The sequence below is a fragment of the Ruditapes philippinarum genome, unplaced genomic scaffold (genome assembly GCF_026571515.1).
Source record: "Ruditapes philippinarum isolate M1 unplaced genomic scaffold, ASM2657151v2 ctg3741_1_1_1_1, whole genome shotgun sequence".
NCBI classification, from domain to species: Eukaryota; Metazoa; Mollusca; class Bivalvia; order Venerida; family Veneridae; genus Ruditapes; species Ruditapes philippinarum.
In genome coordinates, this window is record NW_026853091.1 from 3524 (window position 1) to 75612 (window position 72089).

Below are 72089 nucleotides of genomic sequence, written 5' to 3' on the forward strand. Positions count from 1 at the left end.
ATAACGTATCGTATGTTCCAGCTTTTGTATGCCTTAGATTTTTGAAAAGAAATATGTTTCGAAATTCAGCGAAGATTGCCTGATTCAGTACGGGTAAAAATAAAGATTCGGCCGCTCGACCGTTCGACCCATTACAATTCGTCGAACTTGGGATATTGACGTATGGAGCTAAATATAGGTATATGTGGCAAGATTCGACGAGAAGAAATAATCATTTGAAACTGTAAATCAGTGTAAGCATTAAGAAATAAATACATTATGTTATTTTTTATCTGCTTATATTAATTGCCGAAAAACACCAAAAAAATACCGAAAAACACTTAAAATACAAAGAAATATTAATTCAGCAATATAAACCATTTTTGATGGTTATTTGATGAAATTGGTTTTTGACGGTTATTTGATGAAATGGGTTCAATAATATCAGTTTTAAATCGATGATATATACAATTGGTATAATTCCAACAAAATAAGTTTTATCTACTTTTTTCTACCCTTTAAATGATTAAAATTTACTTTCTTTTTGCAACCAGTGTAAATTAGAGAATGATTCTATTCTGTATTAAATGCGATATGAAAGTGTTTTTCGGCAAAGTTACAGTCTAGCGTCAAAAAAAAAAAAAACATGGAAAAGCCGGAAAACACATTTTTACGGCATTAAAATAGTCGTAGTTAAAACAAGAGCCGCTATTTTTTTTCCAACCTTTTAAATGAATAACTATTACTTTCTTTTTGTTACGAATGTAAAATGTCAGTGATGTTTATATTTTTATAAATACAGCATGAAAGTGTTTTTCGGCTACGTATCGGTCTAGCGTCAAAAAAATGGAAAAGCCCAAAATAAAAAAAAAACCACATTTTACTTGCGATGAAATGGACATTTCAAAAATAGAACTATTAAATAAAATTTTAACCGTCTAAATGAATGATTATAACATTATAATTCATGTGTAAGAAATGTAAAATATCAGTAATATTTTTGTAATAAACATTGTATGAAATTGTTAATCGGCTATGATACTGCCTAGCGTCAAAAAGATAGAAAAAAAAAACAACAAACAACACATTTTACTTGCAATAAAATACTATATATATTTTTTAAAAAATGCTGCTAAATACATTTTCAATCGTTTAAATGAATAACTATGACATAGAATTTATTACCTTTGTAAAATGTCAGTTATTTTTTGTAATATGTAGAGTATGAAAAAGTCAGTGGTGAAACTTATAGGTTGGCTAGCTCAGGGTGAGGTTAGCCTGGGTTCCAGTCTGTCGATTTTTTGTTATGTTTCTGTTTGGCAAAATCGACACTATCAAAACGACGAACGAATACGGAATATTATGCGCATATGTTATGAACAAAAAAATGTTATGAATAAGCAAAAGCTATCAACGCCTGAATCCCAGGCTATGTGAGGTTTTATATTGTTGAATGTCGGCCATCCATCTTATGTCAACTCTGGTCTGTCCACATTTAGCATCGTCGGATACCCACGGCCGAACCATTTACATTTATCAGTTAGGTATCAACCACGTGTATCCGATGCTGACATTACAGTTGTTAACAATCTGCTGGTCATTTAGTTTGTTAACACTCTACTGGTCAAACTTTTGTCCCAAATGTCACACACAACATCGTAAGAATGAGTGTGACAGGTTTTGCTCGAGTTTGAACATGGATCACCTTGGTTGAAAAATCAGAAGTATGTCACAGTAGCCAAAAAAATAGAAAAAAAAATGTTTTAGCTCAATGGTTCATCTAAAGTTAAGAAGTTGGTAACACAACCTGATTATGGAAAAACCCTTGTTAACTTGCTGTCCAATATAAATGGATTTCTTGGAAAGGTTGTTCATGAAGACTATATGTAACAATTATTGAATAATGAAAATATTACAGTACATTTGAATTGTTGTGATTATAGATTTCATTTTTATTAATTAACGATAAAGTAATGCATTTGAAAATAAATGTGTAGAGATAAATACAACACACCAGAATATATTTATTAATGCATCAAAGTACAGTACATAGATGTACTGTAATTTGGTAATTAAGTCTTGTAGGATGATTCAATTAATTGACTTTGTATAGAGTTCAAACCAGATCATGTATTTTATCAGATAGCATCACTGGAAACTCAATATGACTGTTTCAATATTCTATACTGCAGTCCATTTGACGGGTGTTTCAAAAAATGATTTCTTTATTGCTCATCTATCAGCTTGTCATAGCAATACACAGATGGAACATTACATCTTCCTTGACTCATAAATAACTTTTGAAGAAAAAAGCCTTGGTGCATGTGAATCACTTGTTAGGGACATTGATCTTGGTCAGAAGATGATCCCTATTGTTTTCGAGGTCAGTAGGTTAAAATCAACATGGCTTTGATGTCAAAAATGGATTATATTATCAAGCAATGTATACTTCAGTACTTTCAGTGCTTTGATTTCCGTACGTATCTTCAGCGGGTCGCAATTTTACTAGTTATGTCAAATTGTTAAACAAGCTAAATGTTGATGCAGCACATCAAAGACGCAGCCAGATGATGTGAACAGTCAATCAGCATTGAAAATCGTTCTCTATATTTGTTATTCCATTGTGTCAATTGTTTATTTTTTGAAATGTTGAAATCAATATTAATCTATTGAAAACAATAAAAAATGGAGAGGAATAGTCTGAACATACGCCAAAATAGAAATGTCAAGACAGGAACTGGTAAGGAGAATATAGTCTGACTACCTACGCTGGCTTACCGCATACAACACTCAGTGCTTTGATTCCTCAATATTCTTCACAGTATATAAACGATTTAAACCCCAACCGGATCTTGTAAGACGATCGCAGCATCTAAACGTACAATTAGTCGTAATGACACATTAAACTATTAAAAATCGGCTTGAATTTAATATGTTAACATTTGAATCATATTAAGAAATGATTTATCTTTGCTTAAATATACATTCATAACCTTCTTCGTAAAATATATGCGCATAAAACGACGCTGTGTTCCTCGCCTCATGTTTTGTTTATGTCAACACACGCCGATTACACAAGCAAATGTATGCCTAAAATTGGTTTACTTCACTATAACTCCTATCTGAATCTTTAATTTATTGTCTTAACCTTATGTTACCGGACAGACACTTGTGAAAATATCTTTGAATATTGATAAAACATAGTAAATAATAGAGGCGAACATTCTGATAACTGTACCCGTCTTGCTAAAACAATTTTAATGATCTGTACCCTACTTGTGTTTTCACTGAAGCATTTCTTGCGAGTCACTTTTGATGATTTTTATTGTTTTTTTTTTGTCGTATGTTCCAAATTTTATTGTGCAGAATATGAAGTTATTGTGTCACAAGAGAAGCTAGGGTACATGTTTTACATGTAATTAAGTAACTAAAACTGCATATCAATGGAGGAGCTTCGTCATGTTTTCACTGTCTACGAGAGTGGCTGTTTATACGAATCAGAAAGTCAATTATTTCTTGATATGAATAATTAACTAACAAACCTCATCTTTACTTACCTTTTAATTTTCTTTGGAAAGATATAAAGCTAAAATATTACAATCATATGAACAATTAATTTTTTATATTTAGTTCAACGGCATTGTTGTTAGTTTTGACGTGACCGTTATATAACGTCCCGTATCAATAAACCTCGAAATATCATTACAAGATTTTTTTGCAGATTACTTATTTCAACATGTTGAAAGCTTTACACCTACCGTTGATTTCATTCTGCTTTTTTAAACACTGTTTTATATTCTCAGAAATTCATTGACTTTCTATTTCTGACATGTACGTCTTTTATTCTTGTATATCTTTCATAGGCGTCGACAATTTTGGCATCTTTTTAAACGGAGAATATTCGGGAAATTTTAATTGTCAGTATTTCAGCAATTGGTGTTATAAACTTCTTTTTTTTCGTTTACGTTATTGGCTGTGACGCTGAATTTTTTTAAGTAGGAAATTTTATTCTGATCATTATTTATTCTTATTTTCAAGTTGCAGTCTGGATGGCGAATAATTATGTGGTCAATGATAGCATTGCGATTCGTAGTCTTTACTGAACAGTATATACAGTTGTATTCTTCCATGGTGATCCGAAAGAAAAATATACATAACATTATATTCTTTATTAAACAAATGATTAACAATATTATCAGTTAAACCAATTCTCGGTAAATACCTTAGATCCCACCTAATATACTAAAATTCTATTACAATCATTTATATTTTATGGCAATAATTGATACAAAATCGCAATGAACGTAAACTTTTCTCCAATAAATCTTTAAAAATACTCACAAGTCAGGGTACAGATAAAATTCGTAAACTCACAAGTAGGGTTCACAATCACCAGCAAGTAACGTTCAGTTTACGGAAATGACCTCCTTGGTAAAACTCTTAAATTTATGTTCAAGATACAGCAAAGTGTTATGCATATGACTAAATTATCGTTTGTTATTTATTACTTTAGTAGTTCGATATCACAATTCAATGTTTAACTAAATCAACATTGGAATAAGACGGATTTTTGTTCGTGTTCAGTGTTGATCACCTGAAAGCTGTTCGTGAGTTTCGATTATTTTATAGCCTTCGTGCTAACGTTTATGTTTTGCATAACTTAGACTTTAATAAAGTTTCTCTCTTACATTATAAATATAAATTCATTAACCTAACGTCCATCAGTATCAATATAAATACCAATATCGTAAACAAATGAAGTGACAGAATATGGGAGACACTAAAATCTTTTCACAAGATCCGATTGGGGTTCAAATCGTTTATATACTGTGGAATATGGCTGACACTAAAATCTTCTCACAAGATCCGGTTGGGGTTCAAATCGTTTATATACTGTGTTCTTGGTATAATAAAGTTGCATATTTTTGCATAATAAAGTTGCATATATTTGTGAAAATGTAGAACCTAATGCATAAATTCACAAAGTAATGCCATGTCTGAAATTCTAAAATGTTTGTCTGTTGCGACAAAGATTGAAACGTCTGGTCGAAGCAAAATAAATTGGAGAACAAGTAACATTGAAATGATTGGTACACTTAAAATAAATTCTAGACAATATGTGCCGAAAATATGTCCATTTAAATATTGGTGCGGATTGCATTATGTTCGAATGATTTTGAGAATGAACTGTTCTGCAGTGGTCTCCTCTTACTGGCCGTAGCGTAACCGATGCACAGAGTTTGGCGTACTTTCTTAGCGGTTGAGGGAGAACCGCCTCTGATAGAGAGTGGGCGCGATTAAGGCTTTGTAATTTGTAATTCAATGATTCGATAAGTGATATTGATCGTCAACTAAGACTTAATGCTAGCATACGGAGCATCACATTAAATTTGGTGACAATTTAAGGCGGAGCCGAACTTCAACAGAGGCGGAGGAGATGAAGTGAGTGACACTGCCTCAGTCGTAACGTTCAACTATAGACTGGCTCATTGGCAAGTTATTTATTAAGTAGATAAAATTAGATAATGGTGAAAAAATATGAAAATATGAGAAAAGCTATTTTTATTAGAAGATTTGAGAAACGTGTGATTTTGCTAATTAAAAAAATAAACAAAATCAAGTCTAAAATTTCCCCATTGCTATATGGACAAATGCATATCTACGAGACGCCGCGTGCACGCAGCATCTAATGATTACGTCATATATGTCTAAATATAGAACGTCAACAGTGATTTTATGGATTTAGCTCAATACAGGATTGGAGCAGTACCTCTAGACGCTTGCAGAAATCATGATCACAAAATAGACAAATATCGTTTTTTTCGCCGAATTTTACATTTTTCCTTGATTGTCGTACTTGATTCGGTGTGAAAAGATGAATTAGACCTGTTAAAGTTCATTCCGTTGGGTAAAAAGACAAGATTTTAGCATTTTATCATTCAAGCGCCTTGTCCGGTATATACCGGAATACGGTATTTAGTGTGGTGCTCCAATCCCTTTTTTAGTCACAGCCTGATTTTATTGCATAATAACAAACACTTTCGGTTCAAGGAAAAATGCAGGTGGTATGGTTGCTGATTTGTGCCATTTGTGTTTTCGCTGCACGTTCTCGCCATAATATATAACACTTTGCTCTGCGCCCCCTCTAATCACCGTATTTTCGCCGAAAAGCCGAGAATTAAAAAGTTAAATGGCGGGGGCCAAAAAGCGAAAAAACGCTTATTAGTAAGGGTGCTAAAAAGCGTGTTTTCGCTCCGAGCCCCCGCCGTTTTATCTATTAAACTTCGCCCGCGCCCAGCTAATTAGCGACTATTCGTTTCGCCCCCACCCGCCATTTTATTTAGTTAATTCTTGACTTTTCGTTTTGCAGGATCGTCGGGCGAAAACACGAATGGCACAAACCAGCCACCATAGTTATGCAGGCTAACAATGACTACTTTAGTTGAATTAGAATCTACTATAAAACGTTGTTGTTTTTTTTTTCGTTCACTCATCGTGTTGCTTGTTTCGATTATGGATTTTACATGATTCAGTTTTACTTTTGCATGATTTCTACATTATGTTCACATTCCTGCGTTGCGGGATATACACATTACTAACATAATTTATCAGTTATTTTTTTTTAGATCAAAGAAAGTCGTTTTCGGCGGAGTGTTCAAAGATTAGCAAGAAAATCATTGATGACCAACAGTATATCATTTATGAAGACGGAGTTTCATTCGTCGATGCCATGGTATTGGGTATACTTAGTATTCTATACATTTAACATGCATATAGATCAAGGCATTATATTTTAACTAATTATAAATGTTCTATATTTTTTGTTTATCTCAGTTTTCACTACATGATAACGTTTTTCTCTCATTTTTATACATGATAATTAACAAATTTTGAACAGAGTATGATGCATGATTTCACTTTCGGAGAGCACTGTTTTGATTTATGATTGCACTTTACTTTGTTGACGATACAAAAGTTTCTTAGATTGCATCGTTTTATTTTATGGTTACAAAGCACGGATGTGCAGTATTGGCGGATTCTTTTTTATCGGTGGCAAATGCTTATTTCTTTGGATTCCAGTAGGCTAAGGTTTAGATTTCCTGTTTTCTCTCTTTTTTGTGCAGTATACCCATGGTAATATTAATTCCATAACTATAAAATATCAGTAAGTTCAATAAAAAAACAACAACAAACAACATAACCAAAACAAACAAACCAAAATACCACCACGTACAAGATTCGCTGTTAGTTTCACACTATAAAATGTATATACTGCATTTTCAGGAATTTTGTCACCGAATTGTGAAGTTAAAGATGTTATTTCGAACCTCGGGTGAATGCAAAAGCTTCCAAAATGAAGGTACACGTCCTTTCATAAGTTTTTTTTTAAATAATCCTATCATTTCAATATAAGATGTAAAGGGAGATAACCTACTTGAAAACGTGTGTCATAATACTTGTTATCAAGGGCAGTAATACCTGTCAAACCGGTAGTATTTTCGAGTATTTTCCTAATATACATACATGTACTTGTATCTAATGTAAAGAATTTGAAGCAATTCTTCTTATTTTAAAGAACTTTTATTATTTTAATTCATTGTCAATTTTGTTCCTTCAATTTATGTTATTATCATATATCTAAATAAAAGAAACAATAAAAAAATATTTTAACAATAAAGGCACTTAAAATTTATAATATAAATTTCTTTCCAGTCGTGTCAGCCCTAAGAAAATAGGACGGAATTGTCTCACAATCACAAAATAGGGCCAGTAGTTACGGCGTGATTTTGCATGTGGTCCGATGAGATTAGGGGCACACATGTCTTGGTTCTTAGAAATATTAGTATAAGAATAACAGCGTGTTTATCATAATTATTATTTCAGGTCCCGGATACTGGATTGGAGAATGGTGTCAAGCGGAGCGTACTGGTAACAATATAAGTTGCTGGCAACACATAAATGCCTCCAATGTGATTCAAGTTTCTGGCAAGGACAGGTGTGCCTATATACAATCTAACATTGACAATAAAAACGAGACATGCGGCAAAAGTTCTGACTGTTTTAAGAAAAAGATTCCCGTTTGCAAGTGTTACTAGTAACTTGTTAACCCACACAAAGAATGAAAATCAAATTTGTATCACTTTTTTCAGATAATTAGTTCAGATAATCAAGTAACTGGTGACATAAAAATCCAGGTTGAGATGAATGTTAAACAAGCTTATCATCCTGAATCTTCATTCGATAAAGACATTTGAGCCGCTTCACGACAAAACCAACATAGTGCGTTTGCATCCGCGCAGTCTGATCAGGATCCATGCTGTTCGCTATCAGTTTCTCTACTTGTAATAGAGTTGGTAAGCGAACAGCATGGATCCTGATCAGACTGCGCGGATGCGCAGGCTGGTCTGGATCCATGCTGGTCGCAAACCCATTATGTTGGTTTTGTCGTGACGCGGCTCATTTAATTGTTGAGCTTTATGTCGAGCTAGCTTCAAATCTCGACTCGGCATTTAATATTGACCAAATTTTGGGCTAAATGTCGAGCCAGCTTCACATCTCGGCTCAAAATTCAATATTGAACAAATATTGAGCTGAATATTGAACCAGCTTCATATCTCGCCAAGAAATTCAACTTTAATTAAATGTTGAGGTTAACGTTGAGTCAGCTTTATTTCACACCTATATATGCAATATTTACCAAATGTTGAGTTTGAAGAATGTCGTGCCGGCTTCATATCTCAGCTCGACATTCAATATTGACTAAATGTTGAGCTGCAAGCATAGACGAAAAATCGTAAATACGGTGGTAAATTATTCAATTTCATATTTGAAGTATATATATATTGTATAAAGAAGCAAAGCTTATCAAAATTTCAACACCAACAATCGAATTGTATACAATAATCTTGTTTTATTTGAAAAGATGATAATTAGAAGGATTGATATTATTATGTTTTAATAAAGTTCTTTTTTGCTGATTATCGAGTAAGCATAACATCTCCGCTTATCAATCAATTAATTAAGATCGAATGTTTAGTCAGCTTAATCACCGCTTGTCATTAAGATCGAATGTTGAATGCTACCCTTCTAAGCTGCCTGTCATTTGCTTTATGTCAAATGATGAAATGAATGTTTTCCCATCTTAGATTCACATCTAGTCACTCCCTATTGAGCGGATGTTCAGTTTAAACTTGACATATAATCAAACAAATTCATGGTTTACAAATGATGAACGATCACAGAGCTTACATCTAGTGTTAATTATATACAAGGTTAGCTTTTAAAAAAGCTAGTAGCGACTCGCTTCGTAATTTTTTTCAAGGGGTGTGTTTAAATGTAAAAATGACAGTTCTGTTAGCTGAAGAGACTTCAGCGAACAACAAAATAAAAGTGAAGTCAACACTGGCCCGGTGCCCGATGGCCAGTGTATATAAGTTCAGGCCAGTGTAAATTTAAGAAAATTTTGTTAATTATTTAGTAGAATAAATTCAAAACTGGAATTCGGGCCAGTAAATTCAAAATCTTAAACTCATTGACTGAAAGTGACATATAAAGTTCTCTCAGTTTAACCAAGATGAGTATGAGTATGAGTATATATGAAGGTGCATGTAAACAGATTGAAGAACATATGTCTATGCACATTTACTATATGGCCTGTTGACCTTGACCACAAAATGTTAGATAGGTAGATTTCATAAAGATGTCTCTTTATACAAAATTAAGTTGTAATACATGTATGTTATTTAGTATTGGAATGGGAGGCACAAGTCCTAAAGTAAACACAAGTTGTCAATCAATTCAGCCAGAAAAGCCGGGATCCTATTAAAAAATATAGGGATCCCAGAAATTGACCAGTCTAAGAAGATGTTTTTAAGATAAGCCGGGATCCTATTAAAACATATAGGGATCCCGGGAATTGACCAGTTCAAGAATATAGTTTTCAGAAAAGCGGGGATCGTATTAAAATGTAAATAGATCTCACGGATTGGCCAGTTCAAGTATATAGTTTTCAGAAAAGCTGGGATCGTTTTAAAACATACAGGGATCCCGGGATTTGACCAATTCAAGAAAATAGTCTTTGATTTTTCCAATTAATTAGGCATATAATTATAACTATTGTGATTTCCGCATTTTATGTTTGTTAATAAATAGCTCTAAATATATCTATATTCTAAGTTAAATTAATTTAACGTTCATTATATACAATAGAAAAAATTAACGTTTAATGGCCTTTCATTACGACAACAATCAACACAAATATAGTTCATTAGGATTTTCCTCCATATCTTATACGATCCCGGATCCCGGGCGTCCCGGATCCCGGCCAGTAAATACATACACTAAATACCGGAAAGGATAAAATGACCGGAAAAAAGGAAAAATAAAAAATGCACAGAACCAGATGTACACTTATGTTAATTAACCAAACGAAAACTTACTACAGAGAAAACAGGTGAAATCGCTAAATCAGAAGTCAGTGTAAATATGATTTATTGAAAAGAATTCATACAGACAAACATTTTAATCATCATTATATCTTTGCGCTCAAAACAATACTTGCTGATTTTTAAAAATGGCGTGAAAATTGAAGGTTTTTTGACGATATGTAAGATTAAATTTGATTGGCTAAATAATTTTGGATCCTAGCCCTGATAGATAAATTTTGTAGAAAGCTGGAAGCCAAGCTTCGATTAAATTTTTGGATAGCTTCGGAGTTTTAGGTTGTTTCTCAGTAAAATCCTACCGTAATACCGGCTCGCCGTGGCGAGCCGGCATAAATATATCAAACCATATAATAATAGGTTAATGACATGCATATGCCGCCAGTATTGAGCACGGCGTTTCTGCGCTTAGAACTGTGCGTCTGATTATACACAATACCGTTAGTTATTCGAATTGTGATGTCTTTCAACTTAAATCTACCAAAGATCCTGATAGATTACCTTAAATGGTCAAAGCAAATCAATTTTCGTTGATAATGAATCATAACCCTACACCATTGAATATTTTAAAAAAATGAAACAACTTGGGAAAAGATGCATCAATAAATATATATTTGTTAAAACATGCACGAAGAAAGTTACCAATCCCTAGCTGCAAACGTTTTTATGGTAAACTACCAATCCCCAACTGCAGACGTTTTATGGTTAACTGCCAGTTTCCAGCTACACACGTTTTTTATGGTAAAATTACCAGTTCCCAAAATGTTTCTATGGTAAATTACCAGTCCCCAGCTACACAAGTTCTATGGTTAAATTACCAGTCCCCTGTTTCACAGGTTTTTATGATAAAACAGTACCCAGCTACACACGTTCTGATAATTAATTACCAGTCCCCTGCTTTAAACTTCTTTAAGGCCCATTTCAAGACACTTGCAATACACGTATTTATAGGAATTTCCTGACAATATACGTATGCATGGTACATGTTGTAATGCATATTCCAGAGAGGTTTGGCATTTGACTAGTTTTTATTCAGAGGGATTATGACTGGAATGCATGCACGATTTTTCACTATCAAAACGTATTTTAATATCAAGATTAAGCTTGATGTTACATGACAATACATTACATGCAAATTCTTAGGGATAGTCTGATACATGTATGCGTATTTATAGTAAATTACTAGCCAGTTCTAGTTATTGTAAATCACATTTCCTGAATACACATATAATACATGTATTCCTGGCAAATTTCTTGCCACTGGTTATTCATGTTCTTACATTAAATAAGCAGTCCCATGTATTACACTTATTTATTGTAAATAAAAAATTCTAGGCTTTACATGTACACATGCACACGTATTTATTGCAAATTAGCAGCAATTGGTACAGTAAATTGTCAGTTTCTGCTTACCCTTTACTGCATTTATTTCAAATTACACACTTATTTATCGCAAATAAGCAGGTCCTGGCGGGTAAATACGTATTTGTGGTAAATTACCAGTGACTGGTTATACACATTTTTAAATTGCTACATGTACATTAAACGCAATCAAAAACTGATTATCTCTAGCTGACTAGATATTTGCAACAGGTATGAATATGGCGTTTATTTCATTTCTTCAAAGTTTAGAGAGTCTGTCAATCAGAAAGATTTTCGGACCAGACGGACCAGACAAACTAATAAAACAAATGAGCCGTGTCACGACAAAACCAACATAATGGGTTTGCGACCAGCATTGATCCAGACCAGCCTGCGCATCCGCGCAGTCTGATCAGGATCCATGCTGTTCGCTTGTAAACCCTATAACAAGTAGAGAAACAGATAGCGAACAGCATGGATCCTGATCAGACTTTGCGGATGCGCAAGCTGGTCTGGATCCATGCTGGTCGCAAACCCATTATGTTGGTTTTGTCATGACGCGGCTCAAATGAGTTGCCATGCTTTACTGGCGGTGCCTAGCCGTGGCTCTATATTTTCTTTAAAGAAAGACATACTATTAAAAGTTTCTAACTCATTTACAAACACTGTAAACAATACTTTCTCTACATATTACAACATAATATTACAAGCAACTTCCAATTATAAAACATACACATTAATTAGATATTAATATTCACTGACGAAAACTTACTCAAAGTTCGTGCATTAAGTTACTTGTTCATTGACAAAAAAAGAAAAGATGAAAAAAGATGCGTCACATAAAAATTCGCATCGTCATGTTTTAGAATGTAAAATAAAAGACCTTCAGTTCGAAAAAAACCCCTATAAATGCTAGAAGTAGAGTGCTATAGACTTTGACAACTTGATCATTGGAAACGCGTCATATATTAAATGATATAATTATGCGATGGGATGAAAGGGAGATAATTAACTGTAAAATTAACATCATTTTATTTGATGCAAAATATTGTATTAACTCCCTCGAGTATATATGTAGTACTTTGAGTGCATCAGGGTTTAAACAGTGAAGTTCTATTTGAGTTTATGATACTGTGACATTGTGTACTTATAATTGAAATGTTGATGAAATAAAATGAGTTTTTTCATTCTCCGATGTTTCATGAAAAGTTATTTTTTCACTGGCATGAAACATAATTCCTGTATTTACACTGATGTCTTTCCGGACTACTTTCTTCTAATTTAAAATTACACACAATTTAAGTGGAAGTCTCTCGAGTCGTAAGGTCTAAACAATTAACTCGGATATAATTAACAGACAATTCAAGTTTTGGTCTGTCAATACGGGATGTATTTTAATCTTGTGGTATGAAACTGATCATATTTCAAACAAATCCTGTATTTACGGAAAAAGACTTGAATATATTTTCTATATAATATGTGATGCTTTTGTTTTTTTTTTCTATGCCATTAATTGTCATTTTATGGAGCTTTTGAGATTAACCCATCATATAAAAGAGGTCACGGTAAGTCAATGAAGTGCTCGCTTATATTTGGAGGCCTGTTACATGTACATACTTTACAGCTCAGACTTTGTTTGTTTCATTTTGCGCCCTTTCCTAACAGTATTTCAGTCAAATAGGCGGGTAGTTTCCTAACCATCGTTTCTGGAGAGTTACACCAGTACTAGACTACCTTACTCCGTGCTTAACTACCAAAGCATCTCCCGGGGATCGAACCCACGCCAGAGAGGTAACTGGATTAGAAGTCATCGACTCTAACCCCTAGACCACGGAGGCGGTTGCAGCTCATGCCTGTAACATGTACATACTCTGCAGCACAGATAAATCGCAGATTTGTTAGATTTGCAGACATTGACAACGTGTTGGTGACACAGGAAAACTTTTGGCCCTAACTGGTTAAATGGTTGACTTAATAATTCTGTAGAAATTATTATATTAATATGCCGTAATATGATGTAATACACATATACAATAAGCTGATAAAAAAACAACATTTAATAATAATTAGAATGGAAGACGACATCTTACACTAGTTCTTTTACAAAAATTTACATATTTCAACTTAATCGTATATTCTGTAAAACATTATGCGGCACGCATCCAAATTCATATCAATTTGCATGAACATTTTGGAAATGTAATTAAAATAAAATATTGTGTGATGAACAAATAAAATAATTTACATATTGCAATCAGCACTTACAATCAAAGAAAATTAGCAAATAGTGTAATACATATGCAAAAACAGCCTTTATTGCGTTAGTAACGCAGTAGAAATATGGTGATAAAATACTGCAAAATCAGTCTAAATCCGGGCATAACATGTAAAATTTTACTTGGATCTTAAATGTTTTTATCTTCCTTAAAATGTTAGTACATTTTTTTCAATATTGCCTTTCTTGAAATAATTTTGCTCATCTGGAGTCGTGCAGCTTTAATAAACGTTATGACCAATTGCTTTAAATTGTACCACACGGCCTTCAAATATATTTCCTGTATTGGATATTTTGATATTTATTCTAAACTGTTTTGGATAGTTAAGTGAGTTCATTATATTCCACGCACTTTCAAGGTCAAACTGTTAATTTTTATCCGGACGATATCCGTACAGGACATTGAACACATTTTGCAAAAGCGAATCCTGCAGTCATTTCAAAACAATATAAGTTCTAAAGTCACAATTTGCCTTCCTTATTATATCTTTGAATGAAATTTAATATAATATATGGCGAAAATGTTTACGGTATCTTCATATAGATTGAAGACTTGGAAACAATACATACATGTATAAGGCATTATTTAATGTCTGGTAACATTTTTAATCAGCACCGTAACAATGGAATAAGGCAACCTGACAGTGATTCGTCTGTGATTGTTCAGTTTCCATTTCTCAAAGACAGGTTTACATATAGAAAATCAACACACGTATTGTTCAGTTTCCATTCCTCAAAGACAGGTTTACATATAGAAAACCAACACACGTATTGTTCAGTTTCCATTCCTCAAAGACAGGTTTACATATAGAAAAGCAACACACGTATTGTTCAGTTTCCATTCCTCAAAGACAGGTTTACATATAGAAAAGCATCCCACACGTATTGTTCAGTTTCCATTCCTCAAGGACAGGTTTACATATAGGAAAGCAACACACGCATTGTTCAGTTTTCATTCCTCAAAGACAGGTTTACATATAGAAAAGCATCTCACGTATTGTTCAGTTTCCATTCCTCAAAGACAGGTTTACATATAGAAAGCAACACACGTATTGTTCAGTTTCCATTCCTCAAAGACAGGTTTACATATAGAAAAGCAACACACGTATTGTTCAGTTTCCATTCCTCAAAGACAGGTTTACATATAGAAAAGCAACACACGTATTGTTCAGTTTCCATTCCTCAAAGACAGGTTTACATATAGAAAAGCAACACACGTATTGTTCAGTTTCCATTCCTCAAAGACAGGTTTACATATAGAAAAGCAACACACGTAGTGTTCAGTTTCCATTCCTCAAAGACAGGTTTACATATAGAAAAGCAACACACGCATTGTTCAGTTTCCATTCCTCAAAGACAGGTTTACATATAGAAAAGCAACACACGTAGTGTTTCAGCTTTCCATTCCTCAAAGACAGGTTTACATATAGAAAAGCAACACACGTATTGTTCAGTTTCCATTCCTCAAAGACAGGTTTACATATAGGAAAGCAACACACGCATTGTTCAGTTTCCATTCCTCAAAGACAGGTTTACATATAGAAAATCAACACACGTATTACTTTACCAATTTCATAACTGTGATAATATCTTAGTTTATCAAGTTAACGGAATTTCATTTCCACTTTTTTCAAACAGATATAATCATTCTTCCAATCGTACCAGGTAATTCCAGTACTATCTATTTTGCCAGGCTGGTTATAATACTGTCCATTTAGATTGGAATAGTGGCAATTATCATACCACCACGCACCATGCCAATCCTTCGCACAATTTGACGACGATTTATCATGGTCTCTATCAAACGTTGTAAACATCATTCCATTATGCCATGCAAGAGAATTTCCAGCAGTCCCACTGTATCCACTCACTTCCAGTTTGTAATTGTCTTCTTCCGGATATATCTTGAACTTACTGTACTTGGCATATGCACTGTTTCCCTCAAAATCTTCTATCTCTATTCGAAGTTCGTATACGCCATTTGATGTCAGAACACTCAAATATTCACTCACCGTTTAGATCGCTAAAACCGTTTCTATACTGAGCCCAATAACGATAAAAATCCGTTTCTCCATTCAGTCTTCTTTGAAATACTATCCAGCCACCACCGTCTGTAATTTGGTCACAGTACACTTGAATCCCCAGTTGTAATTTGTATATTCCATTTCCAATTATGTTCATATCTCTTAACGATTTACAGGAGGTTGGAGGTAATAAAAGTTCCATTTGTGAATATAAAGTAGTTATGAGAGTTGCGATGTTTTCATTTTGTTTGGTATTTTGCTGAACCTGTTCAGCCATACTTTGTAATACTTTACGGTCATTATCAGACGTTATTAAATTGACTTTAGACATATGTTTGACGGTCTCAAAGTTGGTTAATAATTGATCAGTATTATTAACAGCGATTTTGCAATAACTTTTAACATCTTCTTTGAGGGATATCAAATTGTTTTCAATCTTTGGAATTTCCCGTCGAAACCTTGCGGCCTCAGACTTTTCAGCGGTGAAGGCAGTCCTGAGTCTAGTAAAATCCTCTTCCAATGTATCCACTGTTTCAAAATCAATCTTACTAGCTTTTGTCACCACCGAAGGATTAAGCGGTTCTTTTCCAATGGTCGCATTTAACACTTTATCTATGTCGTCCAGTCGTTCTGTTATTTCAGCAAAATCTTCGTCTCTGAATTTAGATTCGGAGTTCGTCTTGTTTCTAAATGTTTGACTCTTGCCTTCAAACGATCAAGATCTTTTGTTGAACTTGCAAAACTTATTAAATATACACCAAGAAGAACTGTTACTTTACTAAACACCTGCATAGTTCTGTACAATTATGCAATTATCCTTTTTGTCATCAAATTTCTTGCAGCTTATATGTTTATTATATTAATCTGTTACTATTAATTTCAAACTTGAATCAATCTAAGCAATAATTTTTTAAAAATAAATGTTCACGTTCGTTCACTATTCTTTCGAAATATGACGATAAGGTTTCTCTCTAAGGAGTATTTATTGATAACAAATTATGTCAATTGGCCACGTAAATACTCTCATTCTAAAATAGCTGCAGATTTTTCTATTGCCTGTCAAAATAAAGCTGATCTGCCTTTAAACGACATAGAACCAATTATTTTGTCTGTATCTTAATTTAAGTTAATGAGAGGTACTTTATGTGCGTGGTACCAATATACGTAAGGTTAATTAAATAAATACGAGTATACACGACTAAGATATTATATACTTTGGAAGTGTATTCATTAGAGTCTAGCCTAACAAGTATAACTTTGTATTACAGGATGCGGTTTGTTTTAGTGCAATATAATCATTGGTGTTTACTTTATTTTACATGTGTTAAATATGAGATATACCAGTTGCTGTGAAATATATTCGTCTTTTTAGTCGCTAATCTGATATAGAACTAATCCATTCTAGGAGAAACAATTTTAAAGTTCATTTTGCCCAAAATTTACGTTCCTTCTGCGCTTTACTATATATTCTATAATGTCTGCATAAGCGTCTGCGTTTTAGCCTGTGCCAACTAATCCATTCTAGCAGAAACGATGATTTTTTACTTACATTTTGCACAAAATTTTACGTTCCTTACTTGTAATGAAATGGCTACCAATGTTTGATGTTCTAATAACTAGCATTTGCTGAGTCACAAATACATACAAACCTATCAAAACACTTAGTTTCATATAAACATCCTACAATACTGGAAAAAAACATTTCAATTTTAAGTTATAACTATCTTCAAAACACTATGTCGGAAATATAGATAGCTTCAACGGGAACCATAGTTTTTACTTGACCCCTACCTTCAAGCCAAATTCAATTACATGTAATTAAGGGTGTTTTCGTTAACTTACCAGTTCATACACAGTAACCTTATTTTGAATACGATTTTTTTCAGGAACTAAAATATACAAATTATCAATTGAAAAACTCATTCCTAATTTTGTCATTTTGAAATGAAATATAAAATAAATAATATAGTTTTGTTGTAACGATTCTTTAGTTTAGTTCAGTCAATTTTATTGTACACTTACATGTAACTATACAATGATCAGACAGAACAAAAATATATTTTAAAAGATAGAATTAGAATGGAACACAAATCTAACAAATGTTTTCTCTTTTTAGACAATAAATAGAATGTAAAATGCTCAACCTTATCAAAGAATCTGAACAACTGTACAATCCAACAAAATAGTAATTTGCGGTATGAATAAGAAAGAACATGTTGTATAGACAAAAATGGAACTTAAAAACTGTTTACTTGCAAAATGCATTTCTTTGTCAAAATTGTATTACATTCACAGTAATTTTGTATCGGTTTTGACATAAAAGGCAATAGATCGTTAAGCATTCTAACACGCTTCACATTATTCTCCCATCCAAATAGATAGGACTGTCGAGTGTAATATAACATGATTGATTCACAAAACAAAATGAATGTTTTCATGTTATATGACGTCAAATATAACGTCAATAAACCAAATGACGTCAGGAAACTTATTTCTACGCAAAGTGTAGTTCAAAATATTTTATATATTCTCTTTTTATGATGTATGTTTGAATTATTATAATATGTTCTTGCGTTGAAATATAATGAAGTTTATCGTTTCTTGTGTTGGAATATTTATCGTTACTAATCGGCCTACGTGATTATATTCCTGCACATTTGAACTCGTACTGTGACTTATTCTTCAACAAAACTTGATATACATATAATAATATATGGAACGCCGTGACTGTCTTATGTATGTTGACCCCTACCTTCAAGCCAAATTCAATTACATGTAATTAAGGGTGTTTTCGTTAACTTACCAGTTCATACACAGTAACCTTATTTTGAATACGATTTTTTCTGTTCGTTCATGTTTGTGTAACAATAACATCAATTTTGAATGTACATTAATTTTGTTTTAATAAAGGTTCATCTAGTACAATTTAAGAAGTGATCAAGAACATAACCATACATTTTTTAATGTCTTTAAAAACACAAATTCAAGCAATGTAGAGCGGCAGAAAAACACCCAGGAAATATAACTGTTAAAAAGCGGTGAGAATATATTTGTACTATTTAAAATGATCACATTTTTATGCCGACGTTTGTTGTTTGAACTTTTTTTACTTTGTTGTTTCACTAGGATATAACTATATTTATCAAATAAACGATGTTAATATATATCAATGCGGATTAAGATCACTGCAATCAGAAACTGTAATAAAACTTTAACAAACAAGTAATAAAGAAATAATTTTAAAAATGGTATCACTTTCAATGTATTTAACATAACGTGTATCAATAAGATTTCTACATACATGGAGTACGTACAGATCTATAGATAATCTTTTCTTATAATATGAGCAAAATTTAACTTTAAATTGGAAATATGTTCTATTGCATAGATATCTATCTAAGAAATGATACTTATTAAAATGATACGTGTGTTTATGACTAAGCCGGTTCTGTTCATCAAACCAGTGATCGTAAGTTCGAACTTTTCAAGCTAAATGCCGTCTTAAACCGTATTTATGTTTTAAGAATATAATTATAATTGGTTATATTAATGCAATCCACAACAGCTTAATTTTGTCTAGTTTGCTTGTATAAACTCGATTTAAAGCAGAATAACTAATCATTAATCATCAATTTCTCCACGAGTGACCGCCCAAAAACACTGGATCAGAAGTGATGGACAAGCGACAATAAGACTCAATGTATGAGGTCAAATGTCACGGTGAAAATTCGCCTTGCCCGAACATCGTAACAGCGGCCCCTAGATAGTCTGAAAGAAGGCTACATGATTGCAAAAAGACTTCAGTTAAACTTGACTTTAAGTAAAACTAAAATATACAAATTATCAATTGAAACACTCATTTCTAATTTTGTCATGAAATGAAATATGAACTAAATAATATAGTTTTGTTGTAACGTTTCTATTGTTTAGTTATGTCAATTTTATTGTACACATACATGAAACTATACAATGATCAGATTAAACAAAAGAATAGTTTAAAAGATAGAATTAGAATGGAACACAAATCTTTTCTAACAAATGGTTTCTCTTTCTATAGACAATAAATACCATGCTCAATGTTCAACCTTATCAAAAAATCTGAACAACTGAGACTATATAAACATTTCGGACAAAATGTTAATTTGCGTTATGAATAAGTAAGAACATAGTTACAGTATAGAATAGAAAAATGGAACTTTAAAACTGTTTACTTGCAAAATGCGTTTCTTTGTCAAAATGGTATTACATTTATTTACTTCTTCACAGTAATTTTGTATCGGTTTTTAATATAAAAGACAATAGATTCCTGTGCAATAGATCGTTAAGCGTTCTAAATCGCTTCACATTATTCTCCCATCAAATATATAGGACTCTCGAGTGCAATATAGCACGATAGATGCACAAAACAAAATGAATGCTTTCATGTTTTATGACGTCAAATATAACGTCAATAAACCAAATGACGTCAGAAAACTTAATTCTACGCAGAGTGTAGTTCAACATATTTTATAAATTCTCTTTTTATGATGTATGTTTGAATTATTATAATGTGTCCTTGCGTTGAAATATAATGATGCAAAGTTTATCGTTTCTTGCGTTGGAATATAATAACGCAAGGTTTATCGTTCTTGATCGGACTACGTGATTATATTTCTGCACATTTGAACTCGTACCGTGACTTATTCTTCAACAAAGCTTGATATACATATAATAATAAAACTGAACGATACGGATAATTACACAGTTAAAGAAACCAGGTCGGATGAACGCACCCATATCATGAACGAAAGTTTGAATTGGACCGCTGAACTGTGCAAATACCGAAAATGACAATGTATACGAACGTGCAAGGAATATATTTGTACTGGTCACGCGTTTACTGTAAGTAATTGACAGATTTTTCAAGAATCGCAAATGGTTCAATAAGATACGTTATTACAAAATGCTTGACAGTGAATGTACCTTGATCTAAAACTTGTTTTTCACTGGAGTAGATATTGTTAGAACCAGGTCGTTCTTAGCTGAAAGCCTTTCAAATATGTCATTAGCCCAGCCATGTACTCGTCCTAATAATACTACCGTATTGGGCAGTTCAATATATGATATCTTATGAATGAATATAAATATCGTGACAAGCATCGTATAATATCTTTATACATTGTAAATTGTAACAGCTATTGGCAAGTCCCTCCCCCCATTTCTGTATCCTATGCCCTCTACCGGGTTTGGATCAGTGCCTCATATCTGTATCCTATGCCCTTGTGTCGGGGCTGCGTTTCTTATTACAAGAAATAATGAATTCTTAAATAATATAGCGTAACAATATTTACGACTTTGAAACATAACAAAATTGATATAAGGCACTATTCAATGTCAGGGAACATTTATAACCAGTTAAGGAACTATGGAATAAGTCAACTGTACAGACATTTTTAATTCGAACCAGCTTTATATCTCAGCTCGTGATTTAATAAGTAAATAAAATTTGTAAGATTTACAATATAGGAACAATTCCTATTACAAGTTTCAACACCCAGCACGCAGGGGCCTATAAGTCAATATAAACTTATTATATACAATTTAAAAATATGATTTTTAATTTATTAAAAAGAAACAACATACAAAGCAAAGAAGAAAAATCGTAAATGCAGTGGTCTATTATTAAATTTCATATACGAAATATATTATAAAGAAGTAAAGCTTTTTAAAATTTCAACACAAGAAATTTAGTTATATACAGTATTAAGATGTTGTTTTATTTCTTCTTATTTTTAACAATCATGGTGATAAAATATATTGTATTTAGAATTTTATTCAATTAAGATCGAATTTTGACTGCTGAGCATTGAGGCAGCTTAACATTTCCTTTTGTCATTTAATTAAGATCGAATGTTGGCCACTGAATATCGAGCCACCATTAATTCCTCTTGTCATTCAGTTAACTGCTGAATATTGAGGAAGCTCTACATCTCCTCTTGTCATTCAATTACGATCGAATATTTACTGCTGAATATCGAACTAGTTACACTTCTCAGCTTCTCGTCATTCTCGTTATGTCGGATATGAAGCTGAATACTGACCCGTCTCAATTCAATATAGCACAAATGTTGAGCTAAAATTTGAAATACAATCAAACAATTTCATCCATAAATGATAAAAGATATTAGATCTTACATCTATCGTTAATCAAATATAAATTTATTTACAATATAATGATATGGATAATGGTATGTGTATACCAACAGTATTGAACCCGGCTTTCCTGCGCTTTATTGATTCGTATTAGACTGTATACCTTTGGCCACTCAAATTTCAGTATCTTGGTACTTATAAGTCTGGTTCCAAACATTATACAAAAGGCAGGCTATCCAGACTAGGAACGTAAATCCAGCTTCATAAAATGTACATATATAAGATATAGATATTCACTATTCAATGAACAAGCCATGAATACATTAAAAGCTAAAAAAAATATTATTTTATATCGCCATGTTTTATCTTTAAAATAAAAGGTCTTCATTTCTTTCCGTCGAAAAAAAAAACACTAAAAAACTGTAAATGCTAGTAGTAGGGGCCTAAAGACTTTCCAGACTTGATCCTTGGAATTCTTTACAGTAATAGCATCTTTTAGCGCGTAATATATTTAATATCCGTAATTTAATGCAAATATTATATTAACTCCCTTGTGTATAATTCTGTTACCACTATTGTTTTATTTGAGAATAATTTATCATAAATTGAATTTATGATACATTGTTTACTTATAAATAACATATTGATGAAATAAAATGCGTATTTTCATTTTCCATATTTTCATTGCAAAAAATCTATTTTTCACCGCTGTGAAACATATTTTCCGTATTTTTCAATGGTGTATTGCCGGACTACTTTCCTCAAAATAAACATCAAATAGAAGTGGAAGTATCTCGAGTCGTTAAGTCAAAATGAAAATAAATCATATATAACAAACGGAATCTATAAAATAGGAATAAATTTAATCCTCAAATCATCATCATTTGAAAATAAATCCTGTATTTACAGACAAAACTTAAATATCTTTCCTAGATGTGATGCTGTTATTTTTTTTCTATGTCATCAATTGTCATTTTATAGAGCTTTTATGATTTGACATAATTGTTACAAAAACTTTTAGAAATGGACTGTCGCTTAATTTACGAAATTTTTAAGTGCCTATTACAAAGCGGGGTGGGGTAAATTAAAAATTTTTTGATTTTGGAGAGATTTATCTGTGAACGTATGATGAAAAATTTTCATAGACGGACAAGTTTTGCCGGAAAACTACAAAAAGGGAAAGCTGACCCCCTTATTTCTGTTTTCCAAATTTGCCATGACTTCGATTCCATTTTGTAAAGTTCCGCCCTTTGTTTTCTCTTAAAAGGGCACACGGTTCTAATACGGGGGAAATACGCGCTTTTTCTTGGAATGGAAAGGGGAAGTGTGATTTGAAGGTTCCTTTAAAACCCCCCTTTTTTACACATCTGCAGATGTTTCTAAATTCATTTGTTTAAATGTTGAATTCTGCTTGAGCCGATGCTAGGGGCGTGGACGGGTATTTGCACTTTAACAGGCTCAAACAAACTGAGTCTGCAACATTTTCAAATTTGCCGTTTTGGCCATGAATACATAAAAAGCGAAAAAATACGCTCAAAATATAATTTTATGTCGCCATGTTTTATCTTTAAAATAAAAGGCCTTCATTTCTTTGCGTCGTAAAAAAAAAACACTAAAAAACTGTAAATGCTAGTAGTAGGGGCCTAAAGACTTTGACGACTTGATCTTTGAAATTCTTTACAGTAATAGCATCTTCTAGCGCGTAATATATTTAATATGTAATACATTAATTACTAAAATAATTATGTGATGGGATGAAAAGGAAAATATTAACAATAAACTTAACATCCTTAATTTGATGCAAATATTGTATTAACTCCCTTGTGTATAATTCTGTTACCACTTTTGTTTTATTTGAGAATAAATTTATCATAAATTAAGTTTATGATACATTGTATACTTATAAATAACATATTGATGAAATAAAATGCGTATTTTCATTTTCCGTATTTTCATTGCAAAAAAATATTTTTTACCGCTGTGAAACATATTTTCCGTATTTTCACTGGTCTATAGTCCTCTAAACAACATCAAATAAAAGTGGAAGTACCTCGAGTCGTTAAGTCAAAATGAAAATAACTCATATATAACAAACGAATCTTAAAATAGGAAAAATTTAAAACTTTTAAAAATTCATTTGAAAAAAAAATCCTGTATTTTAAAAAAAACTTAAAAGTTTTCTAATTGAACTGTTTTTTTTTTTTCTATTCATCAATTGCATTTTATAGGCTTTTTAAAATTTTTACATTAAGGTTTATCTAAAATTTTCACAAAGGGAATTTTGCAATGACTGCTCGCTTTTAAAACATTTCAGGGCGGGGGGAAAACTCGACTTTATTAATTTGGGAGATTTTCCTGAAAACTATGAGGGAAAAATTTTGTCACAGGGCCCGGGTTTTTCCGGGAAGTCCAAATTGGTAAAACTGACTCCCTTATTCTGCTTTTCCAAATTTCCCCGACCGACTTCCATTTTTAAAGTCCGTTAATGTTTTCGTTTAAAGGGACACGCTTTCTATTACTTGGGGGACAATACGCAGGCCGCTTTCGTGTGAAATGGCAAGGAAGTGTGACATTGGAGGTCTTATTTACACATCTGAGGATGTTTCTAAATTCATTTGTTTAAATGTTGAATTCTGCTTGAGCCGGTGCTAGGGGGCGTGAACGGGTGTTTGCACTTGAACAGGCTCAAACAAACTGAGTCTGCAACATTTTCTATTTTGCCGCTTTGGGCTTTCTTTATGGACTCTTATTTTCATTGTTCTGAGTAAACTCCATCTCTGAGTAGATTTTGTAAAAACCCTCTGCTAAGACCAAAAACGGAAATGGACCAGAATGATCTTAGTTACGGGTCTCATTTGTGGATACTATTATATGTTTATTATATTGCTGCACATATATACATATAGAATAAGCAGCTAAGAAAAAAAACAACAATAAAACAAAACAAAAAAAACAACATAAAATTATAATTAGAATGGAAATTTCAAGTTTTTTTCTATCAATAAGGCTTGTTGCATGAAAATTATCATACGATGAAATTTAATACTGTATCTTTTCTATATTTGATGTTTCTTTTTCTTTGTCATTAGTTCCCACGAACAGATATGGTTTACATTGGTATGGTCTCATTTGTGGATACTACTATATCTTTATTATACTGTACATATACACATACACAATACGCAGATATAAACATAAAGTAATAGTTAGTATGCAAAACGACTTCTTTGCCTCTTCATTCTTAAAGTTGTTTTTCAAAATGTTTAAATATTCTTATCTAATCAAATATACTGAAAAAATACGTTTGCACCGAGTGCATTGTGTTCTTGTTAAATTAATTATACTTTTGCATTTGATAATGCCGTAAATATAGTAAATGCGACAATAGTTTTATGTGTATGTATAGTTTTGTCTCCAAAATTTTTCAGTAAACATTATGACATCAATTCTTTGGATTATACAACATAACCGTCAAACATATTTCCTGTGGGATATTTCGATATCCATTTAAACTGTTTTGGACGGTTAAGCGAGTTCAATCCATTCCATGGACTATCAAGGTAAAAATGCAATTTAATCCGGGTGATATTTGTACAGAACATTGTACACATTTTGCAAACTTCAATCCTGCAGTCATTTCATAAGAGTATAAATTCTATTTTCACATTTTGCCTTCCTTATTTTTACTTTGAATGGTATCTAGTAAAATAATACATGTATATAACGTTAAATGTACTATTTTTTATATATATCTTTAAAACATATATGTATAAGGCACAATTTAATGTCAGGTAACATTTGCAATCAGCAACGTAGCTATGGAATAAGCCAACCTGACAGTGATTACACTATGCGTGTTCATAGTCTTTTTTCTTGATCAGCTATCGCGAGATAAGATAAGTCTCTTTAAAGTTTACATAAGGAAAAACTACACACGTATTACTTTATCAATTATTCATCGATTTTAAAACAGTTCTTTTCCTTGTTTAATATCTTTTTTAAATCATCTGAACGTTTTTTCCCTTTTATTTTTTAGTTGGGACGTAGCCCCAACTAGTCCCTTAAAAAAACCCCCAAATTTTCCCAAAACCATACGGGGTTTAACGCCCACTGCTGTGCCCGTTTTAAATCGCCACTTAAATGCTATATTGAAATTTAAAAACATTTACAACTTTAAGCTAAAATTCATAGTGATCCCCCCCGACCATGACCGGTTTTTCCCGCCGGAGTAAAAAATAGTGCTCTAAATTTTTCTAAAAAACCTTCGTTTATTGGGGAAAAAAGTGGAGACAAAAAATTTTATTTTTTTGAAAATAATGTCCCAATTAAACCCTTAAATTTTACGGTTTTTAGAAAGGGTAGCGGTATAATTTAAAAGGTTCACAAAATTCTATGAATGGGATAGTAAATTAATTGGGATAGTGCTTAAACCGCTTGAAATTTTTTTACTTACTCTTTTCCGCCTTATATAAAACATTTTTTTGTTTTAAATTTTCCCCAGTTTTTTTGAAAAAAAACCTTTTAATTTTGGGAAAAATTTTTTTTAGTTTTTAATTGCAAAGGGGTTTATTGAAATAAAATTGGCCAAAAGATGTAGATAATCTTTTTCGTCTCTGAAAAAGCCGAAAATTTAAATTTAAATAAATTTCCCGCCCAATTTCCCCGGTATTTTTTTTTCGACCAAATTTCACTTTTATCACCCTTTTTAAAAACTCATAGGCCCCGGTTTTTCCCAAAAAAGTTTTTTAATGTTTTTTAAATTTTGTAAAAAAAAATTCATATCATGTTAAAAAATTTACTAAAAAGGGTTTTCGAAAGCCGCCATTTTTTAAAGCAAGGGAAAGGGGCTTTGACGGGTGTAAAATTTTTTAAAAAAAAAGTACGGGGCCCCTTTCAATCCCCAATTTTAAAGAAATTTTTGGTTGATGGGGTACCACGGCGAAATTTAGTCAATAAGGGGGTTTTTGGTACCCCAATTGCCAATAGCCCTCTATTCATCAATGGGAAAATAGTGTTTTTTAATAAAAATTGAAACCACCAGTAAACGTATTTTCCCCTTTTGCTTTTAAAACATGGCGGCCCCCAAAACCCTTGTGTATTTTATTATACAGGGAAAAAATAAATTTTTTTTTTTTCATAAATAAAAAATCATAAAACCCTTTTGGGAAACCCCGATTTCCCCTAGGGTTTTAAAGGCTCAAAGGTATGTTTAAAAAAACAAATTTTTTTGAATTTGATGACTAAAATATTAAGTTTTTTTAATTATGAATTTGGGTTTTCCCAAAGGGAAAAAAATTTTTCGTAAAAAATTTTGGGAAGAAATTTTGGGAAAGATCTCGATTTCTTTCTTTCCCCAAAGACATTTCGATCATCATACGGGAAAGAAACGGGCAAAACCAAACAGTTTTTTAACAAATTTGATTTTAAACCCCAGATGTTTTCCCTTTTTACAGGAAAAACCGGCAAAACGCCAAACAATTTTTTGGTCTTGTAAAGGGCCGTTACGTCTTTTCCAAAATGGGGAAAAATTTTTTGAATATTTAAAGAATAATTTTTTTTTTCCCTTTTAAAACCCGGGAAAAATAATTTTTTTAAGAAATCAATAAAAATTTAAAGTTTTTTTTTCCCTTGTTGTTATTTTTTTTTTGTTGTTTTTTTTTAATCAATTAACCCCCAAGAAAAACTGTTTTAAAACTTTCACAACCGGGTAAAGTTTGACTGATAAAAAATTCCCCTTTAGTGGAAAATATTTGTGGAGTAATATGAAGAAATTTTAAATTTATATTATTTTTTTAAATCAAAAATTTTTCAAATTTTTTATGAAAAATTAAAATGCTGTAAACAATCATATTATAGTGAAAACAAATATTTACATTGTATACACACATTTTAAAACATTGTATATCCAGAGCCCGTTAAAATACATAAAAATGTATTTATTTTGTCCCCTGTTATACCCACTAAGAGAGTAGTATTGGATGTTTTAAAATAAAATCTCAAAAATTGATATTTTCGGGGAAAATAAAAGATTATTTATTTTTTAATACTCACTTGGGAAATTTGGCGGTATTGAGTAAAAAAAAAGTACAGTATAAAAATTAAAAAAAGACTAAAAAGTTATTACAAAAACCCAGGTACTTATATAATATTTTAAATGTTAATTTTTCCCCAAAACCAAACTTTTTTCCAAAAAAAAAAATGAAAAGGGCTTTTTTTTACCAGTGCCCACCACGGGTAAAGTTTTAACAGCCCCATTCCCATTTGGCAAATAATGCCAAAATACCCTTTTTTTTTCTTTTCAAAAGTTTAGAAAAAATCAAAAAAGTCAAATTCCCGTTTCAAAGCTAAACAATTTTTCTTAAATTCCCTTTTTAAAATTCCAATATGGTAAAAAAAAGATGATTTTTAAAAAAACCACTTTCCCCTTTTGTCTTTTTTTTTATGTTTTTAAAAGGGCTTTGAATGATATAAAAATTTTTTTGGGGAAAACCAATTTTGGGTTACAGGGGTATTTAAATTTTTTTCCCATCAAAATGCAAAATTTTTAAACCCCCCAATTATTTCATTAGCATTTTGGGGAAAAAATGGCCTTGTTTTTCCTTGAAAAAGTCTCCCGTTACAAGTTAAAATTTGCTATAAAAAACATAAAACTGTTAAATAAAAATTTTGGAAAAAATTTTTGCGGGAAACATTGCCCTTGCAAAAAAACATGCTCGGGCTTTTTTTTCGTTAAAATGGCAAAACGAGGGTAAATCTAAAAATTTCCCCAAAAAACACTATTTTGCCTCGATTTTTTAAAAATCAAAAATTTTTTTAAAAAGTGATGCCACTTCTCAAAGGTTTGAAAATATAAGAAAAATCTTTTAAGGGGTTGGGTTTCCACGTTCCTAGGGAAGTTTTTAAATTCAATTTTTTGGGGTTTCTTTTTACATCCTTTTTCAACAAAGTCCAAAATTTTTGGGGCATAAATGCTTGAAGGGGGGGGTTTCACAAAAGGTAAGAAAGGAGGGTGTACCCAAAAAGGGGGTATTTCTCACTTTATGTGTAGAAAAAATATCACAAAAAAAAAGGAATTTAGTATTACTATGAGAAATTTTTTAAAAAGAAATTGTTTTTTCCCAAATATTTTTAAATAGTATTAATTAAAAAGCCCTTTTTGGGTATGACGCACACAAATCTAGTGCTCTGAATTAAAAAATGTAAGAAAGAACAAATAAGAAAAAGCTTTTTTTAAAAATTTTTGCATTTTAAATATAATTTTTATTGCTTTTTTTTAAGGTGGACTGTGTCACTGCCCAAGCAAAGGGAAGATAAGCATCCCCACAGCATCACATTTGGTGGGAATCTCCAGTTTCCCGATGTAGTGAAACATAAAATGTATAGGCACCCTTAACACTTTGGACTAGTTTTGGGGTATTTTTTGAGGGGTGTCCCGGGAAATTTAATCCCCCGTCAATAGTAAAGGCCAGTTCCATGAAAATTGTGTTTAAAAGGGAAAAAATTTAAAAAATCGGGTTTTTCCCCCTTAACCAATCAATTTCTTTACCTTATATTCAGTTGGGGGGGTAATGTAGGATGGGTTTCTTTTCCCGGGAAAGGGGGCTGTCAAATTAAATTTTTTTTTTTTTAGCTTGTTTTGTGTTTTCCCTTTGGACCGTTTTTGAATAAAAGACATTGCAAAATTTTTTTACCTTTTTAAAACAAGTTACCTTTAAAAGAAAGTATGTCGAAATCTTAACAAATTTTATCCCTTGATTTTTTGAAATTGACCCCGAAAAATTTTAAACCCTTTTTTTAAAACCCCCATCGCTTTGGGCGTCGAAAAAGAAAATGCAAATGACATTTCAGTTTAAATTTTGGAAACTTTTCGTTTTTGGAGCATTTTGTAGGATTTTTGATGAAAATAAAAATGTTTAAAGATAGGATAAAATTAAAATTTCCCAGAGACAAAAGAAAAGATTAGTGATCTGGTGTATTTTTACCGAACAGTTTCTTGTTTTTTTTTTGCATGATAATTTTTTTTCCCCCTCGTTAGGGACCTTTTTTTCTTTATATATTTGTATTATGAGCGTATTTGGGGTTAAAAAGTTATAAAGTGCCCCTGGTTTTAAAAATGTAAACTTACTTTGCCTGGTGTTAAAAAGAAAGTAAAAAAACCTGAGAATTGAAACTAAAGAGAATAAATTGTTGTTATTAGTCCCCCTTCTTTTTCATTAAGAGGGGGCTAAAGGGTGACCCCTTTTTGTATGTCAATGAAAGTGAAAATTTTGGGTATTTAAAAAAATGGTTAAAAAAGTAAGGTTCATCATTATTTTTGGTTTTTTTAATTTTTATATTAAAAAAACTTTTAAGGGGATTTAAACATGTTTTTTTATTTTTAAATTTATGCCCGCCTGAAATAGGGGGGGAGAATATAATTTGGGTTTAACCTCCCGTCGGTATTGGAATTTAAAGTAAAAATTTTTTGGGTTTTAAATTTTTCTGTGTTCTTCCATTTCCAAATTTTACTTTTGGGGAAAAAAAGGGTTTTCCCCATTTTGGGGGGAAAATTATTTTTTTTTTTAAAGGGGTTTTTTGGGGAATTTTTGTTTTATAAAGGAAAAAAAACCATAGTCTTTAACTTTAAAACATTTTGGTTTTCCCCTTTACACCCCCCTTGTCCCGAAATATGAATATAACTAGATTTTGGGATTTGAAGGGGAATTTTTTTATTTTTGAATTTTTTCCAAAAGTGATTTTGAGACATTTTAAGAGGAAAGTGCAATGTTTCAAAAACCCTAAACTCCTTAAATTTGCTTTCATTTTTAATTAATTAAAACCTTAAAAATTTAAAAAATGCTTTATTTAAAAAAACTGAATCTTTTAAATTCAAAACTTGGGAAAACTTTTGAAATTTTCCCAATTGGTCAAAAAAACCCAAAAAACCTCCATTTCCTTTTTGTTTTTAGCTCCCCCTGTTTTACCCCAAAGTTTTACAGGGGGCAAGCTTTTTGGTTGATCCCTTTTTCGTTTTCCCGGGCCCGGTAAAATTTTATTTTAAATTAAAATTTCATTTTAAACCCCGAATAACCTAATTACCAAACCTTTAAAAGAATGTTTCCCTTTGGGGTTTTCCCTTTAAAAATTGGGGCCAAAAGGAATTTAATTCCCTGCTGAACTCTGGTTTTCCCTGGGAACCCGAAAAGGAAAAAAAATTTTAAATAAAATTTATCTTTAAAAAAAACCCCTAAAAAGCTAGAGCTTTGATATTTGGCTTGGGGAAACAATCCCTTTAGTGGGGGTTTTAACCAAGGTTTTTTTAAAAAAAGCCCCCGGGGGCAAATTGGGCCCCCCCCAGGGGTCATTGATTTTCCCTATGTGGGATATAGTAAAATTTATAAATTTTTCTTTTAAAAAAACCCAAAAAACTAAAAGCTAAAATATTAAGCATTTAAACAAACATTAATTTAGGTTTTCCCAAATTTGTTCAAATAAAAAGGCCCGGGGTCAAAAATTGGTCCTGCCCCAGGGGGGCCCTTAAATTTTTTAAAAAGGGAATTTAGTAAAAAATTTAAAAAAAACTTCTTTTTAAAAAAACTAAAAAGACTAGAGTAAAGATATTTAGCATGGAAAAAATTTCTAAGGTTTAGTGTTTTACAAAAAAATTGTTAAATAAAAGCCCTGGGGGTCAAAATTTGGGTTTCCCCGCCCCCAGGGGGTTTATTAATTTTCTTTAAATGCCCAAATTTGTAAAAACTTAAAATTTTTTTTTTTAAAGAAACCCAAAAAGCTAGAGCTAAAATATTTTTGGGATGAACAAACCTTTTAATGGGGTTTTCCCAAACCCAAATTTGTTCAAAAAAAAAGCCCCGGGGGCAAAATTGGCCCTTTCCCCGGGGAATTCCCTTGATTTTCCCATATTGCAATTTTTAAGTAAAAAAACCCCCTTAAAAATCCCCTTTTTTAAAAGAACCCAAATAGCTAGAGTTATTATTAATTAGGTTGGAAAATTTTCTAGGTTTAGTTTCTAAAAGGGTTTTTTCAAATAAAAACCTGGGGTTTAAAAACTGGGGCCCCGCGGGCCCCGGGGGTTGTATTTGGGTTTTTTAACAGTAAAGTGTTAAAATAAAAACCTTAAAAAAAACTTCTTTAAAAAAACCCAAAATTTCAATTTAAGGGGCTAAATTTTTAATTTTTTTTTTACAATTTTTTTAATTTTTCTTATGGGGTTCTTCCAAATTTGTTTTTAAAATAAAAACCCCTTTTTGGGGGTTTAATTTGGCCCCTTGGGAGGAATGGGGAAAAAGGGGAAAATACAGGTTAAACCAACCTCAGAGCCATCATTTGGCCCCCTTTTATTTAAAAATTTTTTTTACCTTTTATTATACATGTTTTTAATTATGGGTTGTCCAGAGAAATAAAATGGAAAAGAAATTGTGAAATTTTTTTTTAAACTTTTTTCACAGCGAAAATCAAGTGAAGGAAAGGTTTTTTTTTTTAAAGAACCCTAATTTTTTTGGGGTCGCCTTTAAAAGGTGACCCTAATAAAGGGGGTTTTCTTTTGTTTCGGGGCGGGGCCTTTTGTCGTTTTTCGGCCCTCCCTAAAAAGCTTGTCCCCCCGGGGTCTTTAATCACTATTTTTAAGGGGGTTTATTGACTTCAAAACCTTGGATGCACAAAAGCTTTTCTTTTAAATAAACCCGGGGAAGTGGGCCAAAAAAAAATTTTCCACAAGGGGACGGGGTAATCCTTTTTTGCCCCCTTTCTTTAAAATTTTTTAAGTTTTTTTGCCCTTTGTTTTTGTTAATTTTTTGGGGTTAAATTTAAAATTTTTTTTCCCCGGGCCATTTCTCTTCACAAAAAAAAGCTATGGACTTGATACTTCACTAGGATGATAGATCTCATTAAGAAAAAGTGCAGTGCACAAGAACCAGTACACTGTACTTCCTAATTTTTGAGTTATTGCCCCTTTTGTTAATTTTCATATTTTAATTTTTGTCCGGGCCATTTCTCCTAATGAAATAAAAGCCATGGACTTCGAAACTTCATTAGGATGTTAGGTCTCATTAAGAAGAAGTGCAGTGCACAAGAACTGTTTACTCTGCATTTCTTATTTTTTTGAGTTATTTGCCCTTTGTTTTTTCATACTTTTAAATTTTGTCCGGGCCATTTCTCCTTAAAGTATAAAAGCTATGGACCCTTGAAACTTCATAGGATGATAGATCTCATAAGAAGAATGCAGTGCACAAGAACTCGGTACTCTGCATTTTTCTTATTTTTTGAGTTATTTGCCCATTGTTGATTTTCTTTCTTTATTTTTTGTCCTGCGTCTATTTCTCCTTCAAATTTGAAAAATATGGATTGAAACATCATAGTATGAAGATCTTATTGATAAGAAGTTTCAGTGTTCAGGGAAAAGTACTCTTTAACTTATTTTTTTTTAAATTTTGGCCCCTTTTTATTTTTCTATTTCATTTTTTTTCCCGGCCATTTTCTCCTAAACTACATTGTTAAAAAGGCGACACATCCAATTTGCCCGGAAATTTAGTTTCCTGCTTAATTTTACCCAAAATTTTCAACTCTTAAAAAAACATTTTACAAAAACTTTTAAAAAAATGGGGTTTTCTGGATAAATTTTTTCAATGATATTACACTTTAAAACTTAAAAAAAAGTTGAGAGCTGTGAGGGAGAAAATCTTGTGTCAAAAAACCAAAAACTAAAATTACTTTTGGGTTTTGGGAAATTTTTCCGTATATATTTCATGAAAACTGTTTGGGGAAAAAAGGATTAAAATATTGAAGGAATTTTTATTGAAAACTTTAAAAAACGTTATACCGTGGGAAAAAGATTAGCATGAAAAATTGCGTAAACAAAGGCCCTTATAAGTTCTAAAAGAAATGGCCCATTCATATAAATGTGATGCAAAAAATATTGACCATTTTAGTGTTTAAATTGAAAACTGATACAAAAAATTTGATAAAATAAATTTACAATTTATTATTTTTTTTTATAGCTTTTTTCCCCCCCTTTATAAATTCCCGTGTTTTAAAAAATCAAGCTGCATTTCTCTGGGTTTGCCTTTTAATTTACTTGTTGCTCTTGTTTAAAAAAAACCAATAAAAGGGTTTTTGATCGCCTACACGTACATGTAACCTAAATATTATTAAATTTTTAAAATGTTTGTCCCTAGAATAATTGTATAAAAATAAATGTTCATTTAAAATGAAATTTTGCACTTTATATTTTCAACCCGGGAAAAAACCCTTTACTCATTGAATTTATCTGCCCCCCAAAAAAAAATAGTTATTTTTATCCCTTTATAAAAGTCCCAAATTTCGTGCCCTTTAGCAAATTTGATTTTTAAACTGAAAAATTACTCTTCTAATGAAACCCATTTTAAATTTTTAGATTTTCTAAATTTTGTCAGGGTGGTTATAAAAAACTGTCCCTTTTAAATTTTGGGAACTGGCAATTATTAAACCCCCCCGCACCAAAAGGGCGTATTTTTTTCACAATTGACCACCGAGCGTGTAAACCCGATCTCTATCATAAAGTTGTAAAAAATATTCCCTTTTGCAACTCAAAAAAATTTTCCAGCCCTTCCACTGTAAACCAACCAACCCCCCCCCAGTTTGTTAAATTGGGCTTCTTCCCCCGGGTATAAATTTTAACTTACCCGTTTAGCCCTAGGCACTGTTTCCCCCAAAAAACTTTTATCTCTAAATTTGAAGTTCGTTTTTCTCCATATGAAAGTCAGTAACTTTAAAAGATCATTAACCCAAAGCCAGAATCAAACCCTCTTTAAACACAAGCCCTTTCTAAACTCAGTCCAGTTTCGATAAAAATCTGTTTCTCCATTCAGTCTTCTTTGAAATACTATCCAACCACCGCCGTCTGTAGATTGATCACAGTAAACTTTAAACCCCTGTACCAATTTGTATATTACATTTTCAATGTTGCTCATATGGTGTACCCATGGTTTTCGACAGGAATTACCAAAATGTAAGGAGTTGATGTGCGAGAATAAATTAGTTACAAGTATTTTAATGTTTTCAATCTGTTTAGCCATTTCCTTATCATTGACAGTGTTTAGTTGTACCTGTTCTGATATACTTTTAAGCAATTTACGTTCATTTTCAGACATAAATATAACGTCGTCAGACATATTTTTGGCCGTTACAAAGTTGGTTAATAATTGCTCAGTATTATTAACAGTTGCTTTGCAGTAACTGTTTACATCTTTGCTAAGAGAAACCAAATTGCTTTGAATCTTTGGAATTTCCCGTCGGAACCTTTTAGCCTCAGACTTTTCCCCAATGAACTCAGCCCTGAGTCTCGTAATATTCTATTCAAATGTATCCACTATTTCAAAATATATCTTACCAGTTTTTGTCGCCGCTGAAGGATTGAGCTGTTGTTTTCCAATGGTTTCATTTAACAATTTATCAATGCCATTCAGTCGCACTGTTATTTCAGGAATATCTTTGTCTCTGAGTGTAAATTCGAAGTTAAGTCTAGTTACTAAATGTTTGACAATTGACTTTAATCGATCAAGTTTTTCTGTTGAACTTGTCAAACCAATGATATATAATACGAGAAGAAAAACTTTCACTTTACCACATAACTGCATATCCATATTTGTTTTCCACCGTTTTTAAAGCTAGTACACACGATTCGTCTTGATCTATGATCTATGATTATTTTCTAAACAACTTGAAACAATCCAAGTTCTTTATCGATAAGAATAAAAATGTTGATACCGTTTGTTCAATATTCATTGGAATAATGGTGAAAGTTATCGTCATACATTCTTTATATTTCTAAATCTAAAGAGCCTTTATTGTTGTTTCATTTATGTCAAGTTGGCACTTTATTGCTCTTAGTTTCAAATTGGGTGTTGGCTTTTTTCTTGCCGCCTCTAAAAAAAACAAAAAACTCTTTATTCGAACAAGTAGGATCCAATTACATAACATGTCTTACGTTTTAAGGAGATGTACTTATTGTACATGATGTAATTATATCACTGATGCTTATGCAATAATAATAATAATAAAATTACACAGAGTAAAATGTTTTTAAAATGTATAGTCATTAGAGCCAAACCTAACAAGTGTATATTTTTTGTTTTACATAATGTCGCTATTTTTTCATGTAATTTGTAACCTTTGTCTATCACTTTATAACATACAAATGGTCCAACAGTAATGTTACAAATTTTCATATTTTCCGGCCTCATATGTAATCATAAGATAAAATGTTCATAGATGTGTTGCACTTTCATATAGAACACTTACAATAAACTCATTCCAGTTTATTAACGCTTTTATTCGTTTTATTCGTTAAATAGAATTCTATATGCTAACTTAGCTTATATCCTCTACATCAATCAAAGATTGTATCAGTTTCAATCTTATCATCCCTGATAAGATCATTTAACTATCGTGTCTGCGTAGCTGAAATAATTTTTATCTAATGTGTAACTAATGATATATCCGAATCAACATGTGGCAAAAATCAGTGTGGCAAAAGTTCTGACTGCTTTAAGAAAAAGATTCCCGTTTGCAAGTGTTTCTAGTTACTTGTTAACCTACACAAAGAATGAAAATCAAATTTGTATCACTTTTTTCAGATAATTATTTCAGATAATCAAATTACTGGTGACATAAAAATCCAGGTTGAGATGAATGTTAAACAAGCTTATCATCCTGAATCTTCATTCGATAAATACATTTAATTGTTGAGCTTTATGTCGAACTAGCTTGAAATCTCGACTCGACATATAATATTGACAAAAAATTCTCGACATTCAACTTTGATCAAATGTTGAGCATAATGTTGAGCCAGCTTCATTTCTCAGCTCGACATTCAATATTTATCACATGTTGAGTTGAATGTGAGGCCGGCTTCATATCTCAGTTCGACATTCAAGATTGACTAAATGTTGAGCTGAATGTCGAACCAGCTTCAATTATGTTTTATTATAAATTAAAAAGGAGCAACATGTATGCAAAGCATAGAAGAAAATCGTAAATTCGGTGGTAAATTATTCAATTTCATATTCGAAGTATTGTATATAGAAGCAAAGCTTATCAAAATTTCAACACCAAAAATCGAATTGTATACAATAATCTTGTTTTATTTATTATCATTTAACAATCCTGGTGATGGAATAGAAAATAATTAGAATGGTTAATATTAACTTGTTTTAATAAAAATCTCTTGTTTTGCTAAATATTGACTCAGCAATACCTCTCCGCTCGTCAATAAATAAATAAAGATCGGGTGTTAGTCAGCTTTACATCTCCGCTTGTCAATAAATAAATTAAGATCGAATGTTAGTCAGCTTTACATCTCCACCTGCCATTCAATTAAGTCGAATGTTGAATGCTACCCTTCTCAGCTGCTCGTCATTTGCTTTATGTCAGATGTTAAAGTGGATGTTTAGCCATCTTAAATTCACATCTAGTCACTAACTAATGATCTGATGTTGAGCTTAAACTTGGAATATAATCAAACAAATTCATGTTTTACAAATAAATAAAGATCACAGAGCTTACATCTATTGTTAATTATATATAAATATATTAAAGCATATAGTGATAGATTAATGACAGGCATATGCCGCCAGTATTGAGCACGGCGTTTCTGCGCTTCTGCGATTCTGATTATACTCAATACCGTTAGTTATTCGAATTTCGATGTCTTTGTACTTAAATCTACCAAAGGTCCTGAAAGATTACCTTAAATGGTCATAGCAAATCAATTTTCGTTGATAATGAATCATTACCCTACATCATTGAATATTTAAAAAAATGAAACAACTTGGTAAAAGATGCATCAATAAATATATATTTGCTAAATACATGCGCGAAGAAAGTTACCAATTCGCCAGCTGCAAACGTTTTTATGGTAAACTACCAATCCCCAGCTGCAGACGTTCTACACACGTTTTTATGGTAAAATTACCAGTTCCCAAAATGTTTCTATGGTAAATAACCAATCCCCAGTTTCACAGGTTATTATGATAAAACAGTCCCCAGCTACACACGTTCTTATGATCAGTCCCCTGCTTTAAACTTCTTTAGGGCCCATTTCAAGATACTATTACTTGCAAAACATATTTATAGGAAGTTCCTGAAATATACGTATGTATGGTACATGTTGTAATGCATATTCAAAAGAGGTTTGGCATTTGACTTGTTTTTTCTGAGGGATTATGACTGAAATTTATGCGATTTTCACTATCAAAACGTTTATTAATATCTAGATAAAGCTTGATGTAAAATGACAATACATTACATGCAAATTCTCAGAGATAGTCAGGACCACCCTTCCTCCCAATCTTCTGATACACGGATGCGTATTTAAAGTAAATTACTAGCCACTTCTATTTATCGGAAATCACATTTCCTGAATACACATATGATACATGTATTCCTGATAAATTTCTTGCCACTGGTTATTCATGTTCTTATTTTAAATAGGCCGTCCCATGTATTACACTTATCTATTGTAAATAAAATATTCTAGGCTTTATACATGTACATATGTAAACGTATTTATTGCAAATCAGCAGCCCTTGGTACAGTAAATTGTCAGTTTCTGGTTAGCCTTTACTGCATTTATTTCAAATTGCAAACGTATTTATCGCAAATAAGCAGGTCCTGGCGGGTAAATACGTATTTGTGGTAAATTACCAGTTCCTGGTTATACACATTTTTAAATTACTACATGTACATTAAACGCAACCAAAAACTTATTATCTCTAGCTAACACGATATTTGCAACAGGTTATTTCATTTCTTCAAAGTTTAGAGAGTCTGTCAATCAGAAAGAAAGATTTTCGGACGGACGGACCAGACGGACCAAACAAACTAATAAAACCAATGAGTTGCCATGCTTTACTGGCGATGCCTAGCCGTGGCTCTATATTTTCTTTGAAGAAAGACATACTATTAAAAGTTTCTTACTCATGTGCAAACACTAAACGATACTTTCTCTACATATTACAACATAATATTACAAGCAACTTCCAATTATAAAACATACACATTAGTTAGATATTAATATTCACTGACGAAAACTTACTCAAAGATCGGGCATTAAGTTATTTGTTAATTTAAAAAAAAGAATGAAAAAAAAGATGCTTCATATAAAAATTTGTATCGTCATGTTTTAGAATGTAAAATGAAAGGCCTTCACTTAAAAAAACCCTATAAATGCTAGAAGTAGAGTGCTATAGGCTTTGACAACTTGATCCTTGGAAACGCGTAATATAATATTAACTATTCTAACACGACCCGCATTTTTCCCTATTGAAGAACATATAAGAACCGAAAGTGTGTGCTATTATGCAATAGAGTCACTGTTTGATGTTCTATATTTAGACATGTGACGTAATCATTATACATGTGTCGTAACCACTATAAAATCCGACGCACTGACAATAAGTACGGAAACTAATCAGGTGCAATTTTGCTTAATAGCAGGTGCGGCAACATTTATTTGTTTCTGTCGTGTTAGAATCGAAATAATATATCCAAATCGGGGATTTTATCACTGGATAACATCAATGTTTGTCGTTCGGATGCGCATCATTATATCACTCGGGCTACGCCCTCAAATCACAGTTTGGGATATATTATTTCTTAAATATAATTATGTGATGGGATGAAAGGGAGATAATTCACTATAAAATTAACATCCTTTTATTTGATGCAAATATTGTATTAACTCCCTTGAGTATACATGTAGTTCTGTTTCCACTATTGTTTTATTTGAGACTTTGAGTACAATAGGGTTTAAGCAGTGAAGTTTTATTTGAATTTATGATATATTGTGTACTTATAATTGAAATATTGATGAAATAAAATGAGTTTTTTCATTTTCCGATTTTTCATGAAAAAATAATTGTTCACTGCCACGAAACATAATTCCCGTAATTTACACTGATGTCTTTCCGGACTTCTTTCTTCTAATTTAAAATTACACACAATTTAAGTTGAAGTCTCTCGAGTCGTAGGTCTAAACAGTTAACTCGGATATAATTAACAGACAATTCAAGTTTTTGCCTGTCAATACGGAATGTATTTTAATCTTGTGGTATGAAACTTATCATATTTCAAACAAATCCTGTATTTACGGAAAAAGACTTGAATATATTTTCTTTATAATAATGTGATGTTTTTTTCTATGCCATTAATTGTCATTTTATGGAGCTTTAGAGATTAACCCATCATGTAAAAGAGGTCACGGTAGGTCAATGAAGTGCTCGCTTATATTTGGATGCCTGCTACATGTACATACTCTGCAGCACAGATAAATCTCAGATTTGTTAGATTTGCAGACATTGACAACGTGTTGGTGACACAGGACATATTTTGGCACTAACTAGTTAGATGGTTGACTTAATAATTCTGTAGATATTATTATATTATTATGCTATAATATGCTGTAATACACATATACAATAAGCTGATAAAAAACAACATTTAATAATAATTAGTATGGAAGACGACATCTTAAACGAGTTCTTTTACAAAATATTTAAATATTTCTTCCTAATCGTATATTCTGAAAAAAAAAAACAACATTACGTTTGCACCGTGTGCATTACGTTCCAGATAGTGAAATCAATTATTATCTTTGCATTTGATAATTCGGTACATGTAGTAAAATGCTAGTTAGATGGAATCTGGTTATTGATTTTAATTATAAATATTGATTTTTCATGGAAACATTAGTTTTATATGTATGTTTAGTTTTTTCTCCATAACTTTGAACGCGGCACGCATCCAAATTCATATTAATTTGCATGAATATTTTGGAAATGTATTTAAAAATAAAATATTGTGGGATGATCACATAAAATAATTTACATATTGCAATCGGCGCTTACAATCCAAGAAAATTAGCAAATAGTGGAATAAATATGCAAAAGCAGCCTATACTCTGTTAGTAACGCAGTAGAAATATGGTGATAAAATACTGCAAAATCCGTCAAAAACCGAGCATAACATGTAAAATTTTACTTGGATCTTAAGTGTTTATATCTTCCTTAAAATGTTAGTACATTTTTTTCAACATTGATTTTCTTGAAATAAATTTTGCTCATCTGGAGGCGTTCAGCTTTAATAAACGTTATGACAATTGTTTTAAATTGTTACAGATACATCCTATCCCACGAACTTTCAAGGTCAAACTGTTAAATTTTTATCCGGATGATGATATCCGTACAGGACATTGTAAACATTTTGCAAAAGCGAATCCTGCAGTCATTTCAAAACAATATAAGTTCTAAAGTCACAATTTGCCTTCCTTATTATATCTTTGAATGAAATTTAATATAATATATGACGAAAATGTTGACGGTATCTTCATATAGATTGAAGACTTGGAAACAATACATACATGTATGAGGCATTATTTAATGTCAGGTAACATTTTTAATCAGCACCGTAACAATGGAATAAGTCAACCTGACAGTGATTCGTCTGTTCAGTTTCCATTGCTCAAAGACAGGTTTAAATATAGAAAAGCAACACACGTATTGTTCAGTTTCCATTTCTCAAAGACAGGTTTACATATAGAAAAGCAACACACGTATTGTTCAGTTTCCATTCCTCAAAGACAGGTTTACATATAGAAAAGCAACACACGTACTGTTTAGTTTCCATTCCTCAAAGACAGGTTTACATATAGAAAAGCAACACACGTATTGTTCAGTTTCTATTCCTCAAAGACAGGTTTACATATAGAAAAGCAACACACGTATTGTTCAGTTTCTATTCCTCAAAGACAGGTTTACATATAGAAAAGCAACACACGTATTTCTTTACCAATTTCATAACTGTGATAATATCTTAGTTGATCAAGTTAACGGAATTTCATTTCTACTTTTTTCAAATAGATGTAATCATTCTTCCAATTGTACCAGGTAATTCCAGTACTATCTATTTTGCCAGGCTGGTTATAATACTGTCCATTTAGATTGGAATAGTGGCAATTATCATACCACCACGCACCATGCCAATCCTTCGCACAATTTGACGACGATTATGAGAGTTGCGAGGTTTTCATTTTGTTTGGTGTTTTGCTGAACCTGTTCAGCCATACTTTGTAATACTTTACGGTCATTTTCAGACGTTATGACATTGTCTTTAGACACATGTTTGACCGTCTCAAAGTTGGTTAATAATTGATCAGTATTATAAACAGCGATTTTGCAATAACTTTCAACATTTTGTTGAGGGTTATCAAATTGTTTTCAATTTTTGGAATTTCCCGTCGGAACCTTACAGACTCAGATTTTTCCTCGATGAAGGCAGTCCTGAGTCTAGTAAAATCCTCTTTCAATGTATCCACTGTTTCAAAATCAATCTTACTAGCTTTTGTCGCCGCTTCAGGTATGGAATGTTCTTTTCCAATGGTCGCATTTAACACTTTATCGATGCCATTCAGTCGCACTGTTATTTCATCAATATCTTCGTCTCTGAGGGTAAATTCGAAGTTAAGTCTAGTTTCTAAATGTTTGACAATTGACTTCAGTCGATCAAGTTCCTTTGTTGAACTTGTCAAACCAATGACATATACCATGAGAAGAAGAACTTTTACTTTGCCAAATAACTGCATATTCCTTTTTGTTTTCAACCGCTCATAAAGTTAGTACACACGATTCTTCTTGATATGATCTATGATTATTTTCTAAACAACTCGAAACAATCCCCGTTCTTTATTAATAAGAATGAATTTTATGTTGATACCTTTGTTCAATACTCATTGGTGGAATAACGGTGATAAAGGTTATCGTCATACATTCTTTATATTTCTAAATCACAAGAGCCTTTATTGTTGTTTTTGGTGTGTCTCATTTTCAATTATGTCGAGTGGGCACTTTATTGCTCATAGTTTCAGATTGGGTGTTGGCTTTTTTCTTGTCTCTCAAAAGAAACACACTCTTCATTCGAACAAGTGGAGCCAATTACATTATATGTTTTTACGTTTTGTTTTTTTATAATGACGTTTACTTTTCATGTAGTTCATAACCTTTGTCTATCACTTTATAATATATATAAATGGTCCAAGAAACAGTAATGTTGCAAATTTTCATATTTTCCGGTTTCATATTAGCATATGATAAAATGTTCATAGTTTTGTTGCAATTTCATACAGTGCACTTACAATGAACTATTCCTGTTTATTAACGTTCTAATTCGTTAAATAGTATTCTATTTGCTAACTGGGCTTATATCCGATACAACAATCAAATATTGTATCAGTTTCAATCTGATCATCCCTGATAAGCCAAAAGTATGTTCATTTAACTATCGTGTCTGCGTAGCTGAAATAATTTAATAATAAAATCTAAGCAATCAATTTTTGTCCGTATAGTTTGGATCATGTCCGTCTTATGCAGACGGTTTTGTAAAGTAATTAAAACCATGTCTGTGTAAATCCAGTTATGTGTTTGATTTAGTCATGTCAGTGTGCATCAAAATGTGTCCGTATAATTCATATATAAAGTAACATGTTTCTTTCAATTGAATCACGTTTCTTTATGTCATTTAAATGCCTTTGTAAACATGATTATTACCCAATAGCTTAAAACGAATTGTGTTATTTATACCATGTGCATTTTGTCTAGATTATGAATGTGAAAATTTGAAAATGCCCATGTAATAATTATGATGTGCTAACCATATCATGAAGAAAGATTAAAGGAATCTGTGAGGGTAATCAGTAAGTTTATATTCACTATTTGTAAAACAAACGTAGAAGGTTAAGAGATGAATATTATCTATTCTTAACATGCATTTTTATATAATTGTTTATTTGGGACTTTTACAATACGAATTAACCTATGGATACAATCTTTTAACTTTTAAAAGATAACTTTTATTGACTGTTGAATTATTTTGTAGTCGTGCTTATAATATATACAATAAATGAACGTTTAAAACTTCCACACAGTAGTCAAATAGAGATTATTTGGCGTCATAATGACAGTAATCGTGTTAGTGCCCATAAAACTAAACCCAAGAAATTAGCATGTTATTTAGAAAAAAAAACGTTTATGTATTATGTACATACGTTTATATAATAAAAATGCGGAAGATTGAACAAATGTCACGAACTATCATCTACCTATATTCTACCCTATGTGTACAGCATATGCTATAATAGCATTTTTAATTTATAATTTTGATTTTATTTTCGTTAAAGCAAAATAATTTCCTACTCAAAATTTTGCGTTCGTAACAAGATAGCAGTAGTAAGATTATGAATATTTTTCAATAGTAAATAATCACCATATTGACCATAATCACATAAATATTTTGTTGAAATTAAGATCAAATCAAAGTAAAGCCATAGAGCCTACTACATATTTTATAAAATGTCACATATTTCCTTTTCCAAAAGTAGACAAACAAATAACTTATTTTGGTAAAATTGGTATTTAAAAAACAATTTTGTTGAAATAGAATATTAACGGAATGAAAATTGTTACATGTATATCTTTCTGAATCTTCTGCGAACCACTGAGACGGCAAAGACCAGTTTAACAACAGTACTGCATGTTTCAGTTGGTCGGCCTCGGCAAAGCTCTGTAGGAGCACATTTGTCTCGGAGCACATTTGTCTTACGTAAGACCAATGCGGTCGAATTTGTCCCACATGAGACAAATAGGACCTCAAATGTCTACCCCCAAAAATCATTTGTGTGACAAATGTGCTCCGATCAAGTTTTTTAAGGGACAAGAAAGCACATTTGTCTCATGTGTTTTTAAGGGACAAGAAAGCACTTTTGTCTCATGTCATTCTTTATGAATTATTTGTCACATTATTCCCACGGCAGAAATTCTTTTTAGAATCGAGGTTCGCCGTTTTACCTCATGTCAAGTGTAATCATCAATAGGTTTGCTTATGCTTTCTTTAGGAAAACTTAAAGTGAACTATTAATCATAATATCTCTAATTCAAGTAATTGATTGGCGTACACTGAAACAAACTAAATCCCGTTCACGATGGTACAATGGTGACAGCGCGGTGGCACGATGTTTCGTTGATGAAAACGCGATGGTGCGATGGTGTAAACATAATGGTACGAACGTGAAACAACGACTGTACGATGGTGAAACAACGATTGTACGATGGTGAAACAACGATGGTTCGATGATGAAAACATGATGATACTATGGTGAAAGACGATGTTACGATGGCGAAAATACGATGGTACGATATGATGAAACTGCGATGGCAAAATCATGAAAACGCGATATTATTTTCTCTATCGTGTCATCGCATCATCGTGATTTCACCATCATGTCATCGTGTTTTAATGATCGTACCATCTCAATTTCACCTTTGTACCATTGTGCATAGCTGTTCAGGCAGTCAAAAATGTTACTTATGTCCAAACGGAACACCGTAATCGGTTGATATCAAATGATACAATATCGTGACTCGTTTCGCATCTCGCCGAAATCTCGCGTCTCGCTACGCATCTCGTTCGTCGACGCGAGACAAGAAATTGATTTCAGGTCATATACCGCTGAGTAGTATTCCCTTTAAAGTCTACATAAAATCACTTAAAAGCCCATTATGCCTGAGAAATGCTTTCATTTGTATTCCTTAAAAGCTTTGTATTTTTGGTATACTTTAATAGCTCCAAAAAGTTACTCATTGGCTAATTACCTAAAGCATTTTTCATCTGCTGCTTATTTGCAGTTTGTACAGTAGAAGTGATTTAGAATTTTGTATTGAAGTCAAAATACTACATTGTTTACATTTTGCTACTTTTATGACGAATTATTTCACATTTATCGCAAATTCCTTTAGATAACAAGCATCTAACTTCTTCAGAAATCATTATTTGAATATTAATAAATTCATACTTGCTCTATCTAAAGAAGTAAAAATTTATTCATTTCTGAAATCTCGTGGTACGGGATACTTCGACATTTCGAGATCTCGTGTTACAATATCGTGCCTCGCTTCGTGTCTCATCGATGTGTCGCGATTCTGAGTGGTCCGATATTCCATAATTACGGCATTACCCGGATTATTTTAGGAACTCATACATGTTGTAAGTGCTTTTTCAATGGCGGATCTGAAAGCCGAAATTCTTGGAAAATGACGATTTTTACATACATATATTTCTGATGAAAACAAAATTCTTGTGTAATGGTCTTCTTATTTTCTTCCATAGATCATTTAAGGGCCTCCGTGGCCGATTGATTTAAAAAAAAACACTTGTCCCTAACCGCTGTAGGTTCGACATATACACGGGGCATCGAACTATTCATCGAACTTTGCGAGGATCCCGGTCAGTGTCCAAATGATGAATACATATCCGCGTGCGCACGTCATAGCTATCGCGTGCGCACGTAATGAATAAGAAAATTGTATGTCCCCTTTATGCCGCCGTAGATACTACCCTTGTTTTTGCTAAGAATATTTCTAGTGCCATAAATCATTTATAAAACTTTAAGCATTGAAAATAAACGTATCACAATTGATAACGATAACAATGGACTTGCTGCATATGTGTTTAGGTTCTGGATACTGCACTTGTAAAAATTTTCATTGTGACGTGCAGAACAGGTATATTCTTTAATTTTATATATGACTGACCAGAAGTGACCTAAAATCGGTTTTATAAATACAGAAAACACATAACAATGGCTGTTTGCCGGTAAACGTACGGGCATAATTATTACCTTTTAAGATTTTTATGGAAAAATGTGAGACAAATGTGCTTCGAGTGTTCTTTCTATTGTGTGTCGAACACATCTGTCTCATTTCCAATTTGTCGCAAATATAATTGTTTACGAGCACATCGGTCACACTTCGTGTGACAAATGTGCTCCGAGACAAATGTGCTCCTACAAAGCTCTGTACTCTTTATGTCTCCTAAACGCCGGTAATATTGGCTCTAGGTACGGCGAATAAGTCTTCTCTTTTTTTATTTCAATGTCCATGTATCAAATGCCATTTCTATATTAGAACCCTTGAAGTATTTCGATGCGCTACGTGACGATTCTTTTTATTGGTTTATCCTGGTCAAACACGATGGTCCGCTTGTTCAGATGAAATCATTATTTTTGTCTTATTCTAACAAAACATACGCCCGTTTTGTCCTAATTAATTTAAATATGTATTCTTATGACTTATAAATATTTTAAATAAACGCGTCAACTCTTGTTCTTTAAATTGATATAAATTTCCTTTATGTATAGTCATTGTTATTTAAGATATGAACATGTACAGGAGATAGCTTACATTTAAACGGTGTGAAAACTTAATCTAGGCCGCAAATCTGCTATATATATATATTAAAAAAATACACATTAAACAAGAATTATCCTTTACAAACCCGAAACTTGGTCATTATACAACAGTAATTAATACTTTATTTCAAGATATTTTCGATCATCTAAAACTGACGTTATCAACATATTATATTGTATTTACATAGAGCATATAACCAAGTCTCGTGATTATTTTTAAAATCATTTTGATCTCGACCATTAGATTTTGCAAGTTTCGGGTCTTACGACGCTTTGCGTGTCATATTCCTTTTTAAAATCTATTTAAGACAACTATTAGTTTTATATCAGGATACTTTAAACAACAAAGATTCTGTTACACACTTTTAATTTAAAAAAAATGAAACAATTGATAAACTGATGATAAAAATATAGATAAAACTTTGGTCGAAAAACGGTAATTAAACTTAATTGCAAAGAATTTGATAACGTTGAAATTTACATATCAAATAAAAAATTGTGACAAGCATTTTATAGTAACATCAAAAACACACAAACTTATGCATCTATGTGCTACAAACGAGCTTCAATTTGTATAAAAAAAGAAACATATCATTTGATCATAAGCAAAGCTTCGGCACGAATCTCGTCAATAAAGATACAAACTCATAAATTCTGTCAATGATATATATCGTACGATGTACCAAATACAACAAGAAATTTATATTAGTAGCACTTTAATTTTAACCTATGAAAATGTATATGATTCTTCATAATTATTTGACAAATAAAACATTTAAGACATTTTGTAATTTTAGAAAGGTAGTATGTAAAAAATCAGCAATGGAAGTAAAAAAGAAACATTTTTGTAGTTATAAAATATCTTTACTATACATATTCAGTGTCCGTTTCTTAAAAACTCTCGTATAAATGTTTCTTTCAACTGTGATAATATCGTAGCTTATCAAGTTAACAGAATTTCAATTTCTCCCTTTTTCAAAGTGTACACACTATTCTTCAAATAAAACCAGGTATTTGTAGTTATATTTGATATGCCAGGGTGACTTTAATACTATCCATTGAGATTTGGATCGAGTGAAATCTTTCAATTCGAGTGAATTTTCGCACAATTGTCTGTGCTTGTATTATGGTCTCTGTCATACGTTAAAAACATCATATGGTCTTATTATAGATATCTTCAAATTATTTTTATACTGTATATTAACAGGTACAATTAGCAGACAATGAACAAAACATAAAAGGACAGTGAGTTCAGTGCATTCCATGTTAAAAGTGTTCCATGCTAAAGGTGTTCAATGTTATCCGAATGATATCTGTATAGAACATTGTACACATTCCGCAAAAGCGAATCCTGCAGGCTCATAACAAAAATAATTCTTAAGTTGCATTTTGCCTTTCTAATTGTTAATTTGAATGACAGTAAGAATAACATGTAATATATGTGTAAAAGTCGTCTGTGTGATTTTCACACAAATTTGTCTACTTCGAAACAAAAACGTATCGGGCACTATGTTATGTCGGCTAACATTCGTATCATAGAACCACGTACTTAATCAACCTGACAGTGATTCCTTTGAGATTGATCAGAGTCTATTCTTCATTAGCTATTGTATAAAAGTTTCTTTAGCGTTTACATAATGAAAAACTACATACGTATTATTTTATCAGTCTTATATCGGTGATGATATCCTAGTTTTACTAGTTAAGGGAATTTCATTTCTACTTTTTTAAACTGTATCGATTATTCTTCCAATTGTACCAGATAATTCCAGTTTCATCTGATTTGCCAGGCTGATTATAATACTGCCTAGAGATTGGAATAGTTGCAATCATTATACCACCACGCGCCATGATAACGTTTCGCACAATTTACAGTCGACCATTTATCATCCATCTAAGTAGATTTTGTAAAAAAACCCTCTTCTAAGACCACAAACGGAACTTGACCAAAATGGTCTTAATTAGACTACTCGATGAAAATAAATACTGTATCTATAAAAAAAACTTCAATATCTATATGTGATGTTGTTTTTTCTTTGTCATTAATTGCAACGAACGGACATGGTCCACTGTGGTCCTAATAACGGCATGGTCTCATTTGTGGATACTACTATATTTTTATTAAACTGCACATACAAGAAAATAAAAAACATAAAATATTAGTAAATAAGGGGCAAACGACTTCTTAAACTCTTCATTCTTAAAGTCGTTTTTCAAAATGTTTATGTATAGGTTAGAGTGCATATTGGGTGTTCTTCGTAAATAAGAAAGCTAAAAAGGAGCGGAGCTTGCGAAGCGACTGTAGCTTTCTTATTTACGAAGAACATCCAATATGCACTCTAACCGGCTTAGTGTTCCGCCCACTTGCGTTTTATAATATAAAACGTCCAGTTTCTATAAAATCTGTTCTATTAAGATTTGTAACCTGAAAATTTGAAAAATCCTCGTCGGTGATTGGCTTAAAAAAATTGGCGAGCACTAAATATTTTTATCTTATCAAATATACTAAATAATATTAATAAATTAATGATACTTTTGCATTTGATATTTGCGGTTAATATAGAAATCTGCTAGTTAGATAGAATGTGGTTATTTTATTACTGGTAAATAAACATTGTCTTTTCATTGCGACAATTGTTTTATACGTATGTATAGTTTTGTCTCCAAAATTTTTCAATGAACGTTATGGCAAATTGCTTTTAATTGTTCCACGTAACCGTCAAATTATATTTCTATTCCTGTATTGGAATATTTTGATATCCATTTTAAACTGTTTTTGAAGGTTTATGAGTTAAATCTATGCCATGTACTGTCAAGATAAAAATGTTCAATGTTATTTAAGGAATGTATCTGAATAAAACATTGTACACATTTTGCAAAAGTGAATCCTGCAGACATTTCATAAGAATATCAATTCTTAAGTCACATTTTACCTTCCTTACTTTTACTTTGAATGATATCTAAGATAATACATGCATAAAAAGTTAAAAATCTACTAAATCGTCATATAGTTTGAAGACTTTAAAACAAAACATACAATGTACATGTATGAGACACTAATTAATGGCAGGTAAAATTTGCAATCAGCAACATAACTATGGAATAAGTGAATATTACAGTTATTAGACTATGCGTGTTCACATTATATTTCTTGATCAGCTGTCGCAGTAAACATGTTTTTTTTTTTAATTTTACATATCGAAAGAAATACACATGTATTAATTTATCAGTTTTATAAGGGTGATAATACCCTGTTTATCAAGTTAACGGAATTTCATTTCTACTTTTTTCAAACATATGTAATTCTTCTTCCAACGATACCAGGTAATTCCAGTAGCATCTTTTTTGCAAGACTGGTTATAATACCGTCCATTGAGATTTGAATCGTGGCAATTATTATACCACCACGCACCATGATATGTTTTCGCACAATTGTTCGGGTTTGTATCTTGATCTCTGTCATACGTTGTGAACATCATTCCATTATTATAGGCAAGAGAATCTCCAGCAGTTCCGCTGTATCCGCTCACCTCCAGTTTGTAATTGTCTTCTTCCGGATATATCTTGAACTTACTGTACTTAGCATATGCACTGTTTCCCTCAAAATCTTCTATCTCTACCCGGAGTTCGTGTTCTCCATCTGATGTCAGTAGACTCAAATGATCATTGCCAAGCCAGAACTCATCATCTAGATCACCAAAGCCGTTCTTATACTCAGCCCAGTTGCGATAAAAATCTGTTTTACCATTCAGTCTTCTTTGAAATACTATCCAGCCCCCGCTGTCTGTAGTTTGGTCACAGTACACTTGAAACCCCTTTTCCAATTTGTATATTCCATTTTCGATTTTACTCATATGACTTATCGAGCGACAGGAATTACCCAAATGTAAGGAGTCGATGTGCGAGAATAAATTAGTTACAAGTGTTTTAATGTTTTTAATTTCTTTAGCCATTTCATTATCATTGTAAGTGTTTAGTTGTACCTGTTCAGCCATAATTTGTAACATTTTACGGTCGTTTTCAGATGTTAATATATTTTCTACAGCCACCTGTTTGACAGTTTCAAAGCTTGTTAATAATTGATCAGTATTATTTAAAGATACTTTGCAATAAGTGTTAACATTTTCATTAAGGGATATCAAATTGCTTTGAATCTTCGGAATTTCCCGTCGAAACCTTACAGTCTCAGACTTTTCCTCGGTAAAGGCAGTCCTAAGTCTCGTGAAATCCTCTTTCAATGCATACACTGTTTCAAAGTCAATATTACTAGCTTTATTCACCATCGAAGGAATGATCTGTTCTTTTCCAATGGTCGCATTTAACACTTTATCTATGTCGTCAAGTCGTTCTGTTATTTCAGCAAAATCTTCGTCTCTGAATTTAGATTCGGAGTTCAGTCTTGTTTCTAAATGTTTGACTCTTGCCTTCAAACGATCAAGATCTTTTGTTGAACTTGCACAACTAATTAAATATACACCAAGAAGAAGAACTGTTACTTTCCTAAACAACTGCATAGTTCTGTACAATTATGCAATTATCCTTTTTGTTATCAAAGTTCTTGCAGCTAATATATGATATTTATCTGTTACCATTAATTTCAAACTTGAATCAATCTAAGCAATATTTTAAAAAAAATAAATGTTCACGTTCTTTCACTATTCTTTCGAAATATGACGATACGTTTCTCTCTAAGGAATATTTATTGATAATAATAATTTATGTCAATTGGCCACTTAAATGCTCTCATTCTAAAATAGCTGCAGATTGTTCTATTGCCAGTCAGAATAAAACTGCCCTGCCTTTAAACGAGAAAGAGCCAATTATTTTGTCTGTATCTTAATTTATGTTAAGAGGTACTTGTGGTGCGTGGTACCAATATACGTTAAGGTTAAATAAATAAATACGAGTATACATAGAATAAGATATTACTTTAGAAGTGTATTCATTAGAGTATAACTTTGTATTACAGGATGTGGTTTGTTTTAGTGCAATATATTCATTGGTAATTACTTTATTTACATGTGTTGAATATGAGATATACCAATTGCAATTGAAACTGTGAAATATTTTCGTCTTTTTAGACGCAAATCTGATACAGTACTAAAAACGATTTTTAAAGAACATTTTACCCCAAACTTGTAATGAAGTAGCTTGATGTTCTAATAACTAGCATTTGCTGAGTCACAAATACATACAAACCTTCCAACAAATAAACATCCTACAATACTGGAGAAATAACATTGAAATTTTAAGTTTAAAGTATCTTCAAATCACAATGTCGGAAATATAGATAGCTTCAACGGGAACCATAGTTCTTACTTGGCCCCTACCTTCAAGCCAAATCCAATTACATGCAATTAATGGTGTTTTCGTAAACTTACCAGTTCATTCAAGGTTATCTTATTTTGAATATTTTTTTTCCTTTTCGTTCATGTTTGTGTAACAGTAACATCAATTTTGAATGTAGATTTGTTTTAATAGAGGTTTATCTAGTGTAATTTAAGAAGTGATCAAGAACATAAGCATACATTTTTAAATGTTTTTAAAAACACATATTCAAGCAATATAGAGTGGCGAATTAACCCAGGGAAATAGAATTGTTTAAAAGCGATGAGGATATATTCATACTATGTAAAATGATCAGATTATTATGCCGACATTTGTTGTTTGAACTTTTTTAACTAGGATAAAACTGAATTAATCTAAGAACGATGTGAATATATATCAATGCGGATTTAGATCACTGCAAACAGAAACTATAACGAAACTTCAACAAATAAGTAATAAAGAAAAAATTTAAATATATTTTATCTTTGAATGTAATAAACATAATGTGTATCAAAAAGATAACTACATAGTACAGATCTATAAATAATCTTTTCTTATAATATGAGCATAATTTAACTTAAAATTGGTAAAATGTTCTATTGCATAGTATCATATTGATGCAAGAAGTGATACCTATGTATATGACTAAGCCGGGAACAATTTGGATGTCTTTTCATCGTAAGTTCGCTATACTAACTAAATTCCGTCTTAATAGGTTTTAGTGGTTTTATTTAGCCATGTTTTAGACTATAGTTAAACTCGGTTTTATTGATACAATCCACAATTTCTTCACAAGCGACCGACTGATAAACTCACCCGAAATTACTGGATGAGTAGTGATGGACACATTATGAGGTCAAATGTCACGGTAAAAATTTGCCTCGCCCTAACACCGGACCAGCGGCCCCTAGATAGTCTGGAATAAGGTTATTTGATTGCAAAAATACTTCTGTTAAACTTGAGTTTAGTAAAACTAAAATATGAAAATATTTAAAACAACAAATTTAAGTTGAAACACTCATTTCTAATTTTGTCAAGAAATAAAATTTGAAAAAGATAATATAGTTTTGTTGTAACGATTTTTTATTTAGTTCATTAAATTTTATTGTACACATACATGAAACTATACAATGATCAGATTAAACAAAATTATATTTTTGGTTTATACAAATTTATTTTAGTTCGATTGTGTTGGAAGCTATAAGCTTATTGAAACACTCTCGAATCCGTTCCTGGAACCAACCAGTATTAAGCAATGAATGTAAAGTTTCTTGCTCAAGGAAACAACGGCTTGCCCCTGACAGGGTTTGAACCCACGCGGTCAGCAATCCTTAGATTACTAGTCCGACGCGTTAACCACTCGGCCACGCCGCCACCATAATATTAAAGATAGAATAAGAATGGTCTCTATCTAGACAATAAATAACAAGTTAAATGTTCAACCATATCAACAATTCTGAACAATTGGGACAATATAAAACATTTCAGACAAAATGGTAATTTGCGGTATGAATAAGAAGGAACATACAATATAGAAGAAAAATGGAACTTAAAAACTGTTTACTTGCAAAATTGCGTTTATTTGTCAAAATTGTATTACATTAATTTAATAATTCACAGTAATTTTGTATCGGTTTTGAATATAAAAGACAATAGAGTAGAGTGCAATAGATCGTTAAGCATTCTAACACACATTATTCTACCATTAAAAATAAATAGGACAGTCGAATGCAAAAAAACACGATAGATGCACAAAACAAAATGAATGCTTTCATGTTATATGACGTCAAATATAACGTCAATAAACCAAATGACGTCAGGAAACTTAATTTTACGCAAAGTGTAGTTCAAAATATTTTATAAATTCTCTTTTTATGATGTATGTTTGAATTATTATAATAAGTTCTTGCGTTGAAATATAATAATGCAAAGTTTATCGTTTCTTGCGTTGGAATATAATAACGCAAGGTTTATCGTTATAAATCGGCCTATGTGATTATATTCCTGCACATTTGAACTCGTACCGTGACTTATTCTTCAAGAAAACTACTTGATATACATATCATAATAAAACTGAATGATTCAGATAATTACACAGTTAAAGAAACCAGGTCGGATGAACGCACCCATATCATGAACGAAAGTTTGAATTGGACCGCTGAACTGTGCAAATACCGAAAATGACAATGTATACGAACGTGCAAGGAATATATTTGTACTGGTCACGCGTTTACTGTAAGTAATTGACAGATTTTTCAAGAATCGCAAATGGTTCAATAAGATACGTTATTACAAAATGCTTGACAGTGAATGTACCTTGATCTAAAACTTGTTTTTCACTGGAGTAGATATTGTTAGAACCAGGTCGTTCTTAGCTGAAAGCTTTCAAATATGTCATTAGCCCAGCCATGTACTCGTCCTAATATACTACCGTATTGGGCAGTTCAATATATGATATCTTATGAATGAATATAAATATCGTGACAAGTATCGTATAATATCTTTATACATTGTAAATTGTAACAGCTATTGGCAGCCCCTCCCCTCATATCTGTATCCTATGCCCTTGTGTCGGGGCTGCGTTTCTTATTACAAGAAATAATGAATTCTTAAATTATATAGCGTAACAATATTTACGACTTTGAAACATAACAAAATTTATATAAGGCACTATTCAATGTCAGGGAACATTTATAATCAGTAAAGGAACTATGGAATAAGTCAACCGTACAAACATTTTTAATTCGAACCAGCTTTATAACTCAGCTCGTGATTTAATAAGTAAATAAAATTTGTAAGATTTACAATATAGGAACAATTCCTATTACAAATTTCAACACCCAGCACGCAGGGGCCTATAAGTCAATATAAACTTATTATATACAATTTAAAAATATGATTTTTAATTTATTAAAAAGAAACAACATACAAAGCAAAGAAGAAAAATCGTAAATGCAATTGTCAAATATTAAATTTCATATACGAAGTATATTATAAAGAAGTTAAGCTTTTTAAAATTTCAACACAAGAAATTTAGTTATATACAGTATTAAGATGTTGTTTTATTTCTTCATATTTTTAACAATCATCGTGATAAAATATATGGTATTTAGAATTTATTCAATTAAAATCGAATTTTGACTGCTGAGTATTGAGACATTTCCTTTTATCATTTAATTAAGCTCGAGTGTTGACCACTGAATATCGAGACAGCTTTAAATTCCTCTTGTCATTCAGTTAACTGCTGAATATTAAGGGAGCTCTTCATCTCCTCTTGTCATTCAATTACGGTCGAATATTTACTGCTGAATATCGAACTAGTCACACTTCTCAGCTTCTTGTCATTCTCTTTATGTCGGATATGAAGCTGAATGCTGACCTGTCTCAATTTAATATAACACGAATGTTGAGCTAAAATTTGAAATACAATCAAACAAATTCATGTTTTATAAATGATAATATATAAAAGAGCTTACATCTATCGTTAATTATATATAAATTTATTTACAATAAAATGATATGGATAATGGTACGTGTATACTAACAGTATTGAACCCGGCTTTCCTGCGCTTTATTGATTCCTATTAGACTGTATACTGTTGCCTTCTCAAATTTCAGTATCTTGGTACTTATTAGTCTGGTTCCGAGGATCTATTGTAAACATTATACAAAAGGCGGGTTATCCACACTAGGTTCGTAAATCCATTAAACATCCTTATGCATAACAAATTCTTATAATCTTGTATTAAAAATTGTTACAGATGGAGAGTTCCAGATTCCTAAAAAATGTTAAAAATGATTAACCTAACCTCTTGTATTCGATCTTACAGATTACCTTATATGGTCATAGCAAATCAATTTTTGTTGGTAATGTATCATAATCTTACACATGCACGAATAAAATTATGGTAAATTACCAGTTCCCAACTACACACGTATCTATGGTAAATTACCAGTCCCTAATCTTAGACGTTTTTATGGTAATTAACTAATCCCAAGCAACACACGTTCTATGGTAAATTACCAATTCCCAGCAACACACGTTTCTATGGTAGATAACCAGGTCCCAGCTACATAAAATATTCATATATAAAGATATAAATATTCACTATTCAATGAACTAGCCATGAATACATAAAAAGCGGGAAAAAACGCTCAAAATATAATTTTATGTCGCCATGTTTTATATTTAAATTAAAAGGCCTTCATTTCTTTCCGTCGAAAAAAAAAATCCACTAAAAAACTGTCAATGCTAGTAGTAGGGACCTAAAGACTTTGTCGACTTGACAGTAATAGCATCTTTTAGCGCGTAATATATTTAATATGTAATATATTAATTACTGAAATAATTAAGTGATGGGATGAAAGGGAAACGATTAACTATAAACTTAACATCCTTAATTTGATGCAAATATTGTATTAACTCCCTTGTGTATAATTCTGTTACCACTATTGTTTTATTTGAGAATACGTTTATCATAAATTCAGTTTATGATACATTGTATACTTATCGATGAAATATTGATAAAATAAAATGCGTATTTTCATTTTCCGTATTTTCATTGCTAAAAATATTTTTCACCGCTGTGAAACATATTTTCCGTCTTTTCACTGGTGTATTGCCAGACTTCTTTCCTCTAAATCACATCAAATAAAAGTGGAAATATCTAAAGTTGTTAAGTCAAAATGAAAATAACTCATAACAAACGGAATTTATAAAATAGGAATAAATTTGATTTTAAATCATCATCATTTGAAAATAAATCCTGTATTTACAGACAAAACTTAAATATACGGAAGCGTCCTGGTGCCAATTCATAATGTTCTATAAAAAAATAAACTCCTACGTAGGAGATAAAAAAGCCTAATTAGGAGTTTGTAACTCCTACGTAGGACTTTTAAACTCCTACGTAGGACTTTATAACTCCTACGTAGGACTTACAAAGTCCTACGTAGGACTTTATAACTCCTACGTAGGACTTTTTAACTCCTACGTAGGACATAAAAAAGCCTAATTAGGAGTTTATAACTCCTACATAGGACTTTTAAACTCCTACGTAGGACTTTATAAGTCCTACGTAGGACTTTATAATTCCTACGTAGGACTTTAAAACTCCTACGTAGGACTATTTAACTCCTACGTAGGACTTTTTAACTCCTACGTAGGACTTTATAACTCCTACGTAGGAGATAAAAAAGCCTAATTAGGAGTTTATAACTCCTACGTAGGACTTTATAACTCCTACGTAGGACTTTATAAGTCCTACGTAGGACTTTATAACTCCTACGTAGGACTTTAAAACTCCTACGTAGGAGATAAAAAAGCCTAATTAGGAGTTTATAACTCCTACGTAGGACTTTTAAACTCCTACGTAGGACTTTTTAACTCCTACGTAGGACTTTATAACTCCTACGTAGGACTTTATGACTTTATAAGAAATGCATACAGAATGCTTTGCAAATCTCAACATTCCGGACCGGTATATCGGCGAAGGAACAAGACACTTACCCCCCCCCACCCCCTCAAATCTCAAATATAGAGGACATTTCACCTTTGGTTCATACAGAATTTATTTAAGTTTGGTTGTGTAGGAAGCTATAAGCTTATAGACACACTTTCGAATCCGTTCCTGGAACCAACCATTACGTACTTTATAATGAGTGTAAAGTTTCTTGCTCAAGGAAACAACGGCTTGCGCCTAACGGGGTTTGAACCCATGCGGCTAGCGATCATTAGGCTACTAGTCACATGGCCATGCCGCAACACTTCACCTTTTAATAAAGTGTCTCAGATTTCTAGAGTGTACAGTGTCTTAGGTTGAGGTGTCTGTAAGCATTGGCGATGTATCCCGAAAAATTGCTTTACAGCTATTCGAAAAAACTTACTCGACATCAAGCATATATATCAAAATTTTAAAAGGCTTTAATGATTACGATTTCAAAACGAACTAGCTGAACAAAACGAGCAATTTATCCATTTTCGGCCGTTTCAAATGACTAAATCCTTATAGGGGGCAGGGGGGGGGGGGTAGTGAAGTGTCTTGTTCCTGCTCCGTAAAGTTTAAGAAGATAACGGTTTGCGGAGCATTATGCATGCATATGTTTAATAATGAATTACATTGTATATCCTACTTTGAACAAAGTTTAACCCATACATTTTGTGTACATGTGTATAATAAATATAACTAAACGTACATAATACAGAATCATCGTTTAATATATGCAGAGAATGACAAAATCATCTCTGGCTACAGACTAAAGGTGGCTTGCCACAATTACAACGTGACACATATGAGCCGCGCCATGACAAAACCAACATAGTGGGTTTGCGACCAGCATGGATCCAGACCAGCCTGCGCATCCGCGCAGTCTGATCAGGATCCATGCTATTCGCTATCAGTTTCTCTACTTGTAATATGGTTTGTAAGCGAACAGCACGGATCCTGATCAGACTGCGCGGATGCGAAGTCTGGTCTGGATCCATGCTGGTCGCAAATGCACTATGTTAGTTTTGTCATGGCGCGGCTCATATAATTTATTTTCCTACATAATATGCTATCTTAAGTTATACTCTAGCATACATGTCCGTCGAACTCTGTGCTTTCAGTTCTTTGATATGTATTCTACGTAGGAGTTATAAAGTCCTACGTAGGAGTTTAAAAGTCCTACGTAGGAGTTACAAAGTTCTACGTAGGAGTTATAAAGTCCTAATTAGGCTTTTTTATCTCCTACGTAGGAGTTATAAAGTCCTACGTAGGAGTTAAAAAGTCCTACGTAGGAGTTATAAACTCCTAATTAGGCTTTTTTATCTCATACGTAGGAGTTATAAAGTCCTACGTAGGAGTTACAAAGTCCTACGTAGGACTTATAAAGTCCTACGTAGGAGTTAAAAAGTCCTACGTAGGACTTACAAAGTCCTACGTATGACTTATAAAGTCCTACGTAGGAGTTATAAAGTCCTACGTAGGAGTTTAAAAGTCCTACGTAGGAGTTATAAACTCCTGATTAGGCTTTTTATCTCCTACGTAGGAGTTATAAAGTCCTACGTAGGAGTTATAAAGTCCTACGTAGGAGTTAAAAAGTCCTACGTAGGAGTTTAAAAGTCCTACGTAGGAGTTACAAACTCGTAAGTAGGCTTTTTTATCTCCTACGTAGGAGTTTATTTTTTTTATAGAACATTATGAATTGGCACCAGGACGCTTCCGTATAAATATCTTTCCTATATGTGATGCTGTTATTTTTTTTCTATGTCATCAATTGTCATTTTATAGAGCTTTTATGATTTTGACATTAAGAGTTTATCTTAAAATTGTCACAATAGGACATTTAGCAATGGACTGCTCGCTTATATAGATGCCTATTACAGGTCGGTCGGGTAAATCTCAACTTTATTAGATTTGGAGAGATTTACCTGTAGAACGTATGAGTGTAACATTTCATACACAGGACAAGTTTTGCCGGCAACTACTAAACTGGTGAAATGGCTGACTCCCTTATTCTGCTTTCCAATTTGCCATGACTTCTGACTTCCATTTTGTAAAGTTCCGCCCATTGTTTTCTCGTTAAAGGCACACGCTTTCTATTACTTGGGGACAATACGCCGCTTTTCGTGGAATGGCAAGGAAGTGTGACATAGAAGGTTCCATGATAACCGCCTTATTTACACATCTGCGGATGTTTCTAAATTCATTTGTTTAAATGCTGAATTCTGCTTGAGCCGGTGCTCGGAGCGTGGACGGTGTTTGCACTTGAACAGGCTCGAACAAACTGAGTCTGCAACATTTTCTATTTTGGGCTTTCTTTATGGACTCTTATTTTTATTTGTTTGGGTCGTCAGATCAAATAAATAATGGTAGCGAAATTTCAGACTCTAATGCTGTTAATTGCAATTGCCGAAAGTAGTCCACTTTTTTGAAACGGTTACTTCCCTTTATATGTACACTAACGTCGAAAAATTCAGGGGGGATCACTGCGTAAAGATGGTCAATGACAGGCGCATTAATTTTCAAGCAAAATAATTCCCGAATGGTCGAAGATTTCTAATACTGTTTTATTCTGTATAGATATACATGCTTATAGTAAGCTCCATGATTATCTACATCTGTGTTAAACAACAGTTAGCGTCGTTACAAACCCTAATTTAGAAAAATATGGTTTTCTTCAGGTAATTAATATATATAAATTCTCCGTGGCCGGGGGGTTTGCGCGCTCGCTAAGGAAGCGAGAGGTCTGGAGTTCAAATCCCATTTAAGGCAACTCATTTTTTTTTCAAATTGTTTAAGTCAAATAAACATTGGATTGAATATCAGTGTTGCAATTAGTCTTATAGCCTATTTATTACAATTAAAACGCTGGAAAGCATTGGTGGCACTATACAAAAACAAATTGGTTTATAATCTCACAACCTTCACCTTTCTGACATTCTGAGACCCAAACAATTTCAGCGTCTTTTGTGCTTTGATTATTATATTGCTGCACACATATACATATAAAATAAGCAGCTAAGAAAAAAACACACAAAAAGAAAAAAACACAAAATAATAATTAGAATGGAATTTTCAAGTTTTTGTTTATCAATAAAGGATATATTTTAAACTTTTTGCATGAAAATTATCATACGATGAAAATAAATACTGTATCTATAGAAAACAACTTCAATATCTTTTTTATATTTGATGTTGTTTTTTTTCTTTGTCATTAATTGCCACGAACAGATATGGTTTACAGTGGTCTTAATAACGGGATGGTCTCATTTGTGGATACTACTAAATCTTTATTATACTGTACATATACACATACACAATACGCAGATATAAACATAAAGTATGCAAAACGACTTCTTTGCCTCTTCATTCTTAAAGTTGTTTTTCAAAATGTTTAAATATTCTTATCTAATCAAATATACTGAAAAACAATACGTTTGCACCGAGTGCATTATGTTCTTGTGAAATTAATTATACTTTTGCATTTGATAATGCGGTAAATAAAGTTAACATTGCCTTTTCATTGCAACAATAGTTTTATGTGTATGTATAGTTTTGTCGCCATAATTTTTCAACAAACATTATGACATCAATGCTTTGGATAATACAACATGACCGTCAAACATATTTTCTGTGAGATATTTCGATATTCATTTAAATTGTTTTGGACAGTTAAGTGAGTTCAATCCATTCCATGTACTATCAAGGTAAAAATTCAATTTTATCCGGGTGATATCTGTACAGAATACTGTACACATTTTGCAAACTTCAATCCTGCAGTCATTTCATAATAGTATAAATTCTATATTCACATTTTGCCTTCCTTATTTTTACTTTGAATGGTATCTAGTAAGATAATACATGTATATAACGTTAAAATGCACTATATATTTTATATATCTTTAAATTGTTTGAAGACTTTGAAACAAAACATATATGTATAAGGCACAATTTAATGTAAGGTAACAGTTGCAATCAGCAACGTAACTATGGAATAAGCCAACCTTACAGTGAATAGACTATGCGTGTTCTTAGTCTTTTTTTTCTTGATTAGCTATCGCAAGATAAGTTTCTTAAAAGTTTACATAACTAAAAATTACCCACGTATTATTTTATCAATTATTCATCACTTTTATAATGATACTTTTACTGTGATAATATCTTCATTTATCATGTTAACGGAATTTCATTTCTACTTTTTTCAAACTGTAGCTGTTACGCTTCCAAGGAAACCAGATAATTCCAGTACTATCTATTTTGCGAGGCTGGTTATAATACTGCCCATTGAGATTGGAATTGCTGCAAATTTTATACCACCACGCACCATGATGTATCTTTGCACAATTGACCGCCGACCATTTATCCTGATCTCTATCATACGTTGAGAACATCGCTCCATTATTATGTTGAAGAGAATCTGGAGCAGTTCCACTGTATCCACTCACTTCCAGTTTGTAATTGTCTTCTTCCGGATATATTTTGAACTTACTGTACTTAGCATATACACTGTTTCCCTCAAAATCTTCAATCTCTATTCGAAGTTCGTGGTCTCCATCTGATGTCAGTAGACTCAAGTGATCATTACCAAGCCAGAACTCACCATTGAGATCACCGAAACCGTTTTTATATTCAGTCCAGTTTCGATAAAAATCTGTTTCTCCATTCAGTCTTCTCTGAAATACTATCCAACCACCGCCGTCTGTAGTTTGGTCACAGTAAACTTCAAAACCTTGTTTAAGTCCGTATATTCCATTTGGTAATTTGCTAAATTTGCTTAACGAACGACAGGATGAACTTTGAAATAAGTAACCTATGTAAGAAAATAAATAAGTAACAAGCGATTCAATGTTTTTAATTTGTTTAGACATATTCTCAGTGTTTAGTTGTACCTGTTCCACCTTACTATTTAACACTTTCCGGTCGTTTTCAGACGATATAATATCGTCTTCTGACACCGTCCTAAAGTTGGTTAATAATTGATCAGTATTATTAACAGCGATTTTGCAATAACTTTTAACATCTTCGTTGAGGGATATCAAATTATTTTCAATCTTTGGAATGTCCCGTCGGAACCTTTTAGCCTCAGACTTTACCTTGTTGAATGCAGCCCTGAGTCTAGTAATATCCTCTTTCAATGTATCGACTGTTTCAAAATCAATCTTACTAGCTTTTGTCGCCGCTGGAGGTATAGAATATTCTTTTCCAATGGTCGCATTTAACACTTTATCGATGTCATTTAGTCGCAATGTTATTTCAGCAATATCTTCGTCTCTGAGTGTAAATTCGAAGTTAAGTCTAGTTTCTAAATGTTTGACAATTGACTTTAATCGATTAAGTTCTTTTGTTGAACTTGTCAAACCAATGACATATACCACGAGAAGAAAAACTTTTACTTTGCCAAAAAACTGCATATTCCTATTTGTTTTCAACCTTTCTAAAATCTAGTACACACGATTCGTCTTAATATGTTTTATGATAATTTTATAAACAACTTGAAACAATCACAGTTCTTTATTAATAGGAATGAATTTTATGTTGATACCGTTTGTTCAATATTCATTGGAATAATGGTGATAAAAGTTATCGTCATACATTCTTTATATTTCTAAATCTAAAGAGACTTTATTGTTGTTTTTGGTGTGTTTCATTTTCATTTATATCAAGTAGGCACTTAATTGCTCTTAGTTTCAAATCGGATGTTGGCTTTTTTCTTGCCTCTCAAAAGAAAAACTACTTTTTATTCGAACAAGTAGGAGCCAATTACATTATATGTCTTACGTTTTAAGGAGAGGTACTTATTGTACGTGGTACAATTATATCACTTACGCTTATTTAATAATAACTATATTACACAGAGTAAAATGTTTTTTAAAATGTGTAGTCATTAGAGCCAAACCTAACAAGTATATATTTTTGTTTTACATAATGTCGCTTATTTTTCATGTAATTTATAACCTTTGCCTATCACTTAATAATATATACAAATGGTCCAAGAAACAGTAATTTTGCACATTTTCCATAATAAAAATTTCAAACGCATTTAGTTAAATAACTCCAGAGGCTGTGAATAATTTCTCAGAAATGACACGAGCTAAATGATTGTTTCTAAACAAAATGTTTTTGTTAGTTTTTGTTATATGTATAAAAATGTTGCCCTACCCCACCACCAACTCCACCAACTTTAAAGACTTATTTGACCATTTCTTCATATTAAAAGCCTTATTCAAAATATACTTAAAGATACCATAAGGGCGGGCTGTTTTCAAAGTTTGCCTAAATTTTCTTAAACGAATATTGGCTGATCATGCGATATGTAAAATATTTTTACCGTGTAGTTTTATTTTATTAAACTTTGAAAATATCAGGTATTATATTTGCTATGAAAATTTGCATTTTATAGCAAATAAATACCTACAATAATTATATAATTAAAAACAAATACTTTTTTCTTCCATAAGTACGGTGGCACAAAGTTGACATGTGTGTGTGCACGAGATACTATGTCGTTGCCACGAGTTGCTAAGTCATGGCCACGAGATAGCTAAGTCGTGGCCACGAGATACTATGTCGTGGCCACGAGTTACTAAGTCGTGGCCACGAGATAGCTAAGTCGTGGCCCAGGATGCTATGTCGTGCCCACGAGATAATTAACCAATATGAATACATTACATATATTTTGAATTTTTTAAACTTAACAACTTACTTTTACATGCAATTTTAATCTTCGAAAATACTGAATATATTCACTTTGAACTTGTCTTTAGGATGATATTAGAAAGTCACCTTCCAAGGCCAATCAGACATTACTTTTGACTAAAGCCCTTTGTTCGGACAATTTCGTGATCGAATTGGTCAGTGTGTACGTACTACGGCCTGTTAACCTTGTTTATACGATAACATGAGAAGGAATATGTTCTGGTTTATTTAATTTGGAAGGGACATTGCCCATGGACAGTAAATAGCCTATAAGGTAAAATCCTTGTCTGATGAATAATTAAGAAGGATAAGCCATGGTTTATTTAACCCAGAAAGACCATTGCACCTGATCAGTAGATGACATCTAGTAATGTCGAGGTCATTTGGGTAAAAAAATCAGGGGCACAGTGACGCTAAATGTAAAGTTATTGACAAATCAATAAGTAGTATAAATGGCACTTTGATCAGTAGATGACATCTAGTAATGTCGAGGTCATTTGGGTCAAAAAATCAGGGGCACAGTGACGCTAAATGTAAAGTTATTGACAAATCAATAAGTAGTATAAATGGCACTTTTACAGGCTGGTGAAGTAGGGGCATCCTTGTACTACAGCACATGTCTAGTTATTTAAGGAAATTCCTATAAATGGTTTAATCTGATTGGTTATTTATCTCGTGGCAACGACTTAGCTATCTCGTGGCCACGACTTAGTAGCTCGTGGCCACGGCATAGTATTTCGTTGCCACGATATAGTGTCTCGTGGCCACGACTTAGCTATCTCGTGGCCATGACTTAGTAACTCGTGGCCACGACATAGTATACCGTGGCCTTGACTTAGCTATCTCGTGGCAACGACTTAGTAACTCATGGCCACGACTTAATAACTCGTGGCCACGACATAGTATCTCGTGGCCACGACTTAGCTATCTCTTTGACACGATTTAGTAACTCGTGGCCACGACATAGTATTTTGTGGCCACGACTTAGATATCTCGTGGCCACGACTTAGTAACTCGTGGCCACGACATAGTATCTCGTTCGCACGAGATAAATAAAGACACACACATGTCACCTTTGTGCCACCGTACATGAAAGATATGATGTATACATAAATAATGTTAAAATGAAAAAAGGAAAGAAAAAAGTTGCCCCTTCTGAGGTTTGAACCCAAGCACCTCAATTTCAATGTAGTTGACAAGTGATTTTAGCCTATTTGAATATTCTTCAAAGTAGAGGTAATGCATTACCCATGGTCTACCTTAAGTGTAATACGAGATTCTCAGCACCGGTGTTAACAGTACTTAATCCTGTCTGATATGCAAGAATGCAAAATCAGTCATTCATTGCAGGTAGCTTAAATTATTACTTCAATTGTGAATATGTGTGCTTATTTTAAAATCTTAGTACATTTAGGTTTATTTTCTTGATATTTTGGACTCATCTGGGGGTATGCAACTTTACAGTCTCATCCGAAAAACTTGTCAAATATAAAACCTGGAACTTGGTGATAAAGCTTGTGACCCCGGCTTATAAGAGTGTGTTACTATTACATCTCTGTGTTCGCACTAGTAAACTTTTATGCTTAAGGCCATATTCATGTAGCTTATATCGTCCATATCAAGGTCATTTTTATTAAGCCAAAATTATGCTTGTTTTATCCATATCCTCTCCGTTCAGCCAAGAAGATGTTCGCATAACTAATTATATCATTACTTCATATAACAGTACCATGTCTGCGTAGGTAAAGGCGTTCTGATTTAAATTAATGTGAACTCGTATATATAGATCATGTATCCGTAAGCCATATTCGTACAAATCAGTTTTTTGTCCGTGTAATTGAAATCATTATCATGTCTGTATAATAGAAATCATGACTGTGTCCGTATAGTTAAAATCATGAACGTGTCCGTATAATCAAAATCATGACCGTGTCTGTTTTAAATGAAATCATGAACGTGTCTGTATAGTTGAAATCATGACTATGTCCGTATTCTTGAAATCATGACTGTGTCCGTATTCTAAAAATCATGACCGTGTCCGTATAATATATAGTCTTGAACATGTCCGTATAATCAAAATCATGAACGTGTCCGTGTATTTTAAATCATGACTGTGTCCGTATACTTGAAATCATGACCGTGTCCGTATAATATAAATCATGACAGTGTCCGTGTAATCAAAATTATGGTCGTGTATATATAATTGAAAAACAGGAACGTGTCCGTATAAGTGAAATCATGACCGTGTCCGTATGATTTATATCGCTGTTTTAATACATTAATACATGTCCAGAAATGCAGAATATGTCCATAAAAACAATTCAAATAATGGAACAGATTGTCCGTAGAAGTGGATTAATCAGTGACTTAATCCGGTTACAGATATATAAACATGAGATGCGTAGATGGATATTCTTATATTATGCCACGTGTACTATCAGTGATTAATAGTCCAGCTTCTAATCTAATCTGATTTTAATTTAAATGCCATATTGCCAAATAAGTTGTTGGGAATTTTTTTCAAAAAAATTCTCAGCTAGTTTTAATGTTCTTAAAAATACTGGATTTTAATCTATCTACTATAAAGTGTATATAGAATCCTGGGCAATGTGTAGATGTGAATTCTTATATTATGCCACGTGTTATTATCACGTGTATAAAGTGAGCCTTACGCTCTAATCTAAACAATGATTTTAATGTTAAAGGCCCATAATTGCAAATATAAGTTGTTGGGTTTTTTTTTCAAAATTCTCAGGGCTAGTTTGAATTTTTCTTAAAAATACTATGATTTTAATCTTATCTTAAATTATCAAAGTTAGAATCGGGAATAGGTAAAAAATGTTATCCATAAAAGTATTTTACACATAACTTTTACAGTGACAAAAACGATATTGTAAATTTTTAAACATTTTTCGAACCAATAGATCATTTTGAAAAAAAATAAAGTAAATAAAAATAACTATTCATTTTTACCTTTCTAGAGGTGTGTAACTTTGAATAAATGTGATTAAACTATAACCCTACCCATAACTTTTATGTTTTACTTTATTTCATATTGCTAAACCTTAAACGTTTAAATCATTGAAACCTGACTTTAAAAAAAACACCTTTCATTGACTGTGGAAGTTATTTTGTAGGCCGGTTTGAAACTACCTGTGTACCGCTTAAAAATAAAGGGGTTTAAAATGTATGCTTTTATAATAATGATAGAAATAAATCAATGATGTTAAAGTTTAAATCATTCAATTTGAAAAAGAACTTGTTGGTTTTATCAAAAAGTGTATCTTTTATGTAGCAATGTCAGTTTTAAAAATAATTGTTATTATAAATAATAATAATAATAATAATAATAATAATAATAATAATAATAATAATAATAAACCTGTAATAATAATGATAATGATGATGTTTTATAATAATAATAATAATAATAATAATAATAATACATAATTAATAATGATAATGATAATAATGATAATAATAATAATAATAATAAAGATAATAATAATAATAATATAATAATAATAATAATAGTAATAATAATAATAATAAGAAAGAATAATAATACATATAATAATAATGATAATGATGATAATAATAATAATAATAATAATAATGAAAATAATAATAATAATAATATAATAATAATAATAATAATAATAATAATAATAATAATAATAAAATAATAATAATAATAATAATATATAATAAAAATAATAAATAAAACAAAAAAGTAATAATAATAATAAAAGTAATAATGATAATGATAATAGGCTTATAATAATATTGATAATAAGGTCAATGATGATGATAATGATGATTATGATAACGCCGACGACGACGATAATGATGACGATGATGATGGTAATTCATTATGAATAATAAGAATCTATGTACAGCTTATATTATTATAATCAGCAATACAAGCACAATGCATTAGTACATACAGTCAAGTTAACATTAATTGCAACTATAACCGTACCTGATTTTTGCTTGACATTAAGCTTTTACTGGAAATCGTTGACACTTCATGCATGATCAAGACTTACAAGACCTACGTGTATAAACATTACATTGTCAACGTAAACGCCTAACTTCCATGCTTTTTTTTTTTGGTCCCAGGATTAAATGGGAAGCAGACGCCGCTATACACAGATTTTACGGTCACCCATTAAAGTGACATTCGCTCATATTTTTTTATTGTCAAATTGAGCCGTATTGTTTATATATTTTGAAAGATTAAATTAATTTTAAAATGGTGATTTGCTACCAGTTGTCTTATAGATTTGAAAATGATAAGGATGAAATATAAACCTGCCTAAAATATAAAAAGACTGTCCCACGCATGACTGTTATAAATTGAACGTATATGAATATTAGGGTTATTTCAGCTGGTCACTTGGGTAATTCTTATTGTTCATGCCAAGCAACAGAATTATGGCAAAATGTAAACTTATCTTGACTTTCACCAATTCTATCGTTATATAACCCTTAAAGGGGCATAATGCCACTTTAATGGATGTTTTGAACATTTAAACAACTTAACATCTACTACATTTAATATCAGTGCCAGAGGGTGCGTACTTAGGCTCGCATTGGTCACTGCCTATCACGACTTTCAACGGTAAAAGTAAATCTTACGATTTTTACACTTTTCATTTCTTTAATGAAAATTCAGCCGACATAAACATGAGTCAATGTGTTTTAGAGGGTAGCGCTATTCAATATATAATGCTTATCTAAACATACTCTTTTATCACGATTTGCTAAAAATAGAGTGAATTCTATTTAATGTCACGGATTTTAACTTGTCGCACTTTGAAGTTTTTAAAGAAAGCATGTGTATATTGTTTAGCATATAAAACGTGTCATAGTTTTTAATTGCAGTGAAACACTAATTATTATAGGACTTTTTGTGCAAAAAAAGTTCATCAGTGTATGAAATTAAAAAATCAAACCACAAGATCGAGCTTTGTTGTTGTTGTTGTTGTTAATAAGGTGTTAATCCATTACTTCATATAGACGTCTTTTCACGCTTTTTTACCTCTCCCTTTTGACACCTAAAATAGTGAAAAAATGCCCTATTTAGACCTAAACTTTGAGAAATGTCGATCACTTTTTCGGAGCCATCCCCAACAAAAAGATACACCATAGGGGTGCCAGAGGGGGGATGTGCCCACTTCTGCTTTGGGTCCCTTGTTCTCCAAGAAATTTTGGACTCGTTAGAGGCTAAAAAATGGCCTCAGGTCGACCTTATGGTAACGTGTAACCAACGCTGAGGAGACTTTGGCTCTATCTTAAATCTACTGAGAAGTTGCAGCACTTCAGTTTTGATGGAAAAATCAACGCAAAATAATGATCTTTGGCAATTTGAGATGTAACCTCGTTGCTGCAATGGTAAAAGGAAATTTAAGATTGAGTATGCAGTTACAAAGGCTATTGGTTAGTAAACATTTGTGCCAAGTTTGAACAGTATTGAAGGCTTTTTATAGTTTCAAAGCAATTTGAAAACAGCCATTTTTAAATAATGCTCATGAAGTAATTGGTTAAGTCACACTGACAATTTTAAGATCCTTAATTTTTACCACTGAAGATAGACGTCGGGTGCCCCTTTCTTATAATATTATGTAAAATAGTACTATATTTATATTTTAACGATGATTACTGTGTTAATGATGACATTAATGATGATGATGATGATGAAGATCATGTTGACGATGATGATGATGTTGTTGTTGATTTGGTTGATGATAATAACGATGATTATGTTGTTGCTGTTGTTGTTGATGATAATGATGGCTGATGATTAGGATGATGATGATGTAAAATTGTTGATAACGTTGTTGTTGCTGATATTATTGTTGTTGATGATGATGGTGATAATGATGGTGGTGATGATAATGATGATAATATTGTTGTTCACAATGTTGTTGTTGATGATGATATTGTTGTTGTAGTTGTTGTTGATGATGATGATGATGATGACGCTGATGATGATGATGATGACGATGATGATGATGATGATGATGATGATGATGATCACAACGTGAGAGATCGTTGAGAGTTTTGCAATAAGGATTTTTTAAAGACCTGTTTTCTTCAATCTTCTGCAGTATTGACATGTGAACGAAACAACATATATATACTTGGGAAACCAATTGATGAAAGTGTTACAGAAGAACCCCGATTAAGTGACTCATATTATATAAAGAAATAGTAAGGTAAAGTAAATAAAAGGGATCAATTATAAACGTTATGATGGTTTGTTTAATCGAACAATATTGGACATTGAACGGATAAAATATCATGAATATATAAATTTAAAGCGTTATGTATATTTAACTATCAACTCGTCAACCCGTTTTCGGTCACGCATGTGCTATTTTTAAGCACAAATGCATATAAACCCAAAGAGAATTTCAGGGCGTATTTCGTTATTACAAATTTTGTGGTAGTAGGGAAAAAGCCCAAAAAATGAGAATCAGAAATAAGTTTAACAAATAAAAATATATAGAGAGAGAGGAATATTATAAGAAATAAATATATTTATATATTGAAATGAAGATACTTACATTTTCAATTTGTGTGCTTATTGTAACATTTCAGGAAATAGATACTGTAAATTCAGGTGAGCATTTATTCATATAGCATATTAGTACCTTTTCCTGAAACAGTGAATAGTTATGTAACATATTTACATGATATTTTTTGTCTTCCAGAAGTTCTTGAGTTCGTAGTAGATTATACTATATATAGATAATAAGGTATATTTTTTAATTGAAATAAATATTCAATTAATACATGTAATAAAAAAATTAATCAAGATATAGAATTGAACAGAAAAGCCAATTTGAATTAGTGATACGTGTTTGAATTACCGTGATTTTAGCTCTGATATGGCTCATGGTAGGTTTGAAGCTATGGAATTTTCTTTTTGTTTCTATATTATTTATATGGATATCTCGTCTTGGATGTTTACACATTTGATATGTGACGTTTCAGCGTTCATTACGGGGGTGGGGAAATCTACGATGGTGGTAGTGGTGATTTTTGTAATTTAACCTCGGGACCACATCAGTAAGCCATTAAAAATTTACCAGA

The 72089-nt window shown here is 32.0% G+C and overlaps 3 protein-coding genes and 1 long non-coding RNA gene across 5 annotated transcripts; 1 reads left to right on the forward strand and 3 right to left on the reverse strand.

Annotated features, from left to right (window-relative positions):
• Nucleotides 1–4161: 4161 nt before the first annotated feature.
• Nucleotides 4162–8809, forward strand: LOC132733634 (uncharacterized). 2 transcript variants are annotated; one of them, XR_009626192.1, is made up of 4 exons: nucleotides 4162–4586; nucleotides 6606–6712; nucleotides 7264–7339; nucleotides 7864–8809. It is a non-coding gene; the product is annotated as an uncharacterized LOC132733634 (long non-coding RNA). The 2 variants fall into 2 exon arrangements; XR_009626191.1 differs by lacking the exon at nucleotides 4162–4586 and having other exon boundaries at nucleotides 6312–6712.
• A 6250-nt stretch (nucleotides 8810–15059) lies between these two features.
• LOC132733675 (fibrinogen beta chain-like) lies at nucleotides 15060–42825 on the reverse strand. Its single transcript, XM_060720339.1, has 4 exons — nucleotides 42493–42825; nucleotides 35008–35539; nucleotides 16541–16787; nucleotides 15060–16065 (listed from the first exon to the last, which is right to left on the reverse strand). The coding sequence occupies exons 1-4, from the start codon at nucleotides 42823–42825 to the stop codon at nucleotides 15663–15665; spliced, it is 1515 nt and encodes a 504-aa protein (XP_060576322.1). The 3' UTR covers nucleotides 15060–15662.
• Nucleotides 42826–50609: 7784 nt separating this feature from the next.
• LOC132733645 (tenascin-R-like) lies at nucleotides 50610–52149 on the reverse strand. Its single transcript, XM_060720307.1, has one exon. It carries the CDS (start codon nucleotides 51993–51995, stop codon nucleotides 50745–50747), a length of 1251 nt encoding a protein of 416 aa, XP_060576290.1. The 5' UTR covers nucleotides 51996–52149; the 3' UTR covers nucleotides 50610–50744.
• Nucleotides 52150–60953: 8804 nt separating this feature from the next.
• LOC132733654 (fibrinogen-like protein 1) lies at nucleotides 60954–63877 on the reverse strand. Its single transcript, XM_060720317.1, has one exon. It carries the CDS (start codon nucleotides 63701–63703, stop codon nucleotides 62468–62470), a length of 1236 nt encoding a protein of 411 aa, XP_060576300.1. The 5' UTR covers nucleotides 63704–63877; the 3' UTR covers nucleotides 60954–62467.
• Between the last annotated feature and the right edge of the window lie 8212 nt (nucleotides 63878–72089).

Coding starts and splice junctions, on each gene's coding strand:
- LOC132733675 (XM_060720339.1), bottom strand. CDS start 42,825: ATGCAGTTATTTGGCAAAGTAAAAGTTCTTCTTCTCATGGTATATGTC. Junction 35,540..42,492: donor TCGAGGAAAAATCTGAGTCT/GTAAGGTTCCGA, acceptor ACATTTGAATAG/AATATTACGAGACTCAGGGC. Junction 16,788..35,007: donor CTGGACTGAGTTTAGAAAGG/GCTTGTGTTTAA, acceptor GATCGTTTGAAG/GCAAGAGTCAAACATTTAGA.
- LOC132733645 (XM_060720307.1), bottom strand. CDS start 51,995: ATGCAGTTGTTTAGGAAAGTAACAGTTCTTCTTCTTGGTGTATATTTA.
- LOC132733654 (XM_060720317.1), bottom strand. CDS start 63,703: ATGCAGTTTTTTGGCAAAGTAAAAGTTTTTCTTCTCGTGGTATATGTC.